This window comes from Bidens hawaiensis, unplaced genomic scaffold (genome assembly GCF_021521415.1).
Source record: "Bidens hawaiensis isolate Kalapana, Puna unplaced genomic scaffold, B.hawaiensis_p1.1 tig00073302_1, whole genome shotgun sequence".
Taxonomy (NCBI): domain Eukaryota; kingdom Viridiplantae; phylum Streptophyta; class Magnoliopsida; order Asterales; family Asteraceae; genus Bidens; species Bidens hawaiensis.
Window position 1 is genome coordinate 1 of NW_027502760.1, and position 55,116 is coordinate 55,116.

At 40.0% G+C, this 55,116-nt stretch overlaps 2 protein-coding genes across 2 annotated transcripts; both read right to left on the reverse strand.

The window, feature by feature from the left end:
• Positions 1 to 21,706: 21,706 nt before the first annotated feature.
• Positions 21,707 to 22,803, reverse strand: LOC143606162 (protein FATTY ACID EXPORT 1, chloroplastic-like). The gene is made up of 4 exons (XM_077082022.1): positions 22,789 to 22,803; positions 22,107 to 22,434; positions 21,870 to 22,037; positions 21,707 to 21,780 (listed from the first exon to the last, which is right to left on the reverse strand). The coding sequence occupies exons 1-4, from the start codon at positions 22,801 to 22,803 to the stop codon at positions 21,707 to 21,709; spliced, it is 585 nt and encodes a 194-aa protein (XP_076938137.1).
• Positions 22,804 to 27,730: 4,927 nt separating this feature from the next.
• On the reverse strand, positions 27,731 to 30,093 carry LOC143606163 (vesicle transport protein GOT1-like). Its single transcript, XM_077082023.1, has 6 exons — positions 30,072 to 30,093; positions 29,833 to 29,924; positions 29,639 to 29,719; positions 29,090 to 29,187; positions 28,917 to 28,998; positions 27,731 to 28,153 (listed from the first exon to the last, which is right to left on the reverse strand). The coding sequence occupies exons 1-6, from the start codon at positions 30,091 to 30,093 to the stop codon at positions 28,115 to 28,117; spliced, it is 414 nt and encodes a 137-aa protein (XP_076938138.1). The 3' UTR covers positions 27,731 to 28,114.
• Positions 30,094 to 55,116: the final 25,023 nt, after the last annotated feature.

Here is a 55,116-nt window from a genome sequence, read left to right on the forward strand (position 1 = left end):
AACGGCTCGATTAGATGAACCCTTAAACATAGTTTGAACGTTTTAGCTTAAAAGACCAAGCTTTATGATCCGTTCGGGTAAAGTTTGGTCCGCAATCAGTCTTGGAAACGGGGTGGGACTAAGGCCGATCCATAATAAGCGAATTAGGGGCACGAAATGCGTGATTTGATCGATAAAACGAACCCTGGATGAGGCAGCTCGCTACAGCAAGCCTAAGTTCGCCGGACACTGTGTTCGCTGAACACTAAGTTCGTCGGACACTTTGTTCGCTGAACACTAAGTTCGCTGGACACTATGCTCGCTGAACACTAAGTTCGCGGATGCTATGTTCCCTGAACACTAAGTTCGCCGGACTCTATGTTCGCCGGACACTAAGCTCTCCAGATGTTAAGTTTATGTGTATACAATTTCGTTTAATGCTAAGTTCGCTGAAGGTTAAGTTCGCTTAAGGTTAAGATCGCTTAATGTTAAGTTCGATTAATGTTAAGTTCGCTTAATTTAAGTTCACTTAATACCTGAGTAAAAGTAACCTGATACAATAGGACCAGTTTTGATACGTGCAACTCATATACAGTTAGCAGAGCTCAATTAAAGGAAGGGATTACGATCAACGGCGAACGTAACCGTATTCAGGTGAGTTTCTAGCCCCATTCCTTGTATGTTTTCGGGGCTGTGTGCATACTCGATGTGATAGTTAATACACTTACCTTAAATGGTAAGTGTATGCCATGTATGATTTATGTGATTGATATAAATCTATGATTGTGAATGAAAGCTTGTCGGTACGTGAACGATCTTCAGATATTGAACGTATTGACAAGGGAGGTATGTATATGAAAGATGAGTGTGTATGGTATATATATATATATATATGTACAACATATGAGTATGTATGAATGATTAAAGAAAGTATATGTATATTACGAGTATGTAAAGACAGAATGTACGAAGATGAAGAAGTAAGGGATCAGACCTTAATAATATCTGAGATAGATAAGAAAGGGATCAGACCCTAATAATATCTGAGATAGACAAACGAAAGATGGATCAGACCCTAATAATATCTAAGATAGAAAAGAAAGGGATCAGACCCTAATAATATCTGAGATAGAATGGACAGTAAACATAAAGTATGAAAGTAATAAAGTATGAATGTATGTATGAAAGTAAATTAGTAAAGAAATTATTATGTATCTTCGGATGCATGATTGAATGTGAGTGTATGTAATGTATGATGTATGATTAATTATAACTCACTCAACATAGCTGACTTTTAGTATGCACGCAGGTGAGTAGAATGAGACAGCTGGCTTGAGCGGGGGACACATGACAGAAGAATAAGAGTCTGGCATCTGAAGACCTGTATGTTTTATAAGTTATGTTTTGATTTTGAAAGAAAAGAGGAATGTTTTAAGACATGTTTATGATTTGATATGTTATGTTTTATGAAAGATTTATATTCCGCGTAAAGTTATAATTTACTCTGATATTTAGAACTGTGTTTATGAGTAAATCCAACGTTCAAAGTGAGGCACCGGTAACGAGGCCTTACATGTAACGATTGCCCATAAGCGCATGACACTATTTAAAGCGGCAATATTTAACAAACTCGTTTAATTTAACAACATTAAAAATGTCACATAACAATATTCATAAGATAGTCATAACAAGATATAACAAAATATAGCAAATTAAATATTGTTCATTGTTACTAATATCCTAAAGGTCTTGATGACGTTTTCTCCACTCCATAATCAACCTAAATGCAAACCTGTAACATTTCATAAAATAAAGTTTATCAACACAAAGGTTAGCGAGCAATTCATAGTTTTGAGCATATAAGTATATAATAAGAAAAGCCACAATCTTGTATACGAAACAATAAATAAAAGAAAAAATTTGGATAAAAAGTGAGCTTGGTTATAAGAATACATTAGCGACACCTTGCTGTAAGGGGATGCCAAATAGTCTAGGATTTATAGTTATCGTCAATAAGAACGCATTAACGACACCTTTCTATAAGGGGATGCCAAATAGTCTAGGTATTATAGATCAACCAACCGAAAGCGGTAAACACGTAAACACAATGAGCATGTAAGCATAGAACACCAAATCGAGCAATTATTTAAGTAAAGTATACAATAACGTTTGTGGTTTAAGACTCGAGTATAAAACATTTAAGTTAAATAAGTATGAAATGTCACCCCAAAACGAAAGATGGAAAACGGGGTATGAAAGTACTCACATTCAAGTAATAAACCTGAAAGATGGATGATTTGAAGTTTAACCGGAACGACGGGTTTAACGAACGAAGCCTAAATAAAAGAAAGTCTTGAATTAGGGTGGTTGTCTTAAAAGTCTTTAAATAAAATAAATGTTGAGAAATGTAAACAATTAAAGTTCAAGTTTTAAATGTATCTACTTAAGAAATTATAACAATAGTTCTTTAAAAATGTAAGTTTGCTCGAAAACGGGTTAAAGTATCTAACCTTAATATTTACTCAACCTATGTTAAGTAATAAGGTGGGTAAAAATGCAAGAATACAAGTCCCTTTAAAATAAAGATACTAAAACGGGTTTTAATGAGTGTTCGGGTTGTTGGTTCGAGTCTTGATAATTGGTCAAACCCAAAGTCAACTTTCAAAAATATTAAATTTTATGAGATAACCATAAAAAATCCAATAATACTTAACCAAGTATGTAGACCTATTGTTTTAGAACTAACAACGTACGTTAAATGAGTGTTCGTTTTTCTCGGTCCCAACTTTGTTATGAGATCAAGATGGACCCAACATTTTCAAGTACTTAAGAAAATAATTAAAATCAATTTGTAAACTATTTTTAAAGAAATATACAAGTCTTGATAGCTAAAAACACACTTGTGTGTCTTAAGCGAATGAAAATCGGTTTAGTTCAGTTTGGTTCAGTTTTCATCTCACAATAACTTCATAGATGGTTTCCACATGCCCAAATATCAAAGAACTTGTATAATAATGTATAAATGAAAATACTTAAGTTTTACAACCAAAAAGTTAACAATAAAGTCTTTAAACAAATGTTCGGTTTTTGGTTCAGATCTTGGTTCGGGTTAAGACCGAGGTAAGATGCTACAAACCCATAACCATAGAACTTATAAAAATGATTTTAGAAACTTAAATCAAACATTAAACATGTTTAAACAATTATTTAACAAAAACTAGTAAACAAAGTTCGGTTTACGATTTAGAGCTAGTTACGGTTTAAACCGAGGTTAAACTCTTCAAACCCATAACCATGGAACTTGTAAATATGACAAACAAACTAAAATGAGCAGAAGTTAAGCATGATTAATATGTATAAACAAGTTTTATATATATATATATATATATATATATATATATATATTATATATATATATATATATATATATATATATATATATATATATATCAAGGACACAAAGTCCTCCATGAAGTCTTGCCTTACGAGGTCCTAAACCTCACCGACCGAGACCGGAGAAGTTACTACCAAAGGTAACAAGGGGTGTATATTATATATATGTTGTACCACTATATTCAAGTATTAATAAGACTACATAAGCTAATTAGAATGAAAGATTTAACTCAGTTTGACTTTTGAAAGTCAAACCTTCAAGAACACTAAAATAACAACCTTGAATCATTGAAGTTTGAGAGAGAATTTGGGGATGTAGCAGGGGAAAATAAAGGGAAATTGTGGTGTATATATAGGGTAATGTTGGCGGTCAAATATGGGTGTATATATCAAGTAATTGCATGCAAAATGGATCAAAACAAAACACAAAACAACAAAAATTCATAACCTGCAGCTGGGCAGGTCGCGATACGCAACCCTAAGGGGCATCCCCCATCGCGTAGCACGATGAGGTTGGTCATCAGTTTTTCCCAATTTTCAAAAATGGCAGAATTGGCCCCCCAAAGTTCGTTTTAAGTGATTTTAACGCGTTTTAAGGACCGAAAAGGATGTTTTCAAGACCTAACAAGTGTAAAACAATATTGTAACATAAAATCCATCATTTTGATTATATCATAAGCTTCGGTTTACAAAACGGGTCGGTTTACATAATAAAAGATTACAAAACAGATACAAATCGAGACCCAATTTTGACGAATGTCACATAGCTAAACTGCTTTAAAACTTATAATTTTTTTGGAGAACTCTGAAATGACATTGTAAGATTACACAGAAAATTTTAGATCAATTGGAGAAGTCTAGATATGGTTTGTGCATTTTCGTTTAATCAAGTTTTAATAGGGGAATTGTGCGCAAAAATATATTTTAGCCAAATATTTAGGTTCTGAAAATTTTACAGGGATCATTTAGTCGTATTGTGACCACCGGAAAATTTATGGGATTTTTATGATTTGTTAGTTAATAGAAATGGTTGCACTCGTATTAATATATCTAGCATTAACTATATATTAAAGGAAAACCTATAACTACAGTATAAGTTTCATAGTTTCATAATTAACCCATGTGAAAGTATACGTTTACTCTGTTGGCCCCTGCAAATATCTTTTCTGCTTTATATTAATTATATACTATATTATATCTTTAAGCTTCCAACTTTAATCCCTCAAAGTTTTAAACTATTTTAGTTTTAAGATATGACATTTTTTTTTTGCTAAACTTTTTTTACTTTTCATTAGCATCTCAAGGTTTTCATGGTTTTAGTATGTGCCTTAATTTGTGTTTTCTTCCCACATAGTTATTTGTTATTACTTATACATTTAAGTTATTGATTCTTTTGTAACGTTTAACATACAATATGTTTAAAACTTTTTAGTATACCATTACACATGATCCTATTTTTATCTATGTCATGCTGTTAAAACAAAGTTGTACTCACAATAAGTTATATAAGTAGCGACGACAACGGATTATTATTCGCAATACAACTTTTTTATTATAAACCATATATCGAGTGTCAGTAGCACATCAATCACGTAATGAGTCAAATTAATACCAATCAAGTTCTTTTGATAGTTAGATAAACTTTTATTTTGTTGTGCCAAAATGTTATTCGTTACGATGTGCTTGCATATTTATGTTTTAATATTCAGATCCGTTGCCGAGTTCCCCGCGCAAAGCGTGTCGGGAACACAATAGTTACTAATGAAATGGTAATGCATGGTCTTTTTAGAACATTATAAGTTTTTGTTAGATCTGTTATAACATCCCCAAAAGACGTCATTTAATAATATTAAGTTTGTATGATCATAGAAGAAAGGTGTAACAGCCTAGTTACCACCGCACCATAATATTGTCTGTTTTGGTCGGGACGTACCGCTATCGCCTCATGAATTTACTTTTGATTGCCCAGGTGGTCACCCATCCTCATACTACTCCCACCTGAGCACGCTTAACTGTGGAATTCTCCTCTCATCCACTACCATTAAGCACCGAAAACGAGTTATGATTGTGAATGTATCCAACTCCTTATAAAGAATGCTTAGTTTTCCTTCCCAACCGATATGGGATGTCACATAAGGATAGGGAACAAGAACAATGTCATACTTTTTAATTGGGGATTAATAGCAAGAGGTACGAGAATGTTGTAAAAAAGAGAGAAAATCATTGACACCTATGTTCTACAAATCCTTAGCTGTCATGAATACAATATTTATATCATATTTATTATAGCATTGCTAAAAGACATTATTTAATAATTAATAACTCTAAATTGGTAAAATCATAAAAGAAAGTACATGAAACATAACAAATGTCATATTTGTCATGTTTTTTACTTAAGGTTTTATTACAATAAGTATATTTTAAAATGTCATAGAAAAGAGTGAGAATCATAGATAGCGTTCTTCTATCAATCCTTAGGTTTTATTTTAATAATAAAAAAACTAATTTATATCTCTTCCACCTACACAACCCAACCTAACCCACCTTTTATTCACAATCTAACCCAAACCAAATATTTTCATACGTATATATCTTATTAGGTTTTAATTTATTTTACAAAATATATTAAAACTAGACAAAATGACAAAAGACGTCCTTTATGTTTGAACGTCTTTTCAATAGACATTCTTTAGCAAAGAAATGGCAGAAGACATACTTCATGTTTCAAATCCGTATCACGTTACGTCCTTTGACACTAACCCCGTTAATTTTCTCGTTAAATCTGGTCACATGCAAGAAACATGAGGGTAGTTTTGTAATTTTACATGCTTATGAAATAACTAAAACTAGAAAAATATAAATCTCTCTTCCCTCTCCCTCTCTCTTCTTTCTCTCTCTTTCTCTGCAAATCATCATTTCTAAATAAACCCTGATAAACCAAAATCCCTCAAATCAATTTCACAATTTCTTTATAAAAAATGATAACTAATCTAGCGATGCAAGATGCTTTCATTATCGATCTTCATGTTCCCTTGTCGGCGCTCAACTCTTAGCCAAATCCACATCTACAAAATGCCACATGACTTCCGTTAAACTCGCCAAATCAGCCTTCGATCTGTTCTCTCTTTTCATGTTCATCAATTACAGAGGGTTGAAAGTGTCGTTCACCAGTTATTTGCTCTAATTGATTGTTGGAAACCGAGATCGAGGAAGCAGATCTGATGATCAAAATTGCATATAAAAACCAAATACCATCCCATCCTTGTATGGAAATCGAATAACGATTGAAAGGAGTGGTGTGCAATCGGAGGTTGTGGCGGTCAATTTTAAATCGGGTCAGAAAATCGAACGGAGAAGATGAAGATATGGACGATTAAAATCACAAATCATCGATTTAATCCATGAATGTCAGTTACTGTTCTTCCCATTTCCCGTCACGTCACCACTGGGGGGTCTGTTACTAGTGGCCAGAAGAAATTAGGGTTTGTTACTAGTGGCCGATGGTGGTGGTGGAACTCGGCAGGTGGTGCAGTAGTGAAGGCGGGTGGTGGTGGCGAGGGCAGGCGGTGATTGTAATTTGGGAGAAGATGGATTGAGATTGAGGAGGAGGAGGAGGAGGGGGAGGAGGAGGAGGAGGAGGAGAGAGAGAGAGAGAGAGAGAGAGAGAGAGAGAGAGTGTTATAATATTATATATATATATATATATATATATATGTTATTTCTTTTAGTTTTAATTAATAAACAAATATGTGAATTTACAACAATACCCTCATGTGCCTTGCAGATGACTAGATTTAACGTGAAAAGTTAACTGGGTTAGGGCCAAAGGACGTAAAATGAAACAGATTTGAAACATGATGTATGTTTTCTGCCATTTCTTTTGCTAAAGGACGTCTGTTGAAAAAACGTTCAACATAAAAGACGTCTTTTGCCATTTTGTCTTAAAACTAATTAAATGTGTATTTTTTTAAACAATATAATTTCAAGTATACAAAATTATTAAAAAAGATAATATTATAATTATATAAAAAAAATCCTTGAATTTTTACAAATTTCAACAAAACAAAATTTTACATACGATAATAATACATATTTTTAAAAGTGCTCCGTTTTTAATAAAATTCACATGAAAATGTTCTTAAAAATATACTAAATAAGATTGCTCTAAATAAGACTGTTCTTTTTAGATTTTTAAAATAAGTTAAATAACATAAATTATTGAATGCAAAATAAAATCCTATAATAAAACAAATTGTTTGAAAGAAAAGATAAGAAGAATATTTGATTAAAAAATGGGTTGTGACCTAGGTTGAGGTTGTGATCCAGGTTATGGGGCGAAAAAGATGTAACTGTTTATTTCTTAAGTAGTGCCATAACCTTCAAAGAAGTCACCAATAAACTTAGCCTAAGTATCATTTTAGGTAGCGTTTGGTATGCAATAACGACAGGGAGAATGAAAAGATTTATTACGTGTAAATGAAGAAAGTGGTGTTTGGTTGCTCAACGGAATGGAATCATCCATTACACATGGAAGCTCATTCCATCAAAACAATTACTTCCTCACCCTACTTTCTCAACACCACCACCACCTAACAACAACCACCACCACTATCATCGCCACCACCACCACTGACCACCACTGCCGACGACGCCACCACCACTATCACCTTACCACCAGCGCTACCACCATCACCTGACCATAACCGCCTGACCACTGTCGCTGCCTGACCACCACCTCCGTCTTGCTACCTTATCATCGCCATCACTACCAATGCTACCATCGCCACCCCACCGCCACCGCAACCACTACCACCACCATTTCGTCGCCGGAGCTACCACCATTGTCGCCATTTCAGTTTTTTTTTCTTTTTTTTTGTAAAAAAATAAATATATTTTGAGATAGGAATGTTTTTATTATTATTTCTATTTCATTCATACAATTTTTTTTGGATACCAAACAACATAAAGTAACGGTGTGTTCCCTGAAGAGGTATGTACCCGCCTCAACACCGAGCGAGGCGGGTCAACCCACAAGATATAGGCAAGAGGCTTGAAATCAAGATATTAAGAAGGCACAAGGCCAAAACCTATGCGCATGGTGCATATCACATATGCTCACGCATATCACATATGCTCATGCATCACATGCTCAGGCATCACATATGCTCATGCATCACATATGCTCAGGCATCACATATGCTCACGCATCACATATGCTCACGCGTACCACATGCTCACGCACCATATATGCTCACGCATATCACATCTGCGCGTGACGTATCCGCGCGTGACGCATATCACATGCTTGTGCATATCACATCTGCGCATGAAACATCTGCGCGTGAGAATAAAGAGAAGACCTCGCGCATCCTCAGGATAGGCGCATATCACACATGCACATAATCAACCTCGTCCTTATCCAAATCAGGATTAGGGCAACCTTGATTGTGCACGTCAGACAACCTTCCAGAAGGTATCTTTTTAAGGAATAAGAATATGCTGATGTTGACAGCTGCCAATGAAAGGTGGACAACTCAGCAAAACCTATGTGCAATAATCAATGAAAAAGCACCAGGTGTCCCAAGGACACGTGGCGCGAAGCAATAGGAGGAGGCCAAAAAGGCCCTAATTGGGTCTGAGCCCAATCATTGGAAACCCTAGCACTATAAATACCACATCAACTCCACAAGGAGAGGACACCCTATTACACAGTATTCAGCTATATTAAGCAATACACTCCAATTTCCTTACTCTCAGATTATTATCTTCTCCTACAAATTCTTATTCTCACACCGGAGGGTTACCCCAAAGAGGACCCCTCTGTCCCTTTCTGAGGGGTAAGTTTACGGTGCTGTTCATTTTGTAGGTGGAAGAATCCAGATCCCAGAGAACCGTCGGTGAAATAGCATAATCACACCCGAGGAAAGTAGATCGTCTACCAGCGAGTCGATCCACGTTTCTTCATTGGCGCCATCACCTGTTACAACGGCAACAAAATCTCATCAGTTCTCTAAAAAAACAAATTTTCACCATGGTTTCTGGTGTTCGTAACGTCGATCAAGTTCTGGAGGATATTGAACGTGAGGATGTTAATGAGGGACAGCAGTTTCTGAGGGTGCCGCGTGATTCTACGCGCACCACCAGTAACCGTCCCTTCATCACAACTCCTCATGGCCAGACTGAAACTCCTCCAGACGATCTCACGTTCCAAAATCTTACCGGCGCGAAACAAAAAGGACCAATGGGTCCAGAAGATGAAACCAATGACCCTAAAGAATGGCTCATAAACGAGCAACGACGTCTAATGGACAAGTACAATGAGCTGGTCAAACACAAAACACAAAGGCAAGCGTTTGATAAGCAAACCGTTCATGGAACAAAAAGGGGGCGCGCGCCGGAAGATGGTCACTCTGTTCACACTGAACACGCTGAGTTTAGTGATGAAGAAGTGCATAGCATGAGGAGGACGCGAGATACTCATGCAGGAGGCTCACAGCTCCGCGCGCACATGAACATGGCGCCTGGAGCCAAAGCCGATCTGGATCTGCACACACCATACAGCCCACCAGTGAGAGGGCAAGTGGATGTAACCACACCGTACAGGCCAGCCATCTTGGTGAAACATTCAAAATTCACTGAGCGCATTGCGAAGGCCCCCATTCAGCACAAAACCAAGATGCCAAGTGGTTTGGGCAAATATGACGGCACAACAGATCCAGACGATTTCTTACAAGGTTTTTACAACACTGGAAACCTAGAAAGCTGGACGATGCCAACATGGTGTCACATGTTTGCTCGCTTCCTCACGGGCGCGGCGCGTGTCTGGTTCGAAAGCTTGCCGACTGGGCAAATCGATGGGTTCGAGGAACTATTGGAAAAGTTCCAAGCTCACTTCGTACAGCAGCGCAGACACACGCGCGACCCTGATGACATCATGCACTGCGTGCGCAGGAATGATGAAACGATTGAAGACTACATAACTCGTTTCAATCAGGAGTCTCTGGCAATCGGAGGTATCACTGAGCAACTATTGTGCGTGGCCTTTATACAAGGCGCGCGCAGTGATCAACTCCGCCGAGCTCTCGTGAGCAGAGATGGCATGCCAACCGCTTGGGCCAAGCTAATGGAAGCATCGCGAGTCTTTGCGAGAAATGAAAAACAAATTGCCCAAGATAGAGCGAGAGAAAGAGGGCATCAAGCAGAGGCACCGCGCAACAACGAAAGAAGGGGCAAACAGAACTCTGTATGGTCCAGGTTGCAATCAACCAGTTTTTCTTCCTCAGAAAAGCAGGCGCAACCAAGCTCACCCACGCCCCAAAAAGACGTTCGTAATCGCGGGGAGGGTGACAAGAGGGAAGGCGGCAGAGATCCTAACAGACCTCTGCCAAGAATATGGACTCCCCTCACTAAAACGCCTTCACAAGTGTTAAGCACTGAGAATGTCCAGTTCAAAAGCCCCAAGCCACTACACTACAAGGGACCATCAAACAGTGGCAAGTACTGTGAGTTTCACAAGTCCACAGGACACAACACTGATGCATGCCACCACTTGAAGGATGCAATTGAAAAAGATGTGAAATCAGGCAAGCTGGCTCACCTGGTGAAAAACTCAAGACCAGAAAATGAACAACCAGAAGGAGCCTAGCCAGTAAAAAGTTCAAAAGAATCTGTGTAGCCGAGGGAGGAACGCAAGGGCAAAGATCAAGAAAGAGAAGCGCGCAAATCCAAGGAGATTGGCGCGAGCAACAAGTAATCTTCCCAAGAATCAGGGGAGGCCCTTCTATCAGCAGTCCTTTTGTCATCACTACACACATTGCTCATTATGAAGTGTCAAAAGTCCTGGTGGACACTGGCAGCGAATCAGACATCATGTATGAGCAATATTTCAGGAAACTGGATCCGGCAGACCAAGCAAGGCTTGAAATTGTGAATGCACCAATCTCTGGTGTTTCAAATGAAATCATTCATCCCCTAGGTCAAATACAATTTGAACTAACCATGGGGAATGAGAAACACAAGCGAGCCGAAGTTGTTAACTTCTTGGTCTTGCCCACCACTTCATGCCACAATATGATCTTGGGTAGGGGAACGATTGCCCAATTCAACGCCATACCGTCGCCAGCGCACGGCGCGTTGGGGTTCCCAACACCAACAGGTGTAACTTTTGTATACAGAGATCATTTGTGTGCAGTGACAAGTACTCCGCGGGAAGGGAGAATGAAACTTCCAATGGCAGACAATGCGCCAGAGGAATGGATTCTCAACCCAAAATTCCCGGAGCAAACAATCACAATTGGCGCTACGATATCAGACGACACGAGGTTGAGAATGAAAAGATTGCTCACAGCATATATGTCGGTCTTCGCGTGGCAACACTCTGATATGACTGGGGTTCCGCGAGACCTGGCGCAACATTCTCTCAACACGTTCAAGTCTGTAGAGCCAATTGCTCAAAAGAAGAGAGTCATGGGGGATGAGAAGGCGAGGGCCATGAATGAGCAAGTTGAGGATCTATTGCGAGCAAACATCATCCGCCCAATACGATACCAGACATGGGTAGCCAATCCTGTGATGGTAAAGAAAAGTAACGGGTCGTGGAGGATGTGCATTGACTTCAAGGACCTCAACAAAGCGTGCCCAAAAGATTGTTACCCCCTCCCAAACATCGACGCAAAGGTGGACTCCGTGGCGCCATTCAAGCTCAAATGTTTCCTGGATGCCTACAAGGGCTATCACCAGATTCAAATGGCACCACAAGACGAGGACAAGACTGCCTTCAGAACCGACAAGGGTGTTTTTTGTTACACAAAAATGCCCTTTGGTTTGAAGAATGCGGGAGCCACCTACCAAAGACTTATGGATGCCGTTTTCAGCGAGCAAATTGGAAGAAACCTAGAAGTCTACGTGGATGATTTGGTGATCAAAAGCAGGGAGGAAAAACAAATGCTCAAAGACATCGAAGAAACCCTTGGGCGCCTAAAGGAAGTTAACATGAAGCTCAATCCGAGCAAATGCACTTTCGGCGTACAAGAGGGAAAATTTCTAGGTGTAATGGTCACCAAGGATGGTTTCAAGGTGAACCCAGAAAAGGTGGAGGCCATCCTTGACATGCCCTCGCCATCCACCATGAAAGAAGTCCAGAAGCTGAATGGTAGATTGGTATCAATCAACAGGTTCCTAGCGAACCATGCAAGCAAATCTACCCCATTTGTCAACACATTGAGAAATTGCTTAAAGAAAAGCCAATTCAAATGGACTCCTGAGGCCGAGCAAGCTTTCAGTGAGATAAAAGAGTGTTTGATAAATCTGCCCACGCTCACAGCTCCACTTCCTGGTGAAATCTTGACATTGTACCTATCGGCAGGAGAGCGCGCCATCGGCGCAGTATTGTTGGTGGATTGCAAGGGAATCCAAACGCCAATATACTATGTGAGTCGGGTGCTGACAGATCCTGAGACGCGCTACTCCATCATGGAAAAGTTAGTTTTGTCACTAACACACGCATCGCGCAAGCTTCATAGATATTTCAATGGTCATCCCATTGAAGTTCTGACTGGTTACAACATCCAGCAAGTCTTGCGGCGCCCCGCGCTCGCGGGAAGGCTGACAAAATGGGCGCTGGAATTAGGAGAGCACACGATCGCCTATAAGCCCCGTCCAGCAATAAAGGGACAAGTCTTGGCTGATTTCATTGCAGAAATCCCCGAAGGAAAAATTGAAGAGGCTCAGCGCGAGGTAGACCCTCCGCGAGCCAATGATGAAGAAAATGTTTGGAGATTATTCACTGACGGAGCTTCAAACAACGAAGGATCCGGCGCAGGCCTCAAGCTGGTGGATCCAGAGAATCAGGAATATACTTACGCCATCAGGTTGGACTTCAAGAGCACCAACAATGAAGCTGAGTATGAAGCCTTGCGGGCTGGCCTGCGCATCGCGCACAAGTTCGGAGTTAAAAAACTAGAGGCCCATGTTGATTCATACTTGGTAGCAGCACAGGTCAATGGCCTTTATGATGCCAAGGAGAACACCATGCCTCTGTATCTAGAGCAAGCGAAAAAGCTCATCGAGCGATTTGACTGCTTCAGAATCATTCATATTCCGCGCAGTGAAAACAAATCTGCCGACGCGCTGAGCAAGATGTCATCAACCAGCTTCGATCACTTTGGCAAAGATGTCAGGGTAGAAGTAATGAGCAACCCGTCGGTGGGAGCGAAGTCTGTCCTTGTAACTCATACAACCCCTTCATCATGGATAACTCCAATAATGGAATTCTTGAAGGAGGGAAAGGTACCGAACAATCGCGCACAGGCGAGGAAGATAAGACACAAGTCGCAGAACTATGAACTGCTTGATGGTACATTATATCGACGCTCTTATCTTGGACCGCTCATGAAATGCCTAGATGCTGAGGAAGCAAGCTATGTGATCAGAGAGATACACGATGGAATCTGTGGAATACATGCTGGCCCGCGCATGGTGGTTGCCAAGGCAATGAGCGCAGGTTACTATTGGCCAGGCATGTACTTGGACGCTTTAAAAGAGATCCAAAAATGCAAAGCATGTCAGAGCTATGCGCCAAACACCATGCGGCCAAAGAACAACTTGATTCCGGTGACCTCCGCATGGCCTTTCCACAAATGGGCAATCGATATTGTGGGTCCCCTACCGCAAGCGCAAGGGCGAGTAAAATTTTTGGTAGTGGCAGTAGACTATTTCACAAAATGGGTCGAAGCCAAGCCACTAGCAAAAATCATAGCCGAGGCGATGAAGCAGTTTATTTGGAGCCACATCATATGCCGTTTTGGCCTTCCCATGGAAATTGTGAGCGACAATGGTAAACAATTCACTGACAAGAAGATATCCAGCTGGCTCAAGGAATTGCGCATCAACCAAATTTTCTCTTCAGTATACCACCCTCAGGGGAATGGCCAAGTGGAGCGCGCGAACCAAAGCTTGCTGAATGGGCTGAAGAAAAGGTTGGAGGGAGAATCCCATTCTTGGGTTGACGAGCTACCTAATGTCCTGTGGGCGCACAGGACATTAAGCAAAACCAGCAATGGCGAATCCCCGTTCAGCCTAACCTATGGATCGGAGGCAATGATTCCAGCAAAAATTGGATGCCCATCCCATAGAGTGCTCATGATGAACAAGATTGATAACGAGCGCGAAAGGAGGTTGGATCTCAACTTGCTTGAAGGGCGCAGAGAGGCAGCTATCATCAGTGAAGCCAAATACAAGAAAAAACTGGAAAAATATTACAATCAGCACGTGAAAGAATGCCACTTCAAGAAAAATGATTTTGTCCTTCGAAACAATGAAGCTAGCCGCGCGATACCCCCGGGAAAAATGTCCCCCAATTGGGAGGGACCTTATCAAGTCTCGGAAGAATTGGGAAAAGGCGCATACGCTTTAAAAGATTTGAATGGAAAGAAGATCCCGCACGCATGGAACGCGGCACAGCTTAGAAAATGTTTCATGTAAAAAAATGACAAGTTTGTAATCAAGGCTTTTTAAGCCATTATGAATAATGATACGCGCTATCTTCTCTTAATGTGGATTCTATTACCTTTTGCATACATGTTTTACACTTCCCTTTATTAATTTTGAGCAATATGACAACATTATATTGACATCAAAACAAAATAAAACGAAGTAAAACATACATGCGCGAGCTTCAAGCTCAAACGCGTTAACGAGTCTTAACTCTAAAACGTCAGGGCCTTAGCCCAATAATATGAGCCTTAGCTCAGGGCCTTAGCCCAATAATGTGAGCCTTAGCTCAAATCACTCACAACATCCATCCTACATGCTGCGCAGCCTGACCATAAAAATACCTAAGCACAACTAAGGCAAAGCAAATGCCAAAACATAGTTGTTAAGGTCTCAGGTCGAGGTCGCGCATAAAATTGTAATGGATATTTGAGTAACACACTGACACGTAAAGGCTAAAAAACACATAATTCCCTATAATAAATGCGCGATAACGTCGCGCAAAAGAGGAATAATGAAACGCCAAGGCACGTGTCAACATAATCAAGATATGGCAAAATCACTTACAATATGACAAGGATTAAGTATAATAATTTCCTTACAACCTTGTTCTTATTTCAACGTGCAAGCATATCTTATATTCAACAAGCAAACATGCAACATAAAGAGATGAATGGGGAATGCGCAAGATGCGAATAAGGGAAAAACAAAATTTCATTCCAAAGCATTGAAATTTACAAGTTTACAAGATGATGAGATACAAACTACAAACAGAAAACAAAAAACATGTAGGGCTTCTCAATTCTCCACGTCGACGTCAGCCTCTTCATCGTCCTCATCACCGCCCTCAGCATCTGGCGCAGCCCACTCCTCGTCATCTCCAAACTGACCATAGTCAAGATGTTCGTCCTGAATGGAGTCGCCTTCTATCACAATAGTGTCAGGAGCGAGTCCTTTGGCCTCGCCAGAGCCGCTAGCAGGGGCAGCATTCCCCGCGCCATCATCGCCGCCACCAGCCCCTTCGCACTCGTCAAGTAATTTCTTTAGTGCGCCGAGATCGGGCTGGTCAGCAAGCGCGGATATCTGCAAATCATAAGGAAAAATATGAGTACAAAAAGACTTGGAAAATAAGTCAAGGTAATCTCATTAAGGTTAAAATACCTGCCCAAGGATGGGAATGGGAGTATTCAAATACTTCTCCCCCATCTCGGCCATATCCGCGAAGACAACGTCGAGCTGGTAAGGGTAGTCGGATGGGTCCTTCTTCAGTGCGCTATATTCACAACCATCCTTGAACCCTTCAGCTCGACCCACCAAGCGCGAGGCAGCGTTGCAATCCATCACAAGGGCCTGAAACTCGTCTGAGTATTTCATCGCATAAGTGCAACGAGTCATACCCTGTGAGACTAGCCATTGGCGATCCTGCGCAAGGGAAGAAACAGACGTCTCAAGAGCAGGAATCTGAGAGTTTAACAACTCAACAGTTTCCTTGGTCTGTTTCAGCTCCTCTTTGTCGGACGCTGCTGCCGCCAAGGCCTCTTCCCTTTCCGCCCGTGCAGCATCAAGTGCTTCCTGGCTAGACGCTGCCGTCGCCAAGGCTTCATCTTTCTCGGCCTGCGCGGCCGCCAGCTTCTTCTTCAGGCGCGCAACCTCACTCTCCAATGATGATTTGTCAGTTATAGACTAGACAAGAGCTTGGTCACGCGCCTGCGCGTCCAGCTCCAAGTCGCGCACTCTACGCGCGTACTTGGCCTCGTCCGCCTCGGCCGCCTGTAGCTTCTCCCGCGCAGCCTGTAGCTCTTGCCCGCGCTTCACGAAGGCGGTGTTGGCACTTGCTCTGTTCTCGCTGAGCTCTGCTTGGAGTTTCTCAGCTCTCTCTCGAGCATCAGAAAGATGCCAAGCAGACACTTTAGCCTCTTGCTTGGCTTCCGCAAGAGCATCACGTACCTTTACGTAATCATAGCGAAGCTCTTGGGAGGCAGCAAAGAAAGCCGACCCAGCAAACAGATGATCGTTGAGCAAGTCATCGCGAGCGCGGTGCTCCTGAAACCTCCTTTCAGCTGGAGGCACAGAATGAGCCCAGAAGTCCGCACACACACCCATGGACTGAAATGAGCTGTCCTCAGTAATATTCCATCTCGGGCGGTAAATGTGATCGGCTTCCTGCAAACACAAAGTAATTATCTAAGTCATCAAAACACTAAGATGGAAGTCCGCGCAGCGGAGCAAAAACGAACCTATACCTGCGGGGATGAAGCAGAAAAGTCAGCGCCAGCCCCACGAGAAGACTGCGCCACGAAACCTCGTGGCGCTGCAGGGCTGGCGCGGCCGCTGTCGGAGCCTTCAACGTGAACCTCCTCATCCTCCTCTGAAACAGGCCTTTTCTCCTGCGACCTAGAACCAAAATCAGTCTCGCGAGGAGGGCTGCGCGCAGGAGGAGGTGAGGGAGGTCTCGACGCCGCCATGTCGGCGCGTAAAACGGCCTCCTGCTCCTTAGTAATCCCGATGAGGGGAGATTCAGCGCTTGCAGGAGCAGGAGCAGAACCAACGGCGCTGGCACCGCCGCCAGCAGCTTGTACGCCAGCAATGACTCCTATGAAAAAATCAACAAAAAGAAATGTTCATGACTTGATCTAAAAGAAAAAAGTCAGAAAATAAAAGCGCAATACATACCTTGGCGCAACGCCGTTCGCGAGTCAAACATCGCCATGAAGTCCATTCTCCCCTTTTTTGAGGGTAAAACAGGGGACTTCGAAGCGACCTCCGGCGCAGCATCGGCACCTTGTTGCGCCTGAGGTTGATCCACCAAGGTCGCCGGCTCTACAAACATTTGAGTGAGCAAAGATTCATTAGTAATTCTATCAGAGTCGCGCTCATAGAACCATAAAGGATAAGCAAAGTATACCTGTCGAAGAGGAAATGGCAGGCGCAACGACGCTCCCCTTTTCCGCCGCGCGAAGGGAGGAGGTAGCGGTACCATACCTCGTGTGGACAGGAGGTCTGCCCACTTTTTGAGGCAGGGAAGACAAGGAAAACTTGGTGGTAAACTCCCGGGTTTTCTCAAGTCCCTTCGCCTGAGTAGGAGGATCCTGAACAACAGGGGCATCATCTTTCTTCTGTTTCTTACTGGCCCCTGCGCCAGTTTTCCCTTTAGCCTTACGCTTTAGTTGGGGCACCTCAGCCTCCTCCTCCTCCTCCTCTTCCGCGAGCTCCAGCTCGTAGTTCTCAAGCGCGTCTACAATACACGCAACAGAAAGGTTAGCCAAATCTGGTATTATAAAGGCATAAGCATAAGTACAAAGGCTTACCAGGCGCGTCGCTGTCAAAGGGAAATCCCAGATCAACAGGGATGAACATGTCATCGAAGCGATCGGGGAAGCCAACCTCCCCAGCGCCCAGCGCGACGGAGCCACCCTCCATATGCTCATCATAGGCGGCGTGGACATACTCCTTGCTGACTGCACAAAACAAGTCAAATGATATCAGCAAAACGAATTATATTCGCGCAGAAGTAATGCAATGAGTTAACTTACACAAGCCGTCAACTTGGATAACGGGCTCAGTCGCGCTGTCGGCCCACCTCCTGCTCATACCAACCCCCACCAGCGCCTCCTCGCAAATGTTCTTGGCGGGGGATGGTTCGGCAGTCAACTTTTTTACCCAGGCGCCAGTTGGGTTCTTGAAGACACCCACATCCGCAGGCGCAGAAGAGATCGCGCGCATGGTCATGCGGATGGGGATCACACCAGCCCTGATATAGAAAAATCTCTCAGACCAGTCATGAAGGCTCTTGAATGAAACAGTGCAGCACTTGACCTTCTGACTGCGAGGAATAAATGAGAACCAAGAATCTTGGATCTTGGGCTTATAAAAATACTGAAAGCGCCGAGGGGTGGGCTCCTCGCGCTGAGATTTGCACATGAACTCAAAGTGAGTCATGCGCACGAGTCCAAACGGATGGACTTGGGATATATGAATCCCATAAAACCTAAGCAGCGCACCCACAAACCTTGTCATCGGGAGACGAAGGTTGCAGTGGGTGAAAAAATGGCAATAAAGGGATATATAGCCGTTTGCCCGGCCGCCGGCAACATGCAGCCATACTCAGGGAGAAAACCCTGAGAGGCAATAAGGCTGTCAAAATCGGACTGCCTCAGTTTACAGGGGATCTCATCCCACTTCTTCACTGCCTTGGTTTTCCCTACCTCCTCCGATGAGGCCTCAGCAGCCCTTTTCCCCTTGCCGGTCTTCTTCAACATAGACATTACTAACGATTTCACACGGCGATGGATGGGGGAGATTGTGTTGTCTGAGCTATCAGACATACAACTATAAAATCGGACAAAGGATGTTTCTGAAGAACAGAGATCTGGAAGTAGAAGACAGGTAATCGGAATAGAATGAAAGAAAGGAAAGCTTTGAATAAACAACAAGGAAGATGAAGGATAAAAACTCAAAAGAGCTTGCTTTTATAGGCCCTGGAGAGAGAAAATTTGGTACTGATCGGACTTCACGCGCCTCCACTCGCAGGTGTAAGCCAACGCGAGCGCGACACGTATCCTTGACACTGTGTAAGGGGACACGAAAAGAAAAGATACAGGGGCTGCCAGAGTTCACGCGCCACCACTCGCAGGTACGGACCAACGCGAGCGCGACACGTGTCCCTGACACTATGTGAGGGGACATGAAAGGCAACTGTAGCACCTCGAGCACACGAAAAGTCTGACACGTCTCCATCACTGACGCATGTCAGCAACAACCAACCACGTACATAGACTATTCGTTTCAACCAAAAGGATAGAATTTCACGCAACGACGAGTAATAAGAAGAAAAAGACAAAACCCTACTAAAAGAGCAAACTATTAAGTCTAATATCTATCTTACCTCGCTCGCGCGAGACAAGACACACATTAGACAGGGGGGGCTTGAAGAGGTATGTACCCGCCTCAACACCGAGCGAGGCGGGTCAACCCACAAGATATAGACAAGAGGCTTGAAATCAAGATATTTTGAAGGCACAAAGCCAAAACCTATACGCATGGCGCATATCACATATGCTCATGCATCACATGCTCAGGCATCACATATGCTCATGCATCACATATGCTTAGGCATCACATATGCTCACGCATCACATATGCTCACGCGTACCACATGCTCACGCACCATATATGCTCACGCATATCACATCTGCGCGTGACGTATCCGCGCGTGACGCATATCACATGCTTGTGCATATCACATCTGCGCATGAAACATCTGCGCGTGAGAATAAAGAGAAGACCTCGCGCATCCTCAGGATAGGCGCATATCACACATGCACATAATCAACCTCGTCCTTATCCAAATCAGGATTAGGGCAACCTTGATTGTGCACGTTAGACAACCTTCCAGAAGGTATCTTTTTAAGGAATAAGAATATGCTGATGTTGACAGCTGCCAATGAAAGGTGGACAACTCAGCAAAACCTATGTGCAATAATCAATGAAAAAGCACCAGGTGTCCCAAGGACACGTGGCGCAAAGCAATAGGAGGAGGCCAAAAAGGCCCTAATTGGGTCTGAGCCCAATCATTGGAAACCCTAGCACTATAAATACCACATCAACTCCACAAGGAGAGGACACCCTATTACACAGTATTCAGCTATATTAAGCAATACACTCCAATTTCCTTACTCTCAGATTATTATCTTCTCCTACAAATTCTTATTCTCACACCGGAGGGTTACCCCAAAGAGGACCCCTCTGTCCCTTTCTGAGGGGTAAGTTTACGGTGCTGTTTATTTTGTAGGTGGAAGAATCCAGATCCCAGAGAACCGTCGGTGAAATAGCATAATCACACCCGAGGAAAGTAGATCGTCTACCAGCGAGTCGATCCACGTTTCTTCATTCCCGAGTCTCATTTAATGGGGGGGAAGGAAAGGGGAGGAAAATGTATAAAAGTCATGTTCCCAAGATTTTTTAAAGAAAGAATGGGAGGGGAGGGGAGGGAAAAGAGAAGAAAATTGGAATGTATTTATGTCTTTCCAATATGGAGAGATTATGAAAGAAAAGATCTTAATATATATTTTATCTTCTTTTCATTTCCTAAATTACCCTCATATCAATCTTTATTATAACAAACTTCCATCACGTTCTCCATATGCAGTTTTTTGGTGCCTGCAGTTCTTTTGGGCGGGACAACTTAACCTCTCATCATACTGAATCATCTCATCATCATCTCATCTTGAATCATGTTAGCTTGCTTCCTATCAATTATTCAATGGTTTGCCCTAATTGAACACATCTTGTTTAGTGTTTAGAAATTAGTTGGATAATACTTGAATACTTGGTTTAATTATTCAACGGTTTGCTTCCTATCACGCTCTGCCCGACCCTCTGCTCTTTTTTGACTAATCTAGGCGTGTGGCCAATTTATCAAATAAATATGTATAAATGGACTAAAGATAAGTGTGTTTAGAAATTAGTTGGATAATACATGAATACTTGGTTTAATTATTATATATTGATTTTGATTTGATTTCGTGTAAGTTCATAATAGAATTGCTTGACAGCTTCATGAAAATAGTTGTATTATGAATAAAAATAAGCAGAGTGTTGAACACATCTTGTTTAGGGCCACAAAGAATCTAATTTATATTAAAGAAAATAAAAATAAGCAAATATGTATAATGAAAATAGTTGTATTATGAATTTGCAGTTATATTAATGTTCTTCATAAATAAGCTAATAACTTGTACCTTATGACAATATTAAATCATGTCGGTAATATTTTCTTCGTCTGCACAACAAATACAATTGAATTAGAAAACCACATTCGCCTTTTATTTTGTCAATTTCATCATTAAACGATTGGCGAGTAAAACATTACTAATGAGTAGGTCTTCATGTTTTTCCAAAGGAGAGCAGCAGCAATTCCTGCCAAGTTAAAGCAAAATAATGTAAATTTAATGATGATATAAATTCTAGCAACAAAATATATATTCGGTTTGACGTTTATCGTGTACCTGCTTGTCCAAGTATGAATGGAAAGCTAGAATGACCTTGTCCCCAAACCTTCAAACTTAAAATGCTAAGTGCCAGCAAAACACCACCATAAAGTCCACCAGATATCAAACTATTCAAATTCCTTGTGAACAGAAAACCAACAACACCCCCACCGAAAACAATCCCACCTGAAATAACAACAATACATGTTTAAAGAATGTTACATGAATCTTTGCAAATGAAACATTGAAACTTGCCATAAGGAATCCCAAAACAAAAGTCATGAATCTTTTCTGCTCTTTTTGGCTCCGTGTCAACATGCTGTGTCGGTTCTGAATCGACGTCTTTTCCATTGACATATTCTTCTACGTTTGAGTCTGGTTTCTGTAGTAAATCATTATCTGATTTTGATGCTTTTGTTGTGTACTTTAAACCTGATTTGCTACCTGAACCGAATGCTTTTATTGCATGTCCATCACCGTTTATAGCAGTTTGTAATTGTAAAGTAACAATTGAAATAATACTTGTTAGAATAACTGCCAGATATTCATCACTAGTTATATTAATGAAAATAGCATTGCAGCACTGCACAAAAACAAATAGCAAACTGATTTTTAACAAATAAACATCACCAGTTATATTAATGTTCTTCATATACAACCTAATAACTTGTACCTTATGACAATATTAATAATATTTTCTTCGTCTGCACAACAAATACAATTGAATTAGAAAACCTCATTCGCTTTTTATTTTGTCAATTTCATCATTAAACGATTGGCAAGTAAAACATTACTAATGAGCAGGTCTGCATGTTCTTCCAAAGGGCTTATCTGAATTTGCAGAGTGTTAGATTTTTCGTTTGCTATTCATAGAAATCTAGCAAGTTAATTATTTTTAGTTTATTACTTTGAAATAGTTAAACAACCTCCCTAATACCAATAAAATATTCATAGATTTATTGTTTTTTTAGTGAATTTGACAATTTGCTATGTATGATCAAATACTTCGTGATCAAATACTCCGTATAATTCATGTTGTGCGAGCTAGACAATTGCAAGCAGTTGGCTTAATTTGCTTATTGCTAGCTTTCATTACACGAAATAGATTGTCTACCAAAAAGCATGCTAATATACCTACTAGAGATGTAATTTTACAACGACGATATGTACGAGAAGAGATGCTACATGACCTTTCAAACAGCGGTAAATGCCTTGAACTCATTCGTATGAATGAGAGGGCTTATATGAAATTGTGCAATATCTTAAAGCATGACGGTGGGCTTCAACCTACTCAACGAATGTCTGTTGAAGAGCAAGTTGCAAGATTTTTGCATATTGTAGGTAATGACATGAGAAATAGATTAGCCTCTTGGATATAGCGTCGTTCTAGATCAACAGCCAGTCGGTGCTTCCATAGAGTTCTACGAGCAATTATATCGTTAGAAAGTCATTATATTCAACAACCTAATGGTGATATTGTCCCGAAAGAAATTCAAGAGAAAACGAGATTTTATCCTTTTTTCAAGGATTGCATACGGGCACATGTTCGTGTCAAAGTGCCAAAACAAAGACGCCGCCAGATACCGTGGTCGTAAAGGATACCCGACAATAAATGTATTGGCAGCTTGTACATTTGACTTGAAGTTTACCTATATTTTAACTGGTTGGGAGGGGACTGCATCAGACTCGAGAATTATAAAGAATGCACTTAGTAGAGATGATAAACTAATAATTCCTGCGGGTAATTTCTCAAAACCAAATTTACTCAATTGTTATAATATTCTAAAGTAATACTAATCACAATTTAATTATAGGTAAATATTGCTTAGTAGATGCGGGTTTGCCTCATACAAGCTCACTAATGACGCCATATAGAGGTGTTAGGTATCACTTGAAAGAGTATTCCACTCGTGCCCCTGAGAACTCAAAGGAGTTGTCCAACCTTCTTCATGCATCATTACGTAACGCAATTGAACGAGCATTCGGTGTCCTAAAAAAGAGGTTTCCTATCATTAGAAGTACAAGCCGAACCATTTTACTCTTGTCAAACACAGTCAGACATATTTTTGGCATGTTGTATTTTACACAACTTTTTACTAGAGAAAGATCTTGAAGATGAAGTCTTACATGAGGTATTAAATGGACCGACAGAGGAAGAACGTCATAGTACTAGAGGCATACGAGAGAGTAATACTGAAGCAGACCAATTAAGGAACTCAATTGCAAATCAAATGTGGACTTACTATTTGATGTTACAAGAAGATGAAATAGATATTTCAAATTAGTTTATAGAATAGTGTTCGTGTTGACAATGTATTGATTGGTGTTTGAAATTATTGGTGTTATTTGTTTTTTTTATTATTAATTACTATTAAATTTATCAATTGCAAGTTTTTAATTGTTCTTTGCAAGTTTTTTTTACCAATTCTAACAATGTATTCTTTTTAAATTTAATTATTAACTAATATTACTTTTACCAGTTGCAAGTCATCATGAGCAAACATGACGCCAATGAAAATTCCATTGAGAAAGAAAACATGATCTGGACAGAAACTATGGATAATGCGTTCATACAATCCATGATAACGCAGCAGATCAGTGGTTATAGGATTGGTGGAAATTTTACTACACAAGCATACAAAAATATGGTTACGGAGCTTAGCACAACTCTTCAAATGAAATTTATCAAAAGTCATTTGAAGAATCGTTTAAAAACATTAAAAAGTCGTTTTTCTGCCTGGTATGATATGCTTAACGGAACGTCATTAAGTGGGTTCTCATGGAATCCTGAAACTCAGCTAATTGAAGCGGAGGATGAAGTCTGGAAAAAACTAATAGAGGTAAATGTTTTAATTATTTACTTGAATATTTCCATCATTGTTTATTATACTGATTCTCTTTCGTTTGTTAAATAGTCAAAGCCAAAAGCTGCAACGTTGAAGACGAAGAAAGTCACAAACTATCATGAACTTTTTGATTTATTTGGAAAGGATAGGGCATCCGGTGCACAAGCTGAATTCTTAGCTGATTGCAAAAGGATGATGACAATAACATCAAAACACCACCAGAACTAGATGAATTCTTAGCTGCCAATGATGTAATTCTTGAGAGCCAATACAATATTGATGATGATGTTCATGTGGTTGATCTTACGTCTTCTCTACCCGAGCAATCTTCAAGTGCAAAGAAATATAAGAGTAGAAAAAGAAAAGCCGAACAAGAAGATGATGGTTTAGCCACAATGATTATGAATGGTGTTGGCAGTGTGGCTAATGCTCTTGCCGAAGGTAATAAAATTATTCAGGAGAGCAATAAAATACTTGAAAGGGTTAATCATCGCGAGTTCACGGGGGATGAAATTATTAAAGAATTGGAACCGATGGTTTTGGGACCTGATGAAATAGCACTGGCTTTCAATTATTTGGTGGAGAATCAAGCTAAAGCAAGATCATTATTTAGTTGTTCTCCTAATATGCGGTTGCGTTTATTGAAAGGTATGATGAATTTAAGTAATTAACGGAGTTAATAATGCATTTATCTAGTAAAGTTTATGATTTTGTTTGGTAATTTAGTACGTTTATGACTTTTTTATTTCTTTCTTGTTTATTTGACTTTTTGTTCATGGATCTTGAAAGCAATTAATGGTTAAAGGATTATTTTTGTTAATAGTTTTGTGCTTATTTGGTTATATTGTCTACTTTAATATACTTTGTCATTGTTGTATTTGTTAACCATAAGATTTGTGTTGAAGGGTAGTTTGGGAATTTATGATAATATGAAGTATTTGAAACCACATGTCAAATTTAAGTCAAAATTGTGCACATGAAATAAGTAGACTTTGGTATGATCAGAGAGTGGACTTTGGTATTAGACATAGCAGCTACAACACATCTTGAGTTGCATAGCACGTTTATCAGTTCATTTCAGCACAGTTCAGGACAAAAACAGTTCGTTTCAGCAATTTTAGGTTTGTTTCAGCAAAATTTTTCAGCACGTTTAAGCAAAAATCAGCAAATTCTGCTCGTTTCAGCACAAAAACAGTATGTTTTCACTTTTCAGCAACGAGTCAGCAGTTTCGGCACGTTTTTTGCCTGTTTAAGCACGTGACATGTCTTTTAACAATAAAATTCAGGACCGAAAACAGTTTATTTTGGCCCGTTTGAGCACTTAAAACGGTAAATTCAGCACGTCAGCATGTTCCATAAAATGACCGGAACACCCTCGTAACCAAACAAATGAGTATCATTCCTGCTTGTTGAAGCTTCTGAACTTCTTCTTGACTCTTGCGATATTTCACAACAGCCCATATCATAAAGTTCTTTTGCCAACTTTTGATGGAGATATCATTCCTTCAACCGGGCATCCAATACCCACGAACACGGATATTGAGCTTTGTAGCAGCATGAACAACAGCCCGATAACGAGACAAACTTTGGTCAATGGTACAATTAATGTTTGACTTTGAGAAGGACTCAGATGCAGATGCAGATGCAAAAACAGCTATATCCTCTGCACCAGCAACTTCAAAATCATAGTTAAACTCATAAGTTCCATCTGTTTGTGTTGGCAAAATTAATAATCTTTTAAATTTCAAGAAAGATCATGCAGCTTCAACTTAGGTACCAGTACAGGTAAGCTTTTAGTATCCAAGTTATTTAATGCTTCAATAACCTTTGTTGAATCAGCCAGCTTTAGGAAAATATATAGAAACCTTCAAATGTTATCAAATGTATTTTTTATTTTAGTTTTACTTAAAGGGTATAATAGTATAATTATAATTTTCTTTCTTTTCCTTCCAACTCGGGAACACATAAAATATTTAAAATCCTTTATTTTCCCTTCCTTTCCTTTAAACTCGGGAACACAAAAAAAACATTTTCATCTCATTTCTTTTCTTTCCTAATTTCCTTCCCCTCCCCTCCCCTCGTTAAATGAGACTTTGGAACACAGTGTAATTATGCATTTCATTCTCATATGTTACCAAACAAGAAAAATGAATGGTAATGATTCATTTCATTCCATTATTCATTCTATTACTTCTCTCATTCCATTTCCTCTTTATTTCATTACTTCCAACCAAACATATCAACCTTTAAAGCCATTCAAAAATAAGTTTGTGAATAGCATATTAATTCCTAATTTCGCAATGTAGAAACTTCTAGTCTATTCCAAGCTGAAGTTAAATAATTTTTTTTAATTAATGATAAAAAAAACCATCATCATCATCATCATCATCATCATCGTACTCAGTATATCCCACCAATAGCAAAGCTATAGTAGGGTCTGAGGAGGGTAAGATGTAGACAGCCTTACCTCTACCCCATAAGGATAGAGAGGCTGCTTCCGGTGAGACCCCCGGCTCGATAGTAGTTTTGCATCAAGCCTTTGACATAAGGCACATAGCACTCAATCATCGGGACACCGGCTGATCGGTGCATGTACCCTTGTCTTTCGGCTATCAACGCCACTACATGATGCCTGATTAACCGTCCGTCACTTTTAACGTTATTTTCACGAGATTAGTAAAATAACGTCAAAATTAGTGCAATTTCACTTTTGCCCACCCGAGGGTTCACACATATATACATCATATGTGCGCACCGCAAGCAGGGCTATAATGATAAAAAAAATGTTAGTTAATTTTGAAGTACGCTTTATACCTCAAATAAGGTTAAATCACTATTCGGGTATTTCACTATACTCATCTGTATTCGTTTTAGATACATCATCTTACCTCGTTTACGAAGCTCTCGTCATAGAACAAGTAACCCATAAATGATCAGTTATATAGACTATAGTTTATATACACATAATGTAAAAAGTTTGTAACATATTTCCCATAGTAATGACATAATATTTCAACAATTAATATGTTATAGAGCCCTTTGGAAGTCAGAATATTATCGTGCACTGATTTGATTTTGTTAAATATGGAAATGTTTTAAGTGATAGGAAACATGGTGCCATTGTATTATGCAACTTTTGACATGACATGACCTAACCGAAAATCACCTATCAATGTTCCATCGGGTTGTCAGGTGAAGATTCACAAAACAGATAGAAACAATCTAACAATGAACCGAATGCATACACAGTTAAACGTGCAACATGAAACCAGCAATAAGATTCTCTATTTCTGTAACCAACTTAACAAAAAGAAAAGGTAAAGTTATCCTAGAGATGTTAATCTGAACCTGGAACACTTTGTCCGACACGCGATTGCAAGTATGATCGGTCTCTGCTGTTTCATTGGTTGGTTCAGCTTATACAGGCACCCTTTTGCCACGGTTGCGGTCAAAGAACTGTCAACAACATATATTTTATAAGTATACAACACAAGATAACTGAATAATGTTCACATTAATTCATTTATGCGTGTTTTTCATGGCTTAACTGAAGAAAAGCAGTGAGTGTTCACATTACAGTATTAAATTTTCAATCAATGGCGCAAAAAGCGGACCACGTTCAGGCATTTAACTCGAGAACTAAAAACTTGTAACATTTTCGATCAATGGTCCTATGGTGTTGTTTTATAACAACTAAAGCTAGAGTTGTTACATTAACAAATGATGACAAAAACTACATACGAAGAACCTAGTTTGGTGTCTAGAAGATATTTACAAAACGAGTCAATACATCAATATGTCGTAGTCTCTTGAATATATTAGTATAAGATCAGTGACTTAAGATAGTATCTAATTACATCTACGTGATTATGAAACAAACACGGTGATTTGCAAACTAAATACATTGTGTTATAGTTTGTCTTATTACTTTAGATTTGTAGGCATTGTCGCATTGAGATATTAATTTTACTGAAAGGTAATAGCAATTTATCTTTTAGCCAAAACTGTTTCAACTGCATAGGCCGTGCCTAGAGTTCTTAAGTTCACTATACCAGAATCTAATCTATTAAGGTTTTTGTTACAAATGCACTTTAGACAGAATATCACAGTGGCATTTGTGCAATATATTGTACTTTAATTTAATTTCTTAGTAGATGATGCTAAGGAAGCAATAAAATATCAATAATACCAATAATTACAAGATCAGAAACGCACATACCGATCTAATAAACGGCTGTTGAAACACCCATCCAATAACAGGTATCTTCTGCACAAAAACAGCTAGTGTCGGCCAGAAGCCACTGAACAAAGAACATTAAAAGTAACTCATAACAAGTACCACAAGCAGTATAAAAGTATTTCATCTCATGAAGTGCAACACATTGAACAAACCTGAACAGTATAATGAACCCATAAGTTTCTATGGCCATTCCTATTACAGGCCAACCAATGATCACAAAGAAGAATCCAACACCAAAAGAAATTGTCCCCTGAGCAAAATTTAGAAAAGTAATCTATAAGAATTCGAAATGAAACCGAATCCCAAATACAAAATAACTAATAAGAGGAAATATATATACACATACCAGCTTGAGACCCGTGTACTAGACGAGTTTTACAGCAAAAGGATAACACATAATAATTAAGTAAATGAAAAGATATACCCAATGAATCAAAAACATATACGATTAAAATATCATTTACTATTACTAGAATCATGTTTTGCATATCTTGGATCCATTTAAGGTTATAAAATATGAGATAATTATAGATTTCAAATATTTGCAAATAAAAGGAATTAAATATTAAATTAACACTTGTTTAAAAAAGGTGAGGTTGAAGACAAGTGGCAAAACCTGTAGTTTTTATTAGAGAGTATAGATATAGATGTATACGTGTGTGTGTGTAGAAAGAGAGAGAGAATAAGAGAGCATTTAAAACCTTTAAGTTGTTACGTTTAGTGAAGAATTGCAAAGACGAGTTGATCCCAATGGTCATTATCACCCCTGAGATGAACAGGATCTGGTTGAGTACCCCCAGAGAAGAGCTTCTATGTTAGAAGTAGTCCTCGGCGATAAGCAAAAACATATGCATAAAGCAAATAAATACAATGGATAGAAGTGAAAAAAACAAACATTTCCAATGGCAAGCAGCCCCTTGTCAAAGAACATCATAATCCCCAGAAATGAGAAAAAGACACCAAATCCAGTTAATCCCAGTCCAATCTCTGTTGCATTAGAAACCAAATAAATTTAAATTTCTTCATCAAGGAACATGAACAAGGCCCTTTGTTTACAACCCTAACTAAATGTAACTGAATGAATGTATGTATAATAATAAATAGCGGTTGAATTGAATTGAATTGAAGACTCACTTTTCCAGTCATTCACCTCCATGATGCTTTACAAAATAATTTTCTCTAAGACCTGCCTGATCTTCAAAACCTAAACTTAAATCAACAAGTGATTAGGTCAGACTAACGGAGTATTGAATCGAATAAATAAACAGTAAGCATGTGAGGTAGATGAGTGTAGCTGTTACGGGTGAGAGAAAGGAGGAACCTGTGTTATGGCGGATTTGGGGATTAGCTGTCTGCGTAAGCTTCTGTTTTCAATTTAACCCGACTCGTCCACAACTTTGGACCTAGTTTTAACACCACATTTTTATTTTTATTTCTATTTCTTCCCACAAACTAGCCACCACAAGAATCGTAGCTTCCTCATGAATAAACTTATTTCGTTTCTTCCAAATACATCATCATATTGTAATCAAACAAACCACATATCTTTTTCAATTAAATTAAAATTTGTCAACACAAACTTACTCTAACAAAAAGTTTTAGTCATTTGTAGTGGGAAATTGAATATTGAAGAAATATGATTTCGGATCAGGGCATGATTCTAAAATAACCAAAGTGTTATAAAGGAAAAACGCCAGAGGAAGAACATATCCGCGGGCTTACACCTGAACAAACATGTCCAAAACGCCACGCAGAGGAAGGTACAATCGAGACCTCTGTCTTGTCCAGGAAAAGCACCAACATGGTAGGGACACTTGTACAATGGGTAGGCGTGGAGCCAATGCTACAACCAGGCAAAAGAGAAAATGGTAATGACAGTGCTCCTCTCACAAAACAACATCAACGATCTCCACTATAGAAGGAACAGACTGAATATTCCCTTGACATGTGGCCCAATAAACCTTCCATTACACCATACTCCTTAGGTATAAATAGGAGACTCCACCAACGGTAAAGGATCCCAAACTCACTCTCTCCAATGTCGGCCCTATTGTTGTCACGCCTTAACCTACGGCGGAAATGCCGGGGCGTGAACTGATTGCCAACAACTCTCAAGGTACTATTATGCAATATTATAAGTTTCAATATCTATTAAATAAATTTAAAATGAAACAAATATTCATACAATATCCAAACCAACAAAAGTGCATCAACAATCAAAATTCATAAATAATATTTCTCGTTAATTTTTCTTTTAGTATAAATCCTTAAGTGATCTTGTACTTCAGCTACTTCACATCAAACGGTAACCTTCACATCAAACGGTAACCTGAATATGCGTTGAAAATAAAGTAGTTTTGTCAACACAAGGTTTAGTGATCAAAACATCAGTTTAAACGTACATATAGTATATATAAAAATAAGTAATGCAATAAGTCATATGAGAATATCAAATTAACCAAATGAGCAAGTATAACTGAGATGTCGAGATTATGTTGGACCTCTCCGAATGCGGTTTACGTAAAGCAAATAAGCACATAACAAGTATGGTATAAAATTCGTTAGCACATAAGACAATAGTTGCAGTTTTGTGTATAAGTATATATATGAGAAATATAATTTACGCATATGTCCCTAAAACATGGAAAACAAGTAAAAATACGGGGAATGTGGTACTCACCTCAATAGACGAACAAGAGTGAATAGATAATGAGAAAGCGAGAAAGTCATGTGCGAACATTAAAGCCTAATGAGAAATAAGAGCAAACGGATACGCTAGGTAAAGAATAATATCGATTACAACAACTCGATAACCATTAATAAGTTAGTATAAAACAAAATAATATACTATTATACATAAAAATTATATAAAATAATTAGTTAAAATTAATAAAAACCTAACTTGATAAAGATTACTTTATAAAATCAATCTACTTTATATATATATATATATATATATATATATTAAAACATTCGTGTCTAAGTATAATTTATATATATATATATACACACACACATGTATGTGCCTTTAAGCATATAGGAGAACGAAACGAGAGTTAAACGAGCATTATAACGTTGGTTTTTAATAAATTAATTTATTTAATTGTTATTATTATTATTGTACTTAAAAAATGATTTTAATAAATATTTACCAAAAATTAAAGAAAAACGGGATGACAAAATATAATGATAGTAAACATATAATAATATAGAATTAATCTTCTCAATAAACACGAATTTTAAGAAAATAATCGAACCTCGAAATTGATTGAGTTTTAAAAGGAAAAAAATTATTAATTTGAAAACCCACGTTGTTATAGTCTCCCATACTTTAGGGAATTTCGTCTCGAATTTAAAGAAAACTATGACAACACCATTAAACTTTTAGAAAAAAGTAAAAATTTTAAATATGATCCAAAATTAATCCTAGTACAGAACCTTGAATAGTTGAACAACGCTTCAAATGAAAATCCTATAAGGGCACTTATATATAGGATGTACCAGCGACATATCACCATGTCCTTATCATCTTTACATTTGTCCCGTTATCCTAACTACCTTCGATTCTATATTATGACACACAATCTTATGCATCATGATTTCAATGCAAGGACAACGATAATTATGTTCCTATAACAAACCACAAAATAAATGAAAGGAGAAAGTAAGGAAATGAAAGGAGAAAATTCCATCCCACATTGGTGGAGAAAAGAAATGGAGAAGCTTCCACCATGGTATAAATAAGAGTGTAAGTCCTTGTCCCAAATCGCTAGATTATAAAACTAGAGAGTTCTTTATAAGAAAGAAAACTCATAAGTTAATGTTCTTATAAGATAAATCACACCTAGTGGTCCTGACAGAGGGTGCGAAGAACCCGAACGTGCACGTGCACGGGCTCGGACAACACTTCGCACGCTCGCATCGCAGCGAGCCTTAAGGGCCGCCTTAGTATTTTTGTGGAAAATTAAGATTTTTCATAATCCACCCATAGCGATACGCGATGGGTTTAGATTAGCCTCATCGCGTTACGCGATGACGTGTAAAGATTATCCAGAAACATTGAGGCGTAGCGATACGCGATGACCTATTAAGGTAACAAACACATCGCGTACCGCGACGTGGAGGTTACGCAGACGAGACACGTCGCATGCTACGTGGCGTGTCACGTAGCATGCCTAGGTGTCACACCCGGCCCTAAACGGCGGAAACAGCCGGGTGCGCGCGAGTGGGAATTGATAATCAAGCACGGGTCATTGCAAACATTCAAATAAATTTTCCATTGCGCATGAAATGTCTAGTACAAAATACATTACATTGTTTAGAATTACATATAAAAACATCCACATATGAAAAACGTTGAAGATTTCCGCGCCATATCCCCTTACACGGCGGGAACAACCACGCGTGTGGAAGGGATAGAACTAAAATCTTCCAAAAACCATTTTTATAGATGTTCTGCGTGAAGTGCTCTATGTGTGACTCCTTGCGCTACTAATTATCACCTGAAAGACACGTAAAAACATTTGAATCAGTATAAACTGAGTGAGTTCACAAGTTTTGGTGACTTGATAAATCATATTGCATCATATCCTTGATAAAACCATATTGAAACATATTTCTGATAACCATTAAAACATATGCTTGATAAAACCGTCCCGAGGGTTACGCGCGGACATTTCTGAAAACCGTGCTCGTCCATGCAAAGTGGCGCTGCCACTACGAGCTAAAACAATACCGTCCCGCGGGTTACGCGCGGACGTTGTGCTCGGAAAACTAGGCGCTCGTCCATGCAAAGAGGTTCGACCCCTACGAGCGGGCTTTGCAGCCAGTAGTACTACCCCATGACCATACTAGGCACTCATCTATGCAAAGAGGTGCGACCCCTACGAGCGGGTTGATCAAACACAGTAGTCCCTACCCTTAGAGTTCCATTGACGAAGTGATCACTTTCTAAATCTTGCACACTCACATTGAAAACCAAGATAAACACCATGAACAGATAATCGTTTGCATTGCTTGTAAATATACCATGATAAAACATAATTTAAACACGTGTCCCTCGCCCCGAACACAGTTTAAAAACAGTGAAAATAGGGGCTGTGAGACTCACCTGTGATTCTTGTTAAGTGATGGTTTAGAGAGAGATTAAACGAGATTCGGGTTTCCTGATGTTAGCCTCGAAATTGGAAGTCTAGAATATGTTTAAATAACAAGAAATATGTGTATTAAGACCAAGTAATCGAAGAATATAAGGGCTGGTCAGAAAAGTAAATCTCAAGACTAAAGTTTCGGCTTACCTAGCGATGGAACTGGAAACGGATGCTTGGGAGATGGTTAGTGCAGATTTACAGGTTTAAGAGAGGAGTTTGAAGTGTGTTTGTGTGATATTTTTATTCAAGAATTGATACTTATTTATAGGCAAATTCAAGGGAACACAATCCCTTGATTTAGGGGATTGAAATCTTATCATATTGGGTGTAATGATGACAAGGTATGGGGTTTATTATTATTTCTTTTAGGGATGGGGGTGATGGTCCTAGGGAGTGGTTATAAAGATTCTGATGGATTTGACAGTACATGCAGGACTGTGGTTGGTGAGAGTAGGTGCGGCTGACAGCTGACATTTCGTGTTACAGTATACTTTTCCTGGTACTGTTGTCAGTGTGCAGTCAAAAGGTAAAAATCTCTGAAACACGCAATTGGTTCTTTCTGGGCGGGGGTAATCCCCTTTCATCTGAAGAATAGACTAAGTGTTTTGTGCGTGTAGCCTTGCGCGTATAGCCTTCTGCGTGAAGGCCATTTCTTTGAACGTTGTGGGTCCGGCGGCTCCAGTTGGTCTTCGCGCAAGCGTCCTTGTAACGAATCCTGCGCGTATCACTGCGCAGGCGTCCTTATAAGGAATCCTGCGAGTCCATCTGGCTCTGCTGGAACCAGCGTTCTCAGAGTTTATTAACAGGGTGAACTTTTGGATATAAGCGAGAAGGTGGTTGGTTTCTGTGCAGACGTTCATGCGTAAAGGGTTTAGTTTTAAGGTGTCCCGCGAGGATTCTTCCCGCAGGTGTCGCACATAACTCCTTTTTATTTGATGCGGGTAGGTGCGTAACCTTCTCGTAGTCAGGGACGTTGAGTTTCATTTGTAGATTCTCCATGAGGTCTTGGTATTTCAACATAGTGATCAGTTATGTTGAAGTCAATTCCATCTTGGAGCTTCAAACAAACTAGCTCTCAATGTTCCCGCCATGCGGGGAGGTTAGTTCCTTTTTTCCGCGCGCGCATAAATGATTTGATTATTGAAGAGGTATGCACCCGCCTTAGCATCAAGCGAGGCGGCTAACCCATTAGACAAACGACATGAAATTAAGTTATGAAAACACAAAACCTGTGCGCGTGGCGCACATAACATATGCCCGCGCTGATCCTAACATGGCGCGCATCGCATCCGCGCATGGCGCATATAACATATGCCCGCGCTGATCCTAACATGGCGCGCATCGCATCCGCGCATGGCGCATATAACATATGCCCGCGCTGATAATGGCGCGCATAACATTCACAATCTCCTAATAATTAGGTTGGTTACTTGGTTTATGGGATTGGGAAATTACCGGGTGTCACATTCTCCCCCTGTTAGGAGAATTTCGTCCCGAAATTTAGGAGGTGTCGCTGGTAGGAGCTATTCTTTGGAAGAGGTATGGGTACTTTTTGCGCATTTGGTCTTCTCTTTCCCAAGTGAATTCAGGTCCACACTTTGAGTTCCATTGAACCTTTACTAACTTGATTCAGCTTCTTCGCAACTTTTGTTCTTTCCAATCGGTTACTGCTATAGGCTCTTCCACGAAGTGTAGCTGTTTGTCGATATGAACCTCGTCCAATGGTAAAATTAACGTTTCATCAGATAAGCACTTCTTGAGGTTGGATAAATGAAACGTGTCGTGAACTCCACTAAGTTCGGCGGGTAAATGGAGTTTATAAGCAACTGGACCCATCCTTTCCAGGATCTCAAATGGTCCGATGTATCGCGGATTTAACTTTCCTCGCTTGCCGAAACGGGGGACTCCCTTCCATGGAGAGACTTTCAAAAGTACTCTATCCCCTACTTGAAATTCCAACGGTTTTCTTCTCACATCTGCATAGCTTTTCTGTCTGTCGCGCGCTGCCTTAAGGCGATCCCGTATCTGGAAAATTTTGTCCGTCGTTTCTTGGATCAATTCTGGACCAGTCATTTGCTTGTCACCCACTTCAGCCCAACACAGTGGGGACCTACACTTGCGCCCATACAAGGCTTCAAATGGCGCAGCCTTGAGGCTTGTGTGATAACTGTTATTGTATGAAAATTCAACCAATGGGAGATGAGTATCCCAGCTACCCCCGAAATCGATTGCGCACGCGCGCAACATATCTTCTAATGTTTGAATGGTTCGCTCGCTTTGTCCATCTGTTTGGGGATGATAAGCCGTACTCATGTCAAGACGAGTACCTAAAGCCCCTTGTAACGATCTCCAAAATCTTGAGGTGAAACGACTATCTCTATCAGAAATGATGGATACCGGAACTCCGTGTTTTGAAACTACTTCTCGAATATACAATCGGGCTAACTTTTCCATCTTATCGGTTTCCTTGATCGGTAGGAAGTGTGCTGACTTAGTTAGCCGGTCTACAATAACCCAAATCGTGTTGTAACCCCCAGGTGTCCTTGGCAGTTTGGTAATGAAGTCCATGGAGATTTGTTCCCACTTTCACATGGGAATTTCTGGCTGTTGAAGCAACCCCGACGGTTTCTGGTATTCAGCCTTCACCTTCGAACACGTCAGGCACTTACTGACATACGTCGCGATGTCGCCCTTAAGATTGGGCCACCAATACAGCGCTTTAACATCTTGGTACATCTTGTCTGCGCCAGAATGTACGGAATACCGCGTTTTGTGAGCTTCGTTTAACACTTGCTCGCGCAATCCTCCCTTGAGAGGGACCCATATGCGGTTAGCAAAATATCGAGTGTCGTTCTCTTTGAGCTCCAAATTCTTAATCATACCCCCAAGGGATTCGTTCTTGACAAACTCTGATTTCAAGGCTTCTTGTTGAGCTTCTCGGATGCGGGTAGTGAGGTCTGCGCGAATGGTCAATCTTAGAGCCTTAACTCGTAGCGTCTTTGCTCGCTCTTTCCTACTTAAAGCGTCTGCTACCACATTCGCCTTTCCAGGATGATACTTTATTTCACAATCATAATCATTCAATAATTCAACCCATCTTCGTTGCCTCATGTTTAAATCCTTTTGATCAAATATATGTTGAAGGCTCTTGTGATCCGTAAAAATCAAACACTTTGTACCATAAAGATAATGGCGCCAAATCTTTAGCGCGAAAACAACTGCTCCAAGTTCCAGATCATGCGTTGTATAATTCCTTTCATTGGCCTTGAGTTGACGAGAGGCATACGCTATGACTTTGTTTCTCTGCATAAGGACACATCCGAGTCCTTGATGTGAAGCGTCGCAGTAGACGACGATGTCGTCCGTCCCCTCGGGTAGCGACAAAATTGGCGCACTACATAACTTTTGCTTTAACATTTGAAACGCTGCTTCCTGGTTTTCGCCCCAATCAAACTTCTTATCTTTCTGAGTTAGCGCAGTCAGAGGTAAAGCTATCTTGGAGAAGTTCTCAATGAAACGTCGATAGTAGCCAGCTAGTCCTAGGAATTGCCTCACCTCAGTTGGTGTTTTTGGCGCTTCCCAATTCTCGATGGCTTTGACCTTGGAAGGATCGACGTGTATTCCTTTCTCATTTACAACGTGACCGAGAAAGTGAACCTCTCTAAGCCAAAACTCACATTTAGAAAACTTTGCATACAACTTTTCTTCCTTCAGCAACTCCAAAATTAATCTCAGATGTTGTTCATGCTCAGCTCTGGTTCGGGAGTAAACCAGAATATCATCTATAAATACAATCACAAACTTATCCAAGTATGGTTTGCACACACGGTTCATCAGATCCATGAATACAGCCGGCGCATTAGTTAGCCCGAAAGGCATCACTAAGAACTCATAATGGCCGTATCTAGTTCGGAAGGCTGTCTTCGGCACGTCTTCCTTATGGACCCTAAGTTGGTGGTAACCTGACCGTAGATCTATCTTCGAGTAATAACTGGATCCCTGCAACTGATCAAATAAGTCGTCAATCCTTGGTAAGGGGTACCGATTCTTGACTGTCAGCTTGTTCAGTTCCCTGTAGTCAATACACATTCTAAATGAACCATCCTCCTTCTTTACAAATAGTACTGGAGCTCCCCAGGGTGAAAAGCTTGGGCGTATGAAGCCCTTATCCAATAGTTCCTGCAACTGATTGGATAGCTCTTGCATCTCGGATGGAGCTAGTCGATAAGGTTCTCGAGCTACTGGTGCAGCTCCTGGAACCAAGTCGATTCGAAACTCGACTTGTCGTGGTGGCGGTAATCCGGGCAGATCTTCAGGGAAAACTTCCGGGAATTCGCGCACCACTGGTAAGTCTTCAATCTTTCGTTCATCTCCTTTCTTCTCTACTACGTGCGCCAGGAAGGCGTAGCATCCTTTCCTCAGGCACTTGCGCGCCTTTAGACACGAAATGAGTTTTGTCGCAACTCCACTTCTTTCCCCTTGAATTACCAAGGTTTCTCCGCTCAACAGTGGGATCCGAACCTACTTCTCATGGCAAATAACTTCCGCGTGGTTCTCGACTAACCAATCCATGCCTACCACAATGTCAAAGCTTCCCAAGTCTATTGGCAATAAGTTAATATTGAATCCGTGACCTCCCATGACCAATACACATTGCTCAGTTCTCTCGTTCGCGCGTATCTGCCTACCATTGGCTAGTTCTATAGTATAAGGCGTGTCTAGCCTACTGGTTGCTAGGCGTAGGGAGTTTTTAAACTCAGTGGATATGAAACTTAGGTCAGCGCCAGTATCAAATAAGACAGATGCAAAATGGTCGTTAAGTAGAAACGTACCGGCTACCACATTCGGTTCTTCTTTTGCTTCGCCCGCGCCGATCACAAAGGCTCTCCCGCGAGCTTGGTTTCTCTTTTGCGGGCAATCCCGACTGAAATGTCCTGGCTTCCCGCATGCGTAGCAGTTGTCGTTTGCCCCAGCTTTCTTATGGCAGTTTATCGCCTTGTGCCCTGGTCTGCTACATTTGGCGCATACGATGCTTGCGCATTCACCCTCGTGGTGATACTTGCATCTGCTGCACCATGGGCGAGGCCCATTGTACCCTTTTCGTGATGGCTCCAGGGCTTGTATCGCGTAAGCCCTTACGCTCTCCTGTTTCTTGAATGGTGGTTGCTTGGAGTCGGTCCCTCGGTGGTGAGAGTTCCATTTTCTCTTGGGGTCAGAGGTTCGCTGCTCGTTCCCGCGCGAGGTCAACATGCCCGCACGGACCGTATCTCTTGTAAGAGTGATGGCCCGCGCCACTGCCTCATCAAAGGTGGGAGGCGCTGCGGCATTGAGCGGAACTCTGATAACATGGGGTAACCCAAAGATATACCCCTCGATCTTTTTCTCCTCCGTGTTCGCCATATCCGGCACCATCTGGCAAAGTTCGTTGAATCGGTTGTTGTAGGCGTCGATATCAGTTCCTATCATGGTGTGGTTCCAAAATTCCTGCTGTAGACTCTGAATTTCGGCGCGAGAGCAGAACTTTTTCATCATCATTTCCTTCAGCTCCTCCCAGGTCTTGTGGAGAGCAACTTCTCGTCTCAATGTTTTCACTTGAAGCTTCCACCTAGACGAGGCCGCTTCTTGAAACATGCAGGTCGCGTAAAGGACCATTTGATTTTCACTACACCCGCTAATGGAGAGAACCGTCTCCATTTTGTCGATCCAGTTGTAGAGCCCAATGGCCCCTTCGGTGCCCTTGAATGGCCAAGGCTTACAGGCCATAAATGTCTTATAGGAGCATCCTTTGTCCAAAGCTCCTGATTCGGGTTCTGGGGTTTCGGTCTCTTGACGACCCTGACTTGATTCGGCCTTGCTGGCCTCATGCGTTGCGATCGCCTGTGCGATTATTTCTGCGAGTTCCTCGGGTGTCATGGTAATTCCCTTGGCTATGGTTGGAGGCATTCTCGTTTTTCTTAAAAGAGAACGAAAATATATCAAACTTAGCGCATGTACCCTGAGCACATAATGTTCTTATCCCTAGTGTTCACTAGACATTGTGTGACCCGTGTTCCTAAGTGTGTGTGTGGTTTTTCTTTCGAAAATATTTTCTTTGAAAAAAAATATTTCATGCGATTCCCCTACGGTTATAGTCTAGGTTAAAACTTCTTTCCTAGTTCGCTATAACCAGTGCTCTGATACCAATCTGTCACACCCGGCCCTAAACGGCGGAAACAGCCGGGTGCGCGCGAGTGGGAATTGATAATCAAGCACGGGTCATTGCAAACATTCAAATAAATTTTCCACTGCGCATGAAATGTCTAGTACAAAATACATTACATTGTTTAGAATTACATATAAAAACATCCACATATGAAAAACGTTGAAGATTTCCGCGCCATATCCCCTTACACGGCGGGAACAACCACGCGTGTGGAAGGGATAGAACTAAAATCTTCCAAAAACCATTTTTATAGATGTTCTGCGTGAAGTGCTCTATGTGTGACTCCTTGCGCTACTAATTATCACCTGAAAGACACGTAAAAACATTTGAATCAGTATAAACTGAGTGAGTTCACAAGTTTTGGTGACTTGATAAATCGTATTGCATTATATCCTTGATAAAACCATATTGAAACATATTTCTGATAACCATTAAAACATATGCTTGATAAAACCGTCCCGCGGGTTACGCGCGGACATTTCTGAAAACCGTGCTCGTCCATGCAAAGTGGCGCTGCCACTACGAGCTAAAACAATACCGTCCCGCGGGTTACGCGCGGACGTTGTGCTCGGAAAACTAGGCGCTCGTCCATGCAAAGAGGTGCGACCCCTACGAGCGGGCTTTGCAGCCAGTAGTACTACCCCATGACCATACTAGGCACTCGTCTATGCAAAGAGGTGCGACCCCTACGAGCGGGTTGATCAAACACAGTAGTCCCTACCCTTAGAGTTCCATTGACGAAGTGATCACTTTCTAAATCTTGCGCACTCACATTGAAAACCAAGATAAACACCATGAACAGATAATCGTTTGCATTGCTTGTAAATATACCATGATAAAACATAATTTAAACACGTGTCCCTCGCCCCGAAAACAGTTTAAAAACAGTGAAAATAGGGGCTGTGAGACTCACCTGTGATTCTTGTTAAGTGATGGTTTAGAGTGAGATTAAACGAGATTCGGGTTTCCTGATGTTAGCCTCGAAATTGGAAGTCTAGAATATGTTTAAATAACAAGAAATATGTGTATTAAGACCAAGTAATCGAAGAATATAAGGGCTGGTCAGAAAAGTAAATCTCAAGACTAAAGTTTCGGCTTACCTAGCGATGGAACTGGAAACGGATGCTTGGGAGATGGTTAGTGCAGAATTACAGGTTTAAGAGAGGAGTTTGAAGTGTGTTTGTGTGATATTTTTATTCAAGAATTGATACTTATTTATAGGCAAATTCAAGGGAACACAATCCCTTGATTTAGGGGATTGAAATCTTATCATATTGGGTGTAATGATGACAAGGTATGGGGTTTATTATTATTTATTTTAGGGATGGGGGTGATGGTCCTAGGGAGTGGTTATAAAGATTCTGATGGATTTGACAGTACATGCAGGACTGTGGTTGGTGAGAGTAGGTGCGGCTGACAGCTGACATTTCGTGTTACAGTATACTTTTCCTGGTACTGTTGTCAGTGTGCAGTCAAAAGGTAAAAATCTCTGAAACACGCAATTGGTTCTTTCTGGGCGGGGGTAATCCCCTTTCATCTGAAGAATAGACTAAGTGTTTTGTGCGTGTAGCCTTGCGCGTATAGCCTTCTGCGTGAAGGCCATTTCTTTGAACGTTGTGGGTCCGGCGGCTCCAGTTGGTCTTCGCGCAAGCGTCCTTGTAACGAATCCTGCGCGTATCACTGCACAGGCGTCCTTATAAGGAATCCTGCGAGTCCATCTGGCTCTGCTGGAACCAGCGTTCTCAGAGTTTATTAACAGGGTGAACTTTTGGATTTAAGCGAGAAGGTAGTTGGTTTCTGTGCAGACGTTCATGCGTAAAGGGTTTAGTTTTAAGGTGTCCCGTGAGGATTCTTCCCACAGGTGTCGCACATAACTCCTTTTTATTTGATGCGGGTAGGTGCGTAACCTTCTCGTAGTCAGGGACGTTGAGTTTCATTTGTAGATTCTCCATGAGGTCTTGGTATTTCAACATAGTGATCAGTTATGTTGAAGTCAATTCAATCTTGGAGCTTCAAACAAACTAGCTCTCAATGTTCCCGCCATGCGGGGAGGTTAGTTCCCTTTTTCCGCGCGCGCATAAATGATTTGATTATTGAAGAGGTATGCACCCGCCTTAGCATCAAGCGAGGCGGCTAACCCATTAGACAAACGACACGAAATTAAGTTATGAAAACACAAAACCTGTGCGCGTGGCGCACATAACATATGCCCGCGCTGATCCTAACATGGCGCGCATCGCATCCGCGCATGGCGCATATAACATATGCCCGCGCTGATCCTAACATGGCGCGCATCGCATCCGCGCATGGCGCATATAACATATGCCCGCGCTGATAATGGCGCGCATAACATTCACAATCTCCTAATAATTAGGTTGGTTACTTGGTTTATGGGATTGGGAAATTACCGGGTGTCACACTAGGGCTGACTCGGCTAGCTACGAGATTCTTCACCATACGCGATGACTTTTGTTTATGTCCATCGCGTACCGCGATGGGCTCCAGAATCAGCTATAAATAGGAAGGAAATGGTCCTTTCATTCCTCGTCCCAAATCAAAATTCTCTCTGAAATTTATATTATAAATATTAAGAAGATAGTATAATACCCGAGTGTCATAGCGATATCCTATCCGATCGAAAGAAACTTATATACGTGAATCCATAAGCTCTACCTATTAAGGTAAGACATTGTGCCATCGTGTAAAGTTTCTAATCTCGTGATTATCGTTATGATTATTGGTTTTATACTAATCTAGATATACTACATTGTGTTTAACCTAGATGCTTAATACAAGAGGCGTTCTTTAATTGTAAACTTGTAAGGTTAGACATTCGAGTTTTTGTACCACTCACATTTGTGTGAGACAACTATTTTCCCGACACTGTCATGATGATTTCAAAACTTATAAAACTCATGACAGATGGTCTAAATGGTTTCAAATATATTTTTAAAGTATTTTAAATACATTACAGTGATTAAGTCTCTATAGACTTACGGGATGGTTACTACTGGTATTGTGGGGTTTTGTATACAAGGCTTGCCTACTGGGCTATTACACGTTACTTATTGGACAAGTGTTAGCCAATAAGTAATATGACCACAGTCATAGACACGGTCGAGTGACAAGTACCTTTCGGTAATTTGTAAGTAGGCAGATGTAAAAACAATTTAATAATGTAACTGTAAAATGTGTCATTTACAAATGAATATACTCACCAGTATTTCTTGCTGTTCAAATATTTTAAACATGTTTCAGGTGACTTGCTAGAAACAAAGGAATGATGCCTGCGGGCTTCCAGCTTAAATAAGTGCCTTGTCACCAGAATAAAGAAGCGTGTTTTGTAAATTAGGGTTTATCCCTATAAAGTTTATGTTTGTATCAAAATGGGTTAAATTCCCAGTTTAAAATAATAATAAACATGGTGTTTTTATAACTCTGATCATTTTTCCTAACTACGGTTCTAATAAAATATTCCGCTGAAAAATAATTTAATAAACACCGATACCACCAATCAATGTTCACGGTTTCCCTCCCAAGGTATAGGGGTCGGGGGTTGTGACAGCTGAAGTGGTATCAGAGCCACTGGTTTAAGCAATATAGGTATTTTAATAATACATAATCTTAAAATTAAGAGTTAGGAAATACATGCATTAACCTATGTGTTAACCATACAAATAAGATTCTAACCGCACGTGAAAATAAATACTATTTTTTTTGGAGTTGGTTGTTTTATTATTTTTGCTTAACAGTATGAGTGAGCTCATAGAAGAATTTGAAAACATATATGTTAACACTACGGATATGGAAGAAGGACAATCCAGTGAATAACACCCCAAATCCATGGTCTTTCAAGAACAACCCATGGAACAACCTGTAGAAAAACCAAAGCCCAAAAGAAGAAGAAGACTCAAAGACTGGCAAAGAGGGTTGAGAAAAAATAAGAAAGGAAGAACCACAGTCACACAACCACCACCACAACCTGAACCACCAATTGAACCACAACCTACTCTACCACAACCCCTTTCAACAATACCAATGCAGGAGCGCCTGGGCAGATGCCTAGTTGAGTGCGAAATCTTTCAACCAATATTCAATGATATAGGTGCAGCAAGCTCCAGCAACCTGAACATGCCATCCCAGAACCCGAATAGTACACTCCTCCCTGATGATGTTATCAACCAAGCCCATTTAGAAAAATGGTGGAAGAATGACTGGCAGTATCAAACAATGATGACAAACCCATATGCACCATTCCAGGCTGAAACCTCAAACTACTATGATACCGGAATTGACGACACAGCTCCATCACTACGGGGAAGAATTGATAGATACCGGGAATAGACTGAGAAATATGTGGGAGAACTTAACCTGGAAATACTATGACCGAGTACCATATATATATAAACCATATATATTATATTTATATGTTCATTATCGTAATTTCTTTGATAAAAAAAAGTGTGTATGTATATAGGAAAAGTGTGTAGTGACGCATATATATAAAGCGTGTAGATGTAAAATATAGTGATGCATATATATATATTTAAGAGTAATGTCGCAAAGATCGACGATTTTGACATATTCTGTGCCTATGTGTTATTTTAGGATTATGTGTTATTAATATCTTGTTTACCTTATTATTTGATTATGATATTAATAATTCCTTTCTTGTATGTAATTCAGATATCGAACGAGCACAATCACGAAAATGAGCACAATCACGTAAACGAGCACAATCACGAAAACGAGCACAATCACGAGCATGATCATGAAATTCACAATCAAGAAAATCGTTTGAATATGAATGCTATTGAAAATATGATAGCTCAGAAAATCACTGAAGCAATTTCTTTAATTGCTGATGCTATTAAGCAACTCATTTATGTAATTAGGCATAAGACCGAGAGTAATAAACGAAAGTCTAATACTGAGGCTAGAAATAGTGTGAATGGAGGAAATAGCAACCCATTACCCAAAAATTCAAAAGTTCACGGTTGTATTTACAAGGATTTCTTGGCATGTAAACCAACCGAATTCTCTGGAAATGAAGGACCTATTTCAACACTACGCTGGTTAGAAAAGACAGAAGCCATCATAAAAATGCTGAAGAAGATAAAATAATATATGCTTCTAACCTCTTCATTAATGAAGAAATGGAATGGTGGAACACAGTCCTCCAGTCAAAGGGAAGTCACATAGTTTATATTATGACCTGGGAAGAATTTAAAGAAATAGTAGAAAGGAAATTTTTTCCTCCTCATGAAAGAGAAAAGATTGCTACTATGTTCTTAAACCACAAGATGGAAGGTGTGAAATGTCGTGAGTATACGACAAAATTCTTCGAATATGCGAGAATGGTACTGGCTTTGGCTTCGCCAGAATCAGTACTAATTTCTCGTTATATTTGGGGATTAGTAAGTAAAATCCGCGATCTGGTACAGTCAGCTAGACCTCAGACTATTGAAGAAACAGTTGAGCTAGCTAATACCATGACAGACGGATTAGTCCGAACTCAAGAAGAAAATAAAAAGAAAGATCTAGCCCAGAAGATTACCCAAGAATTTCGGAAGAAAGGAACATGACAATCTTATGCTCATCCTTTATGTAAAATTTGCAGAAAGAGGCGTTCGAGGAGATGTGCCTTTAAGAAAACCAAGTATTGAAATTATTGCAAAATGGCTGGGCATACGGATGAAGAATGTAGGAGAAAAGAAAGCCGTGTTTGCTATAACTGTGGAGAACCTGGCCATATCCGTCCAGAATGTCCAAAGCTGATAAAAGTGCCTGACAACAAAGCAAAGAACACAGATGGACCTAAGAAGAATGTACGAGCTTTTTCAGCTTACTGCACAAGAAGCAGCAGTGATTCCAGATGTCATTGCGAGTACGTTCCTTATTATTAACGTTTACGCTGAAGTATTATTTGATTCCGGAGCAAATCAAAGTTTTATAAACACGAAGTTTTGCCAAGCCCTAAATCAACCACTAACCAAACGTAATCATGTCTGCACAGTAGAAATGGCCGATGGAAATTCCATTCATATTCATGAAGTACTTCAAGAAGAAAACATAAACTTACTAGGCCACAAGTTTAAAGAAAATTTACTCCCAATGAATTTGGCTGGATTCGATGTTATATTAGGAATGGATTGGTTAGCATCCAATCATGCTCTAATCTTATGTAATACAAATGCTATAGAAATTCGCATGCTAACGGGAAAAATCATTACCATTCAAGGAGATAAAGTGCTCAAGCCTAGAAAGTTCATATCAGTAATGAAGGTGGCAATCTATCTAAGGAAACAAGTCATAGCATATATGATTTCTGTAATCATTAGCGCCAAAGGAAAAGTGCTAAAAGAAATTCCGGTAGTAAAGGAATATTCTGACGTCTTTCCAGAAGATTTACCCGGACAACCGCCTAATCGTGAAGTCGAATTTAGAATCTATATAATACCAGGAATAGCTCCAGTTGCTAAAGCACCATATATATTAGCTCCAACAGATTTGTTTGAATTAAAGAAGCAATTAGATGAATGGCTAGAAAAAGGTTTTATACGACCTAGCTCATCACCTTGGGGAGCACCAGTTTTGTTTGTCAAAAAGAAAGATGGGTCAATGCGTATGTGTATCGATTATAGAGAATTAGATAAAGTCATAATTAAGAATCAGTATCCCTTACCGAGAATTGATGATTTATTCGATCAACTCCAAGGAGCTCGATATTTTTCTAAAATTGATTTACGCTCAGGATACCATCAATTAAAAGTGCAAGAAGAAGATGTTCCTAGAACATCTTTTAGAACAAGATATGGTCATTATGAGTTTACAGTCATGCCATTTGATTTAACCAATGCACCAGCTGCATTCATGGATATGATGAACCGAATATGTAAAACATATTTGGATAACTTTGTAATCGTTTTTATAGACGATATAATTAGTTATTCCAAAACCAATGAAGATCATGTCAAACATCTTCATACACTTTTGACACTACTGAGAAAAGAGAAGCTTTACGCTAAATTTTCAAAGTGTGAGTTTTGGTTACAGGAAGTACAATTTCTAGGACATTTGATTACCCATGAAGATATTCACGTGGACCCTGCTAAAATAGAAGCTTCTACTAATTGGGAAATTCCTAAAACTCCTACAGAAATTCGAAGTCTCTTAGGATTAGCGGGATATTATAGACGCTTCATTCAAAATTTTTCCCGAATAGCAGTTCAGTTAACCAAATTAACGTGTAAGAATGTCAAGTTTGAATGGGGACCTTGTCACACCCCGACCAAAGGCGGCGGAACATGTCGGGGTGCAACGATTGCTCATAAGCGCATGACACTATTTAAAGCGACAATATTTAACAAACTAATTTCATTTCACAACATCGAAAATGTCACATAACCAAATATTCATAACTCAAATACAACAAAATATAACAAAATATAGCAAATCAAATATTGTTCATTTTTGCTAATATCCTAACGGTATTTGTGATGTTTTCTTCACCGAACTCCATAATCAACCTAGATGCAAACCTGTAGCATTTCATAAAATAAAGTTTATCAACACAAAGGTTGGTGAGCAATTCATAAGTTTGAACAATAGATATATAGTATGAAAAGCCACAAAACTAGTATACAAAACCATAAATAATAGCTATAAACTTGGATAAATAGTTATTGCTAACAAGTTAGCGACACCTAACTATAAGGGGTTGCCAAATAGTTTAGGATTTTATAGTTATCGTTAATTGCATTACGTTAACGACAGCTTGCCATGAGGGGTTGCCAAATGGTCTAGGATTTATAGTTCTACCATCCAAAAGCGATAAACACATAGTCAAATAAGCATAGAACACCAAATCGAGCAATTATTCAAGTAAGGTATACAACAACGTTTGTGGTTTAAGTTGAAATGTCACCCCCAAAATAAAAGATAGAAAACGGGGTATGAAGTTACTCACGTTCAAGTAATAAACTTGAAAGATTGATTATTTGGAGATTTGCCGGAACGACGAGTTTAACGTATGAAGCCTAAATAAAAGAAAGTCTTGGATTTAGAAAGGTTGTCTTGAAGATCTTTAAATAAAATAATTGTTGCAAAAACTAATCAATTAAAGTTCAAGGTTTAAAATGTAACTATTTAAGAATTTATAATAATAACCCTTTTAAAAAATGTAAGTTTGCTCAAAACCGGGTTAAAGTATCTAACCTTAATATTTACTTAACCAGTGTTAAGTAATAAGGTGGGGAAAATGCTAAAATGCAAGTTCCATTAGGCTAAAGATACTAAAACGGGTTTTTAACGAGCGTTCGGGTTGTCGGTTCGGGTCTTGACAAATGGTCGAACCCAAAGTCAACTTTCCAAAATATTAATTGTTATGAGATAACTCATTAAAACATACTAACACTTAACCAAGTACGTAGATCTATTGTTTAGAACTAACAACGCACGTTAAGCGAGTGTTCGGTTTTGTCGGTCCAAACTATGTTATGAGATCAAGTTGGATCCAACTATTCCAAGTACTTAAGAAAAATAATTAAAATCAGTTTGTAAACTATTTTTTTAAAGAAATATACAAGTCTTGATAACTAAAAACACACTTGTGTGTCTTAAGCGAGTAAAAGTCGGTATAGTTCGGTCTCCATCTCACAAATAGTTCATAGATGGTTTCTACATGCCCAAATATCATAGAACTTGTATATTGGTTTATAAATGAAGAAAACTTAAATTTTACAACAAAAAAAGTTAACTACAAGTCTTTTAAGCAAAGTTTCGGTTTAGTTCGGTTTCCATCTCCCAACGAGTTCACAGATTGATTCGAAACATGAAATGTCGGATGAACACCGGCAAGTTCTTGCGGTAGTTCAAGTCGATACGCTACTTTCCCAACACGCTCAAGAATTTTAAAAGGACCAACGAAAGGAGGAGCTGGTTTACCCTTCTTTCCAAAACGAACTACCCCCTTCCAAGGAGATACTTTTAGAAGGACAAGATCGTCAACATTAAATTCGATCGGTTTTCGCCGTTTGTCGGCATAACTCTTTTGACGATTTCTAGCAGCTAGGAGATTTTTACGGATTTGATCAATGACGTCGGTGGCTTCTTGGACCATTTCGGGTCCCGTGATTTGAGCTTCACCGATTTCGTTCCAACAAATCGGGGAACGACATTTACGACCGTAAAGAGCCTGAAAAAGAGCCACATCAATGCTAGAGTGGTAGCTATTGTTGTAGGAGAACTCGATGAACGGAAGATGAGAATCCCAATTCCCACCGAAATCAAGAACACATGCTCGTAGCATATCCTCGAGTGTTTGGATTGTATGTTCGGACTGACCATCCGTTTGAGGATGATAAGCGGTGCTAAGATCGAGACGTGTTCCCAAAGCTTCTTGAAGTGAACGCCAAAAATGAGAGGTAAAACGGGCATCGCGGTCGGAGATGATAGACAATGGCAAACCGTGTCGGCACACGATTTCCCGAACATAGATTTGAGCAAGCTGCTCGACAGAATACTTCTCGCGGATCGGAATGAAATGAGCAGATTTGGTTAATCGATCGATGATCACCCAAATGCTATCGTTGCCTTTTTGGGTTTTGGGTAATTTGGTGATAAAGTCCATAGCAATGTCTTCCCATTTCCAAACGGGAATCGGTGGTTGCTTGAGTAGACCAAAAGGTCTTTGATGTTCGGCTTTGACTTTCGAGCAAGTAAGACATTTAGATACAAACAACGCTACGTCCTTTTTCATACCCGACCACCAAAAGGTAGCACGAAGATCGAAGTACATCTTATCCGCACCGGGATGAACGGAATAGTGCGAATTATGAGCTTCGTCGAGAATACAAGTACGAAGGTCATCGCGATCGGGAACCCAAAAACGATTGAGAAAATACAAAAGACCATCGGGTTTGGTTTCGAGTTGAAGTTCGGCTCCACATGACATTTCGTCATACATGTTACCTTCCTCAACGGAGGTGCGTTGAGCTTGAAGGATACGAATTTGAAGATCGGTTTGAACAATGACGCTTAGAAGCAGAACGGATTTAACATTAACCTTTCGACTTAGGGCGTCGGCGACAACATTCGCTTTACCGGGGTGGTAGCGAATCTCGCAGTCGTAATCACTAAGTAATTCTGCCCATCGTCGTTGTCTCATGTTGAGATCTTTTTGGTCAAAAATGTGTTGAAGGCTTTTATGATCGGTAAAAACCACACATTTTGTTCCATAAAGGTAATGTCTCCATATTTTGAGAGCGAAAACGACGGCACCAAGTTCGAGATCGTGAGTCGTATAGTTCTTCTCGTTGACCTTAAGTTGCCTTGATGCGTATGCAATGACTTGACCTCGTTGCATGAGAACACAACCAAGTCCTTGATGGGATGCATCACAAAATACAACAAAATCGTCGTTTCCATCGGGAAGAGTTAGAATAGGAGCATTGCAAAGCATGTCCTTGAGAGTACAAAAGGCTTCCTCTTGCTTCGAACCCCAATCGAAGGGTTGTCCCTTATGGGTGAGAGAGGTAAGAGGCAAAGAGATCTTGGAAAAATTCCGAATGAAACGGCAATAATATCCGGCCAAACCGAGGAAGGATCGAATTTCCGTGGGAGTCGTTGGAGTTTTCCAATCCTTAACAGCCTCAATTTTAGCAGGATCAACATGAATACCTTTGTCGTTTACGATATGTCCCAAAAATTGAACTTCCTCGAGCCAAAATTCACATTTGGAGAATTTGGCATAGAGTTGTTCGTTTCTAAGGAGCTCGAGAATGGAACGCAAATGATGTTCATGTTCGGCTTTAGATTTAGAGAAGATAAGGATGTCATCAATAAAGACAATAACGAATTTATCAAGGAATGGTTTACAAACGCGGTTCATGAGGTCCATAAACACCGCGGGTGCATTTGTTAACCCGAAGGGCATAACCAAAAATTCGAAATGTCCATATCGAGTACGGAAAGCGGTTTTTGGAATGTCTTCTTCGCGAACACGCAATTGATGATAACCCGATCGAAGATCAATTTTGGAGAAACAAGTTGCGCCTTGAAGTTGGTCGAATAAGTCGTCGATACGTGGCAATGGATAACGATTTTTAATAGTAAGTTTGTTGAGATCTCGATAATCGATGCACATACGAAACGAACCATCCTTCTTTTTCACGAAGAGAACAGGAGCGCCCCAAGGAGAAGAGCTTGGACAAATGAAGCCTTTATCGGAAAGTTCTTCGAGTTGGTTTGATAGTTCTTGCATTTCCGACGGGGCTAGACGATAAGGAGCCTTGGCCACGGGCATCGCGCCGGGCACAAGATCGATTTGGAATTCAATCGGACGAACGGGAGGAAGACCGGTAACATCATCGGGAAAGACATCAAGGAAATCACGAACAATAGGAATATCTTGGATCTTCCTTTCCTTTTTGTCTTTTGTCACCGAGAGAGCTAAAAACGGAACGTACTTTTGGCGTAAGTACTTTTGCGATTGAGAACACGACATGAGATTTAGCCTTCGAGACGTTGTGTTTCCAAAGACCTTAAGAACCTTGCCGTTGACAAGCGGAATGCGAATGAATTTATCAAAACAAACGACTTCGGCACGGTGCAAAGACAACCAATCCATGCCTACTATGACATTGAAGCTACCCATTTGCATCGGGATAAGATCGATGGAGAATTTATGCTTAGAAAGAATAAGAGAGCAATCGCGGACGACGGAATTGATGGTAATAGAATTGCCATTGGCGACTTCAACAGAGAACGGTCGGGAAAGCTTAGTTCGAGGCATCGCAAGTTTCGACTCAAATTTCAAAGAAATAAAACTTCATTGGCACCGGTATCAAATAAAATAGAAGCCAAATGATAGTTCACCAAAAACATACCGTTCACAACATCGTTTGACACTTGAGCTTGATATGCATTCATCATAAACGCCCGCCCTTGATTACCATGGTTGACTTGATGTGCTTGTTGTGGAGGTGGATGTGGTGCTTGGATTGTTTGGATGGGTTGGATGAGTGGTGCATTGAGTTGGGGAATTTGGGGTTGGTAAGTTTGAACTTGGTAAGCTTGTGTTTGGTAGTATGGTATGGTTACGGTTTGAGCTTGGTTGGCAAAAGATAAACGTGGGCAATTTTGGCGGAAATGGTTGGGATCACCACAATTAAAGCAAGCTCGGGGTTGTTGGGGTTGGTTTGATGGGTATGGTGCATAGCGGTTTTGGGCATTTTGGGGAAAGTTTCTCGGTTGGGTTAGTGGGGAAAGTTGGTTGGGTGGATCGGCATGTGTTGGGGAAGTGACCAAATCGATTACAAATTGTACAATGGCGACACGGCGAGTTCGTTGGGTGGTGAAGTTGGCAAGTGTTACATAGTGGGGAGTTACCAATATAAGGTTTTCGGTTTTGGGGAAGAGTTTGGGCTTGTTGTGGCGGTTGAGGTTGGGTGACGGCAAAGTTTTGGTAATTAGTCTTGGGTTTCTTCTTGTTGTTGTTGTTGTGTCGGGAGGAGTTGGAGTAGTTTATGGCTTGTGGTGCGGGTTCAATCTTGGCTTGGGGAGCGGGCTCGGTTTTGGCTTTCTCGATTGTTTTCTTGAGGGTTAGGGTACCCTCCTTCACGTGATTTTCCGATAGCCAACCGGCTAACATGATAGCTTCCTCAAGGTTCGCGGGTTTGCTACTCATGACTGAGTCCCGGATTTTCATCGGTAAACCCCCAATATATTTGTCAATTTCACTTTCGGTTGGGGTGATCAAGTGAGGTACAAGAACGCTTAGCTCGTGGAAACGGAGCGAGTAAGCGGCATTATCACTACCTTCTTGTTTTAGGTCCCAAAATTCTACCTCAAGCTTTTGTAGCTCGTGTTTAGGACAAAATTTCTTCTTCATCAGCGCCTTGAGCTCGGCCCATGGAAGAGCCATGGCCATATCCGTACCTTGGAGGTGCATGACACTACCCCACCAAGTTAGGGCGGTTCCCCTAAACATGCTTGAAGCGAAGTTTCTCTTTTTCGCTTCGGGGCATTCGCTGTGTAAAAACACATTCTCCACATATTCGAACCACTGCAACAACGTAGTCGCACAGTTGGTTCCATAGAATTCGGACGGGTTGGCACTAGTAAATTGTTTAAGCAGGTAGGATGCGGGTTTGCCCTAAAGATCTGGAGACACTATCGATATGGTAGTAAGTTTACTGTTTTCACAGATCATAAAAGTTTAAAATATATTTTTGGGCAAAGGGAACTTAACACGAGACAAAGATGCTAGATGGAAATTCTTAGCGACTATGATTGTGAAATCCAATATCGTGAAGGTAAGACTAATATAGTAGCCGATGCATTAAGCAGAAAAGAACATGAGAAACCTAAAAGAGTGTGAGCCTTAAGGTTAGAACTTCAAATCAATTTAATTGATGAAGTAAAGAATGCTCAAAAACAAGCAATAGAAGAAAATAATATTGCTGATGAGAAAAGAAATGGTACCATTGATCTACTTGTCAAAGGAAATGATGAAATTCTCCTAATGGGGAACAGGATCTGGATACCAATCATTAGAGGATTACGAGAAAATATTCTCGAAGAATCCCATAATCCAAATACACAATGCATCCTGGAAGAGATAAAATGTATCAAGACTTGAAGAAATTCTACTGGTGGATAGGAATGAAAAAGGACATAACTAGTTATGTTTCAAAATGTTTAACTTGTTCACAAGTTAAAGCAGAACATCAAAAGCCATCAGGATTACTTCAACAATTAGAAATGCCAAAATGGAAATGGGAATTTCTAACAATGGATTTTGTTACCAAATTACCTACCACTAGAAAAGGTAATGACACAATCTGGATAATTGTGGATAGATAAACAAAATCAGCTCATTTTATACCAATGAAGAAAACTTTTAAAATGGAACAATTAGCTAAGCTGTATGTAGATAAATTTGTCTCATTACATGGAGTTCCATTATCCATTGTATCGGATCGGGATAGTCGTTTTACTTCTCATTTTTGGAAAAGTTTCCAAGTAGATATGGGAACAAAATTAAACTTGAGCACAACATACCATCCACAGACTGATGGTCAAAGTGAAAGGACCATACAAACATTGGAAGACATGCTAAAAGCCTGTGTAATAGATTTTGGTGGAAATTGCGATGACCATTTACCACTAATAGAATTCTCCTATAATAACAGTTACCATACAAGTGTTAATGCTGCCCCATTTGAAGTCTTTTATGGACGAAGGTGCATAACTCCAGTATGTTGGGCAGAAATAGGAGGAAAACAATTATCGGGTCCTGAAATCATACAAGAAAGTATTGACAAGATAAATCAAGTTAAGGATAGATTAAAGACTGCACGAGATCGTCAGAAAAGTTATGCGGATCATCGACGCAAACCATTGGAATTTCAAGTTGGATACAGGGTGCTACTGAAAGTATCTCCATGGAAAGGAGTAATTCGATTCGGTAAGAGAGGAAAGTTAAGTCCACGATTTGTTGGACCATTTCAAATTATCAAACGAGTTGGACCAGTAGCCTATCAGCTAGAATTACCAGAGGAAATGTCAGGTATACATGATGTATTTCATGTAAATAAGTTAAGGAAATGTTTAGCTGATAAATCACTAAAAGTACCCATTCAAGATATAAAGGTAAATGAAAAGTTGAAATTCGTGAAGAAACCCTTGCAAATTGAAGATAGAAAGATCAAGAATCTCAAGCATAAAATAATAGTTCTGGTCAAAGTGAAATGAGATTCAAAACATGGACCAGAATATACTTGGGAATTGGAATAAAAAATGAAACGGAAGTACCCACACTTAT

What these genes read in the sequence shown, in the direction of transcription:
- LOC143606162 (XM_077082022.1), bottom strand. An exon ending in TTGTTTTGGGATTCCTTATG is followed by an intron (nt 22,038 to 22,106) that starts GCAAGTTTCAAT and finishes TTGTTATTTCAG; the next exon opens with GTGGGATTGTTTTCGGTGGG. An exon ending in ATTCATACTTGGACAAGCAG is followed by an intron (nt 21,781 to 21,869) that starts GTACACGATAAA and finishes TTAACTTGGCAG; the next exon opens with GAATTGCTGCTGCTCTCCTT.
- LOC143606163 (XM_077082023.1), bottom strand. Translation starts at nt 30,093, where the DNA reads ATGGAGGTGAATGACTGGAAAA. An exon ending in GGCTGCTTGCCATTGGAAAT is followed by an intron (nt 29,720 to 29,832) that starts GTTTGTTTTTTT and finishes GTACTCAACCAG; the next exon opens with ATCCTGTTCATCTCAGGGGT. An exon ending in AACAGCCGTTTATTAGATCG is followed by an intron (nt 28,154 to 28,916) that starts GTATGTGCGTTT and finishes TGTTGTTGACAG; the next exon opens with TTCTTTGACCGCAACCGTGG.